General features: G+C 47.7%; 1 protein-coding gene across 1 annotated transcript; it reads left to right on the top strand.

The window, feature by feature from the left end:
• Positions 1-12,006: 12,006 nt before the first annotated feature.
• On the top strand, positions 12,007-35,432 carry LOC146201571 (acyl-CoA Delta-9 desaturase-like). Its single transcript, XM_084587659.1, has 6 exons — positions 12,007-12,102; positions 19,759-19,993; positions 22,672-22,802; positions 27,476-27,681; positions 32,532-32,802; positions 35,045-35,432. Exons 1-6 carry the CDS (start codon positions 12,094-12,096, stop codon positions 35,222-35,224), a joined length of 1,032 nt encoding a protein of 343 aa, XP_084443785.1. The 5' UTR covers positions 12,007-12,093; the 3' UTR covers positions 35,225-35,432.
• The last annotated feature ends 35,344 nt before the right edge of the window (positions 35,433-70,776 follow it).

Genomic DNA, 70,776 nt, shown 5'->3' on the forward strand with positions numbered 1-70,776 from the left:
ACCAGCACCATCATTCTGGTGGGATGCATAAAAAAACCTAACGAGAAAGTGAAATAAAGCTGCATGAAACTCGTCAGGCCAGGAGACACCACGTTGCCACAGACACGCGAGAAGACCATGCTGTCAGAGGGAGGACAAGGGGCGACAGTTTCTTCTTAAGAGCGCGGCAGCGGTGGCCCTGGAGGCTGACATTTTGGTGCTAAAGCGCTACTACACGAGGTCTAACCGGATCACCATTCCCTGCATCGCCAACTAGCTGCCAACTCGGGCTTCGTCATTGATGTTTTGAGGAGGGATCGGAATCCAGCCTTCTAGAACGTCCTTTTTACGAGCGTGCCTCGGGTATTTGTTAAATTATATGGTCGGGCACTGATCGGTAGGCAATTTTTCTGTGACGCCACCTGTCTTAAAGTTGCTTGCCTTTCTGTCTGCTTACATTAAACGTGTGTGACATCAACAGTATGCGCCACGTGGTTTAATCGTATAAATTCTTTGAAATAAATAGTGAGCCTCAACGGTCCTTCATGGCAGTTATCGGAGGTGGAGTTACACCACGCTAAGCGGCATGAACAACAGCGGGCAGGGAGACTACGACGTTATCTACGCCTACCACCTACCAAAAAGCCAAAGTAGTTTTTTTTTGCACGTTACACTATAGGTTTATTCACGTTAAGTCTCTGTAATTCCTTTAATTTCTAATAAAGGGGTTTAGGACAGCATACGTATACCGCTAGCCACCAATACCGTGTGAGGAAATGACCTTTGTACTTACCTCCACAACTGGCTCGCGAGGCATCTGCGTATACGCGGTAGGCGACTGGCGGCAGCGGTACACGACAGTAGCGAACTGTAACGCTATTTTGGAACTCCCTAATGACGCCCTCATGGAGGAACAAAGAGGCGGTTGCTTTTGCCTGTTCCTCATGTGTGTTTCCTGTTACACGTATACGGGATCCGTGTGGCGCCTGGCGGCTGGGTTATAACAAAACCGTTGGCCTGCCTGCTTTCCTGGGCGGAAATTGCCCGACGTAAGCAAATAAGCAATTAAAGAGTGTAATTCATGCTGTTTGCGTTATCACATCCGCAGGCAAGGGAGAAAAGAAAAAGGGAAGACGAAGTTGTCGTCGCGACCTCCTCTGCACGAGCCGGACTCCCATGGAAGGACTTCGAAGGAACGTGTGTTCGTTTCACGAAAGGTTCCCTTCCTCGTTCTGACGGGCTGATTCTCATGGCCGTTTCAAAACGCCAGAAACAATGAAACTAGAAGCAATTTCAAGGGGGGGGGGGGGGGGGGGGGGGGGGTTACGGGAACTCGGTCATTTTGTTTTCTTTTGAACGGGATGAATATTGTCAAGCTAGCGGAGATATGTGTTAGCCACGAAAAAGAGAGAGCGGGCGTGACAGAGGTAATTACACACAGAGGCTCATATTTCAAGGGCAAAGAAATTACCACGAGACGGATTTTGTGACTATCTTTAGTTAAAGTTGCTTCTAGTGGAGTGTGCCAAGTCTCGTGTAAAATTTGCCTAAAGAGCAAGTTTGAAACTTGCGAAGCGCTTTAAAACGACTCCATACGGTCGCAGTAAATACAGCAGCGGTGGAGTTTCTTGAGTACTAGCTCGGAGACGGTATATCTTCGTTTATCAAAATTGTCAATAATAAAAAACAAAACAAAACAAAGTCACTGCAATTCATAATAACGAAGGTTTCGTCTTCGCAAAAGTAGCCACGCAACAGGTTTCTCTTTAGATGTGACACATTTAGACACCTCTTAAGGTATGTACCGCTGTGAAGTAAAAAAAAACTATTCTACTCACCTTTCGAAAACTCTTGATATTCAGGAATGCCTTGACGGCTCTTCTACGTAGCCGAGGAGTAAACTCCGGTGCCTTTGGAAAAGGTCAATGATCAATGTATTTGTGAGCTGAAGAAGTGTTAAGACCATTGCTAGATGCTCGGGAGCACCAAGTGCTCCTTTGAGGCGTAAAGAGCGACATTGATAGGCGATTCACTAAGATATGTCCGCTGGAGTTAGGTGTTACGGCTTGTGTGATATCTGCGAATAATAAAATGTTGGCACAATAGCACCGTCGTGAGATCCAAGAAAAAGTTATGGGCCTAGGGAATTTCAAACCAGAAAGGTCGATGATTAAGTTACCGTTGCTCACACCCAGATACGAAGACAGCGTTTAACATTTTTATCAGTTCGGATCCTACACGATGAACTTCAGTAAGGGTTAGATTGGATTTTGCGACCTCGTGGGTTAGACTTCCGCGGGGCAACGTAAGCCATTCAGCTATTCACCGCCAATCATTTTGGTCTCACCAATGTTCTCGACAAGATAGTTCATCATTCCTTTCCCCGGAGGAATTGCCCATTGCGTAGGGGAGGAAGAGTTCGATGTGTAGCTTTCCTCGTCGGTTCAATGGGAGCGAATATAGATCAACACCGTGTTTACAAACAAAGGGGGCGCTCACGGCGCCGCAGCCGACTGGGGGTGAAAAGTAGGGTTATCACCCATTAGAATACATCGAACAGAAAGATTCCAAAGCAGTTTTCTCACTTCACAGTGCACCTGTGATGTCGTTATTTGGTGCAGAGTAGCCATGAACATCCCAGAACAAATTGTGAAAGTATGAAATCTCATTACCGAGGCGAAATATTTTTGAAACACCGCGAAACGTATGAAGGTGCAAGTTGGGAGGACGACCCATAGGAACACACGTAAACAGAACTTACCGCAACGTTTTTCTCGTTTCGCAGAACACCAGAAGTGGTGGCCGGTCGTTGACCTTGTCCAGCACTTTGAAGAAGTGTGTGACAAAGTATGCTGCGTCATTTCGGAGGCAGTCTACTTTTAAATCTCCCCAAATATCCTGTGTTGTGAATCCGGACACCCGCAAAAGGCTCACTGCAAGCTGGGCGAATCGGGCAGTTTTTGTTTACAGTCTGATATTCTGCCGCATGGGGTAAATGAGCTTAATACTGTCCCTCAAGTGATCAGTTCGGCCGCACACGAAGCATGCCCTACGTGAATAACGCCGCCCATATAGAGCACTCGACGACTGCGGTGCAGGGAGCAGCCTCTCAATGTTCTCCAATCGTTGTTTCATTTCCTCTATCTCTTTGCGAGACGAACTTTCTTCCCTGTCGACGACTCGTATGTAAGACATGCCGCCGCTGAGGAGTTCGTTCGCTTCCTCGTTGACAGCGCAGGCGAAAGCATCGTCAAACGTCGACAGATCACGTGACATGACAAAACGCCGCACACTGTTTCTCAGCCCATTCACAAACTGGGATCTGATTTCATCCTGCAGCAATTCTTACTTGATTTTGCTTTTCTCGTCATTTACTTCAAGTTCATCGGCCATTGTTGCCTGCGCTAGCTTCTGTACTCGAGTTGCGAAGGATCGGACGTCTTCGCTAGGCACCTCTCGGGCACCCATAAACCGCTGCATGCGCAATCTCAACTGCTTCGTTTCCAACCTCGTGATCATAACCTCTTTGAACTTGCAAAATGTTGTCGCCTCCCTGGCCGCTGCATCATGCCACACAAACTCTTTGGCAGCGCCTGCCATTTTACACCTACAGACACACAGCACATGACTATTGGCGCAAGAAGCGATGCTGACAACTTGCTCTACGGTATTCAGAAATTCGCGAACAGGTCCGGTACCATCAAACATAGGGATAAAATGGCTAAATGCTAGTACACTCGACCCATGTGCCATGACCGTATCTTCAGCTTTCGGCATTCATTTCAATGCCAGTCTAGCCAGTCGATTCTCAACAGATGTTAGGGAGCTGGATGACCTCGCTGTCGTGTGTGAAATGCGGACTTCTTGTATGGACGGTGATGCGGTGTGATGTGCTTTCTGGATAACCTTGCTATTTTGTGTGAAATGAGGACTTCTTCCATATTGTATAGACGGTGACGCGGTTGAACTCATCTGTGATGTGCCTTCGTGGCAGTGCGCATGCAACTCAGAGTCAACAACGTATAGGACACAAGAATTGATGTGACGGTGCACAGACTTCGTAACAGATTTAATCAGAGCTGGATGCTCCCGCTCACCCGACGGTCTCGAGGTTGCGTCTGGACGTCACTGCGATGATCCGGTGCTTGAGGTTGGAGATGATGGCCGTAGCTGCAGGCAGCGCTGATGGTGACGATGTACACGGCGAGCTCAATAGGCGCGCCGCCAGGACTAGCGAGCTGTCTTCGTATCTTCAGGCAGTCGTCCCTCGGGAGACGAGGCTGGGTTGACCGGCTCTAGAGCGTCTCTTGTTCCTCTCTGCCCAACCATCCTTCTGTTGCTTTCATTGTCAACTCGGGTCCTTTTTTCCCATTCCCGGAACACTCGCCATCCCCGCAACAGCGCACGTGTAGCCGTCATTAGCGCGTCTTTCCCGTATCCCACCGTGTCGTTCAGCGACCCTTTTCGTATCAGGTTTTCGGACAGAAGGCGACCGAGCAGGCAAAATTGTGGAGAGGTCAGTGGTTCCCGGACTGCACGCGAAACCCGATTCCAAGTTCCGGCACAGGCAATTTAGTCACAGGCGATTTGCTTGCACAAGCTGTGCCTCGTACAAAGTTCAAGTGTTTGCGCAGCTAGGCATCAGTTCTCGGGTTCACCCGCACCCTGGTAAACCCGATTATCCTCGCGAACACCCACACATAGACGCACGGTTGCAAGGCTTCAGCACTCATTAGTGCCAGTGTCTCGTCCACGGACGCAACCCTGACACTCCCCGGTCGCACTCCCTGCCGCTGTGTGCGCTCGAGCCGGCATGCGACTGTCTTGGGCCGCCGTCGCAATTGAGTAAAAACTCAACCGCTTGTACCCCTTGGGGTCGAAGACCTCCTGGCTATCGTTAGGGCCTAAACGCTCACCACGTGATGCTCCCGAGGGCACGCTCTGCCCGTTACCCCGCTCGCTGAGAACATTTTGCCCCATTCCCTTCACCACAAACAATCTGAACGCCGTGCCCCGCCTGACAGGCGTTTGTCGGCTCCGTGGCTACATCGAACATTGAGACTGCAGGAGCTGCTCCTGGCTCAATATTGTTTAGCGACAATGATTTATACTCGGACGACGAGGTCAGGCTTTCGTAGGGTGCATTTAAAACTTGCATGACCCTCTCTACATTCTGTCCTACTGACGCGTCTCCATTCGTATACCCTCGAATGGGGAGCTCCACCTGAGGACAGTAGTACAGGACACTTCATGCAATATGCTAGGCGCAGTGCGCCGTTGCACCTGCGAGGTATTTCCACCTCTCGCTAGCTCCACGAGGTCGCATCGGTTATCCGTACTAGGTTCTCGCTGTTCGAACCGCTCCTTCTCGGAACTTGCCAGGGGTTGTTTTTGCAGCAGCGCAGAACCTACTTCACGGGAACCTGACTCGCTTTTTGCCGATGCCTGGCCGCTTTCCTTTTGATCCTTGGGCCATCTGCCTGAGTAATTGTTTTCCACGTCCGGTGGCGTAACGGTTGGCTCTATGTCGGGCATTTCTGCGCCCACTGTCCTCATCGATCGTGTTGCCATAGCGATCTTCCGATCAGCTTCATGGCGCTCCGCTATTGCAATTTCAATCAAGCGGTCCAAATCGAGCATACTGCCTCCGAAAATGGGCGCATTTCCTCCATTTAGCCTCTGCAGTTCTGCCTGCTCTTCCTTTAACCGCGCCTGTTCTGCTTCCAAAATTAGCCTTCGATCTTTTTCTAGTTCTTTACCTATACCGAGGTTTCAACTCAGAAATTATCCATGCTGACCGCACCCTTAAAACCGCCCAACCGGTTCGAACGCAGACAGAGGCATGAAGAATGGTACCGGGAAAACTTACGTTTTCGATTTCTTGATCCCCTTTGACGGTGTCCAGTGTCGATGTCAGCCACCACCTTCAGCGGAGCCAGCGATGCGCTGCCGCTCGCCTCCGGCTTTGGGTGCGTTGCTGCCTACTGCGCAGACCCGCCGCTTTACGATGCGCTGCGCTTCCTAACCGGCTGCAGTACCACGTCCTTGGTGCCTTCATATGGGCCTTGCTGCTACCTCTCCTGGTTTACTTTGCTGCTGCTTCTTGCTGCCTGCACCTGGTCCATCCGGGTAGTCGATGCCTTGACTTGCTGTAGTCTTCACTCCTACTTCCGCTGCATTCCTTGTCTCCTACTTGGCCAGTAGAGACAACCTGTATGACTGCGCCAGTAATGTTCCTTTGCACCAGGGATGCGCCGATGCGCCGTCAGGGATGGTATAAGTGTTCCAGCGGAAGTTACTTGTGGTAGAGGCGCCCCGTCGGAGACTGTATGTAGTGATGACTTCAAGATAGGAGTTCACGAAAAGAATAACCCAATATTTATATGCGCAGAAAACATTTACAATATTTACAACAGAGATACAGGTTGGAACTGGCTAAAAGAGAAATATTCCCACCTCGGCATAGCCGAAGGTGCAGAGCATCTAAACCACGACCTACTTACAGTATATTGGGCGACTTGCGCATCGCGCCTCTCTGTACGGGAGCGCGTGGCCGAAGAAATACCACATGACCGCTGACTAGGGACCGAAACAGCCGGTAGATGCCGCCAAAGCTCACTCCTAGAGCAGCGTTTCACGCGCTTCGGCTGTGCCTGCAAGCGAGCGGCGCGGAGTTCCGCGGGAGAATTTGTGGAACCATTACTTCTCATGAGCAAAAGCTGCGGCAAGATAAAGGCGTGGGCCAGTGAAATGAGAGTGGCAGTATTGGGGGTAAGAGCTCGGGGAACATCTTCGAAGCAGCCGTCGTCCTCCTTTCGACGGACGCGGTTGCGTTTCTTTAATTAGTTGGTGTGCAATAGTAGTCCAGTTGGAGCAGACTGCCAGTCTCCCTCCCGTGCACGTTCGTTCCTCCGTATTTGATATCTGCGCAGGCAGGCTGTGTCCAGTGCAATTAAATATTTGCCGAATATGCGTGCTCGGCGTTTCCCCCTTCCGTTTCTCGTCATGCGCGTAATAAGCTTGTGAATACAAACTGTAGTGAAAATGAACGGCCGCGCAACACGGACACAGACAAGAAAGGGACACCACATGCGCGCAGTACCAACAATTTATTGAACGGTAAAGTGGCATATTTATACGTACAGCTCAAGCATGAGACTCATCGCCAAAAAATCGCTGCGAACCCAACACATGGAAGCCAGGCGGCAACATCAGGATGCCAGACAAGATACCTCTAACTCCAGCAGATAAACTAATAGAAACGGAAAAAGATTCGAAACGGAAGGAAGGACAACTCTTAGCAAAAGCAGTGTGGACCATTCGTAGCAACAGCAGAGGACATGAGAAGCAAACCAGTCTGGACCCTAAAAAACGAAAAAAGAAAAACAACAACGAGAAAACAATCGTAGCAACAGCAGTGTCAAAAAGGTGAAGCACAAGCAGTCAGAAACCTAAAAAAGCAGGCAGAAACTCCTAGGGTCACGTCCTTCCTACATTCCGCAGTACACCTGTCCGTTCATCTAGCGGCTGCAACGTTGGAGTCAATGAGTAATGTTGCCTCCCAGCCGACAGCCGCTATCTCTCACCCTTCGCCTGCAGTGGCTTGCCACATTCGCGACTCCGGCTTAGTGGTGCAAAAAAATAAAAATAAAAGAGTGACCAGTGGCCCTGCACCGCTCACCTGTCGCCACGGCCATACCGGCGTGAAAACGCCTTACGATAGCGGCTGAAAAGTATTTGCTCTTCTCGCTAGGATATGTGTTACGGCGCTGCGATCGACACAGCAAACTTCACTGCAGGTTGCCTATAGGCCTACTCTTCGTGGAAGGGGGTCCACCAGTAGCTAAAATTCGATTGGTGTCTATCGTTTCGTGTTGTAGTGTGAGCATATGAAATTTAGTCTCGTTTGGCTCATTTTCTATTCGAATAATGTACATAGGTCGTAGTATCACTTGCCGGCAAAGGTTTATGCAGGTGCACCAGCAACGGCGACTTCCGATCAGCCCACCGACCGCCTATGCAGCGCCGGCCTATGTCGCTCGTCGCGGCGCCCTTTATAGTATACGTCACACTACTGTGCTGTGCCGTCAATAGGGTTCGCTGATGTCGATCTCAGCTTCATACGCCATTATGCGTCTACCGATGTGTACCGATCGTGAGAAAGAACATTTAACAGCTCTTTATTCCTGAAATATAATACATCATTATATTTTAAGCGTTTGTTGTGCCAAATACTTGGTCATTAGTGACATAACATATAGTGGAAGCCCATAACATGCTCTTTGGGCCTCAACAAGTTTTTCTCTTCATTTCTTTTTCCTTGTACAAAAAGGTACGGCTGAGACAAAAGGCTGAAAAAACCTGACGAGACCTCGGCAGCCAAGCACACTTTCACAGTACACCGAAATAATACATTACCAATCTAAGCATAGACAACCTAACAAGCATATTAAACACACATACAACAAAATGATTGTTACGCACGCGAAAACCACATGTCTCAACCCATTTAAGGTGACTTAGGCTTCCTCACCATTTCTTTTGTTTAGCTATACACCGATGTAAGGAAGTGGAATAAAATAAAAGATATATATACGCGCAGTTATAGACCACTCTTTATTTTATAGACAGACCAGCCGCTCGACCAGCCCATGCCCTGCAATTGTTTGAAAGTTATGAAGTATGCCTTGTGTCCGAGCTTTTGCTCAAAGGCTGGGATTCTGAACGAAGAAGTCTATGCATGTGTTTCGGGAGGTCGTCACTGTGCTGTATACAGCAGTGGAATGAGTTACGAGGGAGAGGAACGGAGCAACTAGATACCGGCCTATTCAGCAGCTGCGGCGGCAAAGGAAGCACTTGTCCTTCATTGTGCAGAGAAATGGCCTGAGGCTAATTTTTGCGCTGTCCGCGATCTAGAGAGAAGACAGCGTGCAATGGAACAGTGCGTGAGGTGCACCAATGCTGGATCCAAGGAACGAACGCTAAACAGCTACACTGTAAAAAAAGTAGGGCTTTTCAGTCCGCGTAATGTAGGCATCCATTGTGTTATTCAAGGCTTGTATGCCATGTCTCAGGGCTATGACACCCAATATTGGCAGCGCATCCCGCAGAGAATTTTTAATGGGATTAGTGGCGAGTATTCGACTGAGGATAATATTGTCGAGGTCAGAAACGATTATAGTTCATAACGGCGAACTGCCCTCTACATTTTGAGATAGACTTCAGACACAATTCGCTAAAATGCCTGTCGCAACTGCGACATTTCAGTGGTCGATGCTGGTGATTACCAAAGGGGCGCATTGTCTAAACTGCGCAGATATCGATTACGGCACCATGTTCATGTATTTACAGTGCGGGAAGGATCATATATACTGTAAGGCTCGCAGCATGCGTAACTTTTATTTTCGGCAGCACACGCATTTGAAAACCATTTTAAAGCCGCGGGAATAGTTAAGGAACAGGAGTTCATCAGCAACGGTAGTTATGTTTACCTGCTAAAATCCCAAGAATAGCGAAGTAAGCTCTTTTGATGGCTGCGTGGGTTGAAATGACGTGCACAGCAGCGTTCACGTCCAATATTTTGAAAGTGCGAGCTATCATGCCGCCAAACATAGTGACAACGCGCACTGTCGTCGATGTGACGAGGAAAAATGGCTCTGCAACGACCCAAAACAAGCACGAGATTACGTAGTGCTTGTTGGGGAAGTCACAAATTTATCATTTGACAGTAGACATACCCTCGCAACCATCGTTTGCTATCAGTCATAAGGCATGCGGTGCAGCAGTTTTCCCGCTTTGGCTTTAGTTTAAATTAGCTATGCGGGCTGCATGCATTACATTTAACCCTTTCAGGCGCTTTCACTATTTTGAATGAAAAGAAAGATTTCTTGGTCTAAATATCATATCTAGACCTCAAGAAAGCCAAAATAATTTTGCACCGCAAAACACTATTGTCTTTTTTTTTTTTTTTTTTTTTTTTTTTTTGCAGGCAGGTATGAATGAGATTTCTTGCAAAGGGCCACAATGACTGAAAATTCGAAATGCCACAGAATATGAGGCAAATAATCATACAATCAACTTCCGGTCGAAGATGTGGATGATGCTGAAAAATAACCAAACGGATTGATTTTTTTACTGGTGGCAACAAATACCTCATGCAAATGGCGGAGGACGAGATGCGGTGCTCAATCTTTTTGTCAAATACTATTTACTCCATTTGATTGTTCGCATAAAAAACGACAACTTGGTCGATGATCTAAACGAGGCTAAATAAATATTATACAACACGCTGCTGGTTGCAACACACTTTCAGAAAATGTCGATATAGTTTTGTACACAGTTGTGCACACAGCGCTTTAAAGGGTCGACATTACTGTCTATAATGGCATAGGCAGAAACATTCATAAGATCGAGAGGAGCAACTGACAATTTATTCTTTTTTAACTTATTCTTTTGCGATAAAGTGAACCGTGATTTTTCTAGCAAATGACAGTGTCTCAGGGGCATTAAGTATGGCTAATTTCAGGCTCTCAAGCCAGGTAGTGGAAACTTTTTCTGCCAATGTCGCTGGCTGCGGCTCATTTCGGGCATGTGGTAAGCTCAATTTTTAATGAACAGATTCTAAGGAAAGAACCCTGGCCCTCCTAGGACCTATAGGCATTACCTTGTAGTTTGGAGCCAAGGCTGAGCCCTAGCAATATTTGTGCCATCTACGCCAACAAAACTTCTCCGACGTAGCGCAACAATAGCTCTTACCGTTGCTCCCGCATTCGTAGCTAATGGAATGTTGCTTTGCCCGCATAAAAAAATGAAGGCGTTCCAAGATGCCGAGATGACAGTGCGCGAACGCATAATAAGCGGAATTTCATTCGGCTCAGTTTATGATGCGAAGGTACTTTATGCCGCCATCTGAGCCCATGATAAGTGCCTCTGAAGATAGACTCAAGTCCGCAGGAGGAAAGAAGTTTCCAGCTTTCTGTTTTCGTCTTCCTCTCTTTGTCAACCGCTTCATACATTTGCACTTTGACGTGCGACTTCGTGATGACACCCCAAGTGCCATTTATCAGGATGGCCAGGCCGTTCATTTGTGGCTCGCTTGCAGCGGTAAGACACAGGTCCCCCCCCCCCCCCCCCCCCTTCTTTTTTTTCTATAGCCCAAAGGTGGAAACGATGGAGCTAGAGAGGATCACAGTCACTCAAAAGCGCTTAGGCAAGCTCATAAACCCTCTCTTTAGGGGAATAGGATCGCGCGAAGTGTAAGGAGGCGGGAAAGGGAAGGCAGTACGTAGAGCACAGGGGTGTTCAACCTCGGTTTCTACGTGTGACTTCAGTGGAGAAGGTGCTTCTTTGTCTAAAGCGGGTACAAGACAAAAGCTCCCAGAGGGAAACGGAGATGCGACGGACACCAATAACAAACAAAAATATAAAAGAGAAGCTGAAAGAAAAAAAAAAACAGGGAAATAAACGCTAGGAAGGTCAGGGTGTACCGAGCTTTCATCAAGGTTGATAGCAGCGCTGGCTACTGTATTATGCACAGGCTGCACGCGCTCGCTCGGCCGCAAATTTGAACCGGGAAAAAAACCTCTGGAAGTGAGCTCATTTACCCGTGGCGGCGGATGGTGTTGTCGCGTTCTTGCTTATGCTTGATACGCTACACGCAACTCGCCAGCTTCGTGCCCGCTTCACTTTGCGGGTTGGGTAAAAAGGAAAAGGAGAGAAAGCCTTTTTGGTCGACTTCAATCGAGTCGAAAGAGAAAGAGAGAAATCCAAAACAATAATAATAAAACAATGATGGCGGCGGTGGTAGCAGTAGCCGAGCTGTAGGCCACACTGTAAAACAATGGCCGATTTCACGCGCCTGCGTCACCCGGCGGACAAACAATGAAGTGTCAGTCCTCGGCGTGTTAGACTCAAAAACGGAGGAGGGGGCACTGAAAAGTGGCGGAAAGGGTGCGAGAGGTGACTAACGAGAGGAACGTTATAACGTACCTGCCCGCGCCTCCGGTTGCCACAATTCGTGATCGGCGCACGAGAAGCCACCAAAGGACTTCACTCCGCACGCGAACAACAAGCGACACCCTGCTCTTGGACTTTAACATCGGACGACAGTTCGCCATGACAACGGTGAGAGTTCGGGCAAAGTCATTCTGGCCCGACAACTTGACAAACTCCGGGCATAAGAAAGCCTATAATCATTGATATCCCATGGAAGAATTCGCTTAGCAGGCTCAGACAAGGCGCTACATGTATTCGGCAAGTGCGCAGGGAGGCAGTGATTTTCTTACACGTTGGCTCGAAGCGGCTTCGGTTTCCCTCACAGCCGTTATGACTGAGTGTTAGAGAAATGTGAAGTAACTGCAAAATAATCGTACGCGCTGCTAAAAGAGAGTCTTAAAATTAGCATATAAAGCCCACATCTTGATTTCCAGACTTTAGAGATGCATATTTAGAGCGCCGTTTCAAGAGTCGATTTCGGAGTCGTGTTCGGGATGCCATGGAAAAGTTTTAGAGGGCAGTTTGAAGAACAAATTTCTTTCAATTTGGATAACAGCCAACGGAAACTTTGCGTCTTTTAGCTTGTAGTTTATTTTGTTTCGCTTTCATCAGCTTCTCATGAGCTAAAAGTAGTTAGTTCATGGTAAGCTGAATTTGGGAGGGAAGAGACATGTCGCCGCGTACGTACGCTTCACATTAAAAAGAAGGCGAAAACCTACGAGTGCCAGGTTTTTCCCACGCACTATTAACATGAATTCAGCGCATATACAGGGTGAGAGTATACCAAGCGCATAAAATTGCGGTGCGCCTAAACAACCTCTTCCCTTTCAGTGAAGGTGTTAAAAAAACTGAATTGCTTTTATGCTAGCTGCAACAGCAAGTATTAACGTGTACAATCTTTTGGCTTCGTTTTCCCAGTTTTAATAAGCTGTGCTTGACGTGGCGTTGAACTTCTATCCTGCCGCTCATGTTTACCTGAAGCCTGCAGCGCGTTATTATTGCAGGTAACGGAGAGCCCTGTATAGATTGCCTTTGAGCAGAATAATACATTTTGTTAAAAATGGCAGTATTTACGCAGGCGGTGGCTTCTAAGTGTTGTCATTTGTTGTGCGATCCTACTGAGAAAGTCGCACGAAAAAAAGAAAATAAACAGGTGCGCCCTGAGATGGCGGACCGTCTCAGTCGGAACCACGGGGAGCACAGTTCTCGACCGACCTCAAAAGGCTCTTCAGCGGAGAACAGTGATGATGTAGCGATTTCGCATAAATATAGACGTAAGCTGGGTGCTGTCAAAATTGGCGAGATCGGTTTAAGCAACTATTAATGCTCCAGCCACCGGCAGATTTCTCTTCTCAGCATACGCGTGTTGAGACCCTTGTCACGATGGAATGCTGTTATAAAGACTGGAGAAGATATAACTATACGCTTCTAAGCACTAGTGGCGAGCATGAGTTAGACGTTTACTTGGCATTCTATGTTCTGATCAAACACAGAAAGGTTTGGTTTGGTTTGGTTTATGGTTTAACGTCCCAAAGCGACTCAGACTATGGGAGACGCCGTAGTGGAGGGCTCCGGAAATTTCGACCACGTGAGATTCTTTAACATGCGCTAACATCGCACAGCACACAGGCTCCAAGATTTTCGCCTCTTTTTAAAAGCGGCCGCCACGGTCGGGATTCGATCCTGCATCACTGGGGACAGTAGTCGAGCGCCCTAACCACTGTACAACCGCGGCGGGATCAGGCACAGAAAGATGTCTCTGATTCTAGTTTTTATTCATTTTAAAGTACCTGGAAATTTATTGCATCTGAGAAAAGGTGAAATAGCGAAATAGAGAAAATAGCTGGCTTGTCATACATTATGTATTTTAAATGCTCCCTGCATATGGTGAGGACAGATGTTGAAAGCGGCGTTCTGACACGCAGCTGTCACAGAAAAGACAGGTCTATATGGTCGGTTATCTCTCGATACGTAATTTAGGCTACAGAAAATCAGATAAGCTGCGATCCGCTATTTGTAAGGTGGGAATTTCACAGAGCCGCATACGGGAAACAGTTGCATACCCGAAAATTTTGAACATTTTTTTTTTTCCGCACAGGGTTTTTGAACATAGTTTTTTTTTTCACATTTTTGCAACGTCGGCGTTCTAGCTTTTTTCTTCGCTACTAATTTAAAAAAAACGCACCCAATAATTGAGTTTCTATGGTAATCTTAATTGGTCATTGTGAGCGCAGGACAAATTTCAGAAACAATTAGTTTGGTTGGGCATTGGAAGCTTAGACAATTCATTTTAAAATATTCATGATAATATCTCACAGTATTTGTCAGTTGCCCCACAAATGTATTTAAAAAATTCCAGGTCATTGTTTTTAATGACGATGTAAACTTGTCGGCACGAAAGCGCGAAAAAATTTAAAAGAAAATTTTGGCCACATATCGGAAGCTTAGACCACTCCTGTCAACACGCGCTGCAGTGTACTGATGCCACACAGATGGCTGGTAATAAAAAATGTCCCAGAATCCTATAGACTTTCTTCATGAAATGGTATGAAAGTTCGCGGGATGTGAGTGAAATTAACTTGCAAATCACACTAAACTAAGCGACTGCGCTGAATAGGAGAAAAGCATAAATCTCCGTTTCCCGCGGTGCCTCCGTAAAAAGGCTTTGACGAACCATCGGCCAGGTCAGGAATGCCTCAGGATCTCGGCTCCTCTGCACGCATAGAGAGGCGAAATGCGCTCAGCTATGGAAAAGGGAACCGCTAGGATAATGACTGACTCTGGCAGGGGCAGCCTTACGGGGCCGCCGTCCGTTGCGTCCTCTCACGTATTATTCTCGGTTTCCTGTTACGTCCGTCTCGGAAACGTGGACAGCTCACGCTGGGAGAGACAATGCTTGCCCGAACACTGAAGAATTCTGCCTTCCCGAGAAGAATGCCGCGCCCAGACGCACAGTTGTGCCGGCCAGACGGTGTTTTATGTCAACATTCTTGGGACGTGACCCAAGCGACAAGTGACGCTCCCGCTAGAGGGGCCGCACTTTTCCTTCGGGAGTATTTTGTAGCAGTGGCCGTCGGTTGCAACGGATAAACGATGGGGAGGTCCCTTTCATGAAAGCGCCGTACCTTCTCCCTAGAGACGACCAGTATTCCGACTATATATAGAGGAATAATATGCACCTCAGAAAAAAAAAAAAAAAAGAAAATAATACATTTTCCTAAGCTGGCAATAATCCGGAGTTCATGTTTTTCGTTTCTGCTCGGATGCGATTTATCGTATCTGGCTTGTTATATTTCCGCAAGCAAGGAAAGGGACGAGCGAAGAAGGTTGAGGAAAAGGAAGGAAAAGGCGGCACTGCTGAAGTCACCTGGAAGCTTAACTGCCGGTGAGAGGATGTCTTGCGAAAATTTGTGATAATAATGGAATCACCGTGAGCCTCTCAGAGCGCCCTTCATTATAACACGCCTTCAAACTGTTCGCAGGGTCTGTGAACTGTCTACCGATATTTCGTCTGGCACTGCGGCTGAGATGAAATTTTTGGTTAAGCTTTTGTGGTCCATTGACTGCTGTGTCTGAACGAAACCTTTGGAAATGTTGGGTGGGAATAGTAAAATGGCTGTGCCGAGTTAGTGCATAACTGAGTGCTGAGATACGTGCTGAGCCATGAAATTTTGATCGCAGCCAGGGCTTAACGCCTCACAGTTTCAGGCCACTAGCGTAACTCTACTCATGCATTTCTGTTTCTTGAGCTTTGAGGAATTCGCACATTGAGCCTAATTACTTGCAAATGCGTCAAATTAAGGAACTGGAATAAACTTCCACGCGAACATCAAGGGGGGTGACTGGAAGCTACGAATGAGCAGGCGTTTGAATTGGTTGTCCTTCGAAACTTCCAGCTCACTATATCGCTTCTTATTGGACTACCCTAAGCGAAGATATCATCTGCATTTATGTTCTATCAGGACCTTGGAGGAACTGAGCCATTAGAAGCTCATGAAGAGACTTGGGTATGTTAGCCACGGACAGCAGCTGCTCATCTCTGCTTCTTTGTTTCGGCAGCGTACGAGAGAGGATTTTGGATACCTTATTGTTCCCTTATCTCGATAAAAACTGTTGCAAGACACAATTACTTGAGCTGATACCCTAAAGACTGAAGTGGTTTAGATTTTTAGCTATTGTTTTCGTGAATAGAGCCAGGTTTGTCTTAAAAAGGTAATAAAAATTAATTAACAAAGCCGCACCATGCCTTGGTCCAAGAGTAAAAGAAATGAATTGCGATTGCTTATCACTCCTATGCCTAAGCCAGCGCGCATCTTTCATCTCACCTCATCATAACAACGTCACAAAGCAATATTCATCGCCGAATGCACATCACGTCTGGCGCAGAGCGTTATAGCACAACCGCTACGTGTCACACGTAGTCTGACCTTCAAGATTCTCGTTGAGCCTGCCAAAACGCAGCACGTGTAGACAATGGACTTCAGGGCGGCTACAGGCGTGTCCCACTGCTCACTAAACTGGAATTTAGAGCAAGGTCGGATACTTTTGCGCAGTAAAACTCCCACCATTTCGCCTCACAACCAGGAGACGCCGCCTCCATATCCGTCTGACAAATAACCGCTAGTAAGGCAATCTATGGAGGCTGTGGGCTCCAACGGTTGTACTAACACAGGTGTAACAGGGCTGTTAGCAACTATAAAAAAAAAAGTTCATAAATCCATGGCGAAACTTACGTGCAGTTTTGTCCCCAGATGCGTATTTTTCTTATTTGGTATGCTCAACTTTTGGCTGAACTTGGGGTGGTCGGTGCCGGACGTTCGTTACTTGGCGCGATGACGAAATAGCGTAGTAAAAAGCAACATTTCCGCACAAAACCATCTTCAACCGGGCACACGATTTTGCAAACACTTGAATTTTTATTGCGTCCGGGTGAATCCAGCAGACCGAGGCTCGGCTGTTCTGTTCTGCTGCGTTTTCATCTATTTGTATCTGAAGAGCCGCACGAGTGCGGATAAAGTGTGACTAGATTACTGACTATAGTTCAGAAGGAAAGTATGGAATAGCGTTTAATATTGCTGCCTCGTAACCGGCGAAGTGGTCACAATGTGTTATTTAACAGCGTCGTTTCTCAAATACGGTAAGTAAAATTGGTTATACTTTTGTAGACACACATGTGACCTTAGCCATACCAGAAGTGAAGTTTTCACCCATAATATTATGACCGGTTACTTCTTCCAAAATACCAATCGCTAAGGCGTGCAGATCTCTGAGCGCGCAATAGTAAAGCAGCCACCTTAGCATATAGGAAACATGAACTCAGCAATCTGCTTCCACATTCTGACGTATGCCGTTTTCGTGAAAACAAACAATAAGGTGAAAACAATTGTCGTGAAATGTTCCCAACAGTGCAGATTTCTCACCAGAGTCAAATCCCTGGCGCCTTGTCCGTTCAAAGCTCAATATCACCCAGTCGAGAAAGCTACAGCACCAAATGAAAAATACGACAAAATATTGTGTAATTCTGTCAAAACGTCAGACTTTTCTGCAGTTTTGTAGTACTTTCTTTTAGTTCTGTAGTTTTTCTCTAGTACTTTCTGTAGCTTGTAGTTCAGTAGTCCTTTTCCGCTGTAACTAAACAAAGTTGGGATGTAGCATAGACATTTCTGTTGTCACGACGATACACACTGATAGAGTGGTAAAAGCCTAACCTCGTGCACGAAGTGTACAGAAAACCTTAAGTATACGGCGACATCCCTTTCGTGTGATCTTCATACGTCGAGCAGTACTGAGGGGGCGTTTCACGAGCATAAGCGTGAGCTCAGCCTCTTATCACTTGCTTATTATCAATAATCGCTAAAGACCTGACAGTATTGGTTTGGCTTGGTTTGTGGGGTTTAATGTCCCAAATCGACTCAGGCTATGAGAGACGCCACCTGACAGTACTGCTTTGGTAGCTTTTTCATTATACGTTTTGAACGATTCCGTTTCAATACAAAAAATTTCAAAAACATTTATAATATCAAGCGGCGTTTTAGTTTGCTATGCGTGGGTATACAGGCAGAAGCAATGTTTAAAATTCGCTTAACAAAGTTTTGTTTCATTTAGCTTTGACCTGCTGCATCTTTCCATGTTTAGCGAGTATTTGACGAGTATATTAGGCTATAATAAGGACCGAAGAGGCCTAATCAAGGTATTTAGTGGAGCTTGAACTGAGCAGTTAAGGCAAATTGACCTCAGCCAAACTGCACCATAATTGACATCCAAGTATAATGGACAACATCCAACTTGATGGTCACACACAAATTCGGCCCGGGCCACCTCAAACATTCGCTCGGGTCACCCGAAAGTTGTTCAACAGAAATACATCAAGTGCACTGTGCTTTCGCGTGAGCTAACGTGCGATCACGTTAAACCGTTGAGATTTATTTTGCAGCGAAAGCTTCATTAGCCGCGATGCAGCGATTTCGCCGTGGCACCAATTTCCACCGTGGTTGCACCGCTCTTTCCACTTTCACTCACACCTTCCTCCCTTCCCTTACGACACGATTCAGGTGTCCATAGAACAAGTGTGACAGATAGTGCGCATTTCATTTCCTATGAACCAGTTAAAAATAAACGGATGTCACCTTGAACAACATTGAAGATCAAAGACATAGTCTTTGCTTTCTTATAAAGCAATGTACAATATACAAGAAAAAATGTGAAAACATGATTAGGTGTAGGTGTCCACAGTTATGAGTAGAATAGTTATTTAGTTTTTTACTTGAATAGAAACTTTGCGTTCCGCGTTCTTGACAGTGTTTCTCCAAGAAAACCCCCACTGTAGTTTCTTTCTGTTTCTCAGAAACAGAGTGAAAACGAATATTCACAGTTGGTAACCATGTAATTGAACACGAACAATGACTGCAACCCATTTAAGCACGTGGATAAGAATAAACCCATTGTGTAAGTTAAACTGAAGTTAGCGTGGACAATTAAAACGATAACGTTTCCCATCCCACACATAGAAAATCAAAAGCTAGGGCAAGCACTCATTATAGAAACCAAAAGAGACTGAAGCGGGAACATAGGAAAATTAAGCAAAACCTCGATGCCTTATAGCAAGGAACGCAGAGTAGAGGAAAAACCCCAGAGTTTACTGGAGAGGAAATGGCGAGAACGAAAATTCTGTGTTTTTGTATGTTATCTCAAGAAACGCAGAAGGGTGTGAAAAAGAAAGAAAGAATTGACTCAATTAATTACCCGTCTGAAACGCGTTGACATGTTCGCATTTTTTAGGCTTTCGTTAGCGGGAGAGCTACTCACTGTTCGGTGGTGCTTTTGGTTTGTTGGTGATGTTACACTTTACCCGCGTATTACATTCGGAAAAACAAATTCTGCCACTTCCTAGAGACGTTGTGGTATACGTCGCAAGTCTTCACCAGTAAGCACCGTCGCTGCATTGGTCTTATCTTAGCAACGCACTGGGCTCTTCGCATGAGTCTAATTGCAACTCGTGTGCCACGTACTATCTCATTTCTTTCGGGCATTAGCGCAATTACCGTCGGAGGTCGCGCACGTCAAGACTTGGCCTGCTTGTCTCCCTTTTGTTTTACATATGAGTTTTCGCTGTCACTCTCGGCACTTGTTGCTCCTAACTCGCTGCTAACGTTATATACACAGAGTATTCGCCGCTTAGCTCACCTTGTAAATATGCGTCCCCAATTTGGTCACCTTGGAGGGACGTCGCGCGCTGTCTGGCGCCTTTCTACGAGTATAATATGTTTGAGCAATTGTGTCTCGCAGAGCTCTGTAACTACCTCCTCAGTGACGGAGAGGAAAAGAAACGACGGCGATGTCCAAGAGCGAAAGCCTCAACAGGACAACAACAGCGACCCCGAGAGCGAGGCGGTCTCCCAGGAACCCTTCAAGACGGAAATCGTTTGGCGCAACGTCTTCCTCTTCGTATTCCTGCACATCGGAGCTGCTTGCGGCCTCTACTGCGCTCTCTTCACGGCCAAGTGGCAAACTAATCTCTTGGGTGAGGAAATGGTTCACTTGGGAGCAAGCTCTCATTACGCTTGCCCCAAACTGGGGTGCAGTTTTTCTGTAAGCGGAAGTTCCGTCAGGCAGGTGCCTCTTCTATAGGGCATCAAATATAGCAGGCACCTAGAACCACTGTGCGTTAGCAGCCCTGTCCTTTTCGCTGATAAGTTTGCGGCGGATCCCCAATGAAGAACTTTATTCCAGCAGCTAAGACCGAGTATTTACATCCGAACGTAAGCAACGATGCTCTCAAATAAGCTAACCGACAGTTTAAAGCGTAGTTAGTTGGCTCTCAGTGTTTAGTTGTTTTTCTTTCTGTGTGCTTGCGTAACAGGATTGCACCAAGGAGCTTTAGAATAGAGCCAGCCAGGGTCCCGTATCGCAAGGTTACTCATGTAACTATCACGCAACTGTAGTTTTCATAACCCTTCTTTCTCGAGAAGACAAAGAGATCGGACAATGGAAAGTCAGGGAGATTATCCAGAGAGGACTCAGCTGGCATGCCTACGTGCGAGGAGGGGGATGACGGGAGCGAATGAGAGGGGCATCATTCTCCGCCAAAAGGTTCAACCGCTCGTCGCAAACGCTCTGAAAAAAAAAAAAAAAAAAAGAAAGACTCCCAGAGACAGTTTGGAATACCTGCCACACATAAAGATGGAGTCGATTTAATGCCTAGTAGAGAAACGCAGTAGTTTGTGCCCCTTACATTTCTGTGTGTCCTACTCATTTAACACGGAAAGCGAAGCGAAGAACACCAAATTGTATGAGTGAATATGCCAACACAGAAGATACGGAAATAAATTAGATGTCTGAGCCGGAAAATTGAAGTGAACGGAGACATGCTGCTAGTGAAAGCAGGCGTAACGAAGACAGCTCTCTAGAAAATAGTTTTGAAAATCACTTTCTGCGTCTTCGGAATCGCTACAAGTAAAAAAAAGCCAAAAATCATCCCTGTTGTTTCCGACTGCCCACCACAGGCCTCGTGGTATCGGCGGTCGGGAGCTGAGCAGGGTATCTGAGACGCGCCGGTGCGATGAACAGATTTTGCAACTCTTTTGTTCCAGTACTTCAAGAGTCCTAGCTAAATGCAAGCAAGCTTTTAAAAAGTACGAGCGACTAAACTCGTGACGGCTAACCTTGTAAGGGGGTATGAGAGACACGCGGCGTAGTTTGCAGTATTGTATTCGTTTTGCAGAGTTCACTAATTTGTAATGCTAATTATCTAAATATTTACTAGTCAATTCAGAGTATAAGCGTGAAATTAAAAGTTATAGATCATATTGAGAAACAGCTGACTGAAATGCTTGCACGAATCTACCGTTTATATAAAGCATGTCTTTTACCGGCCTTAAATGATAAGTCGCACAATAAAAAAAGCTTCTGTGTGGCGATAGTGCTAGTTCAGCCTCGAAGACACGTTTCAGGGGAAAATCCGTTTGCGCTTTCCCCAAAGGGGCTTTGCGTGAGCACTGGGCCACAGATATGCGCCAGCGGCTGATCACTTGATGGCTCCTTTTTAGGGTCAGTAGGTAAAGCTGCGTATATGGTACCTTGGTGCAAACACTGCGACAATCTGTTTTTCAATATGATCTACTACTTGTGAATTGACACTTTGTTCCGCAAGCCAATTGTTTTTAAGTTGGCTGTTTAGTGTTTACGAAGTAAACTGAATTTAGAGTGGGCAAATACGCGACACTGATCCTAAGGTTGGTTTCACTAAATGTACTCCCTCCGTCTATTAAAAAATGTGGGCTACGTTTGTCTAGGGCACCTAGTACCGAAATGTCAGCTGCGCATACCTTTCTGGCTAACATGGATTGAAACTGCACAGATCTCTCGAAAAGCGGGTCACCCATTTCGGTCACCCATTTCGAAGGAGCAAATTAACGACACGCAGACTCTGATCTAGAGTCTTGGATCCAACACAGCCGCGTCTCCGACTTTGACTCAAAGGAACGTGTCGTTGCTACCGAAGCATCGCGAAAGTTGTGAGGAAGTTTACAGAACTTCCCATTGCAGCGGAAGCTGGGGGCTTTCCACAACACAAGATAGCTTGGTCCTACCCTGCTGTGGGCGAAGTTGTCACAATTCGTTTCGGGAGGCCGAGCAAAATGGTTACGGCAGTCGTCGACGATTATATTAGCACACGCCTATGGCGCCGTGAAGAGTGTGAAGCCACAAGCTCGCACTAATGTCTCGAACAAAGGGCACTTAAAGGGAATGTGTAAAAAAAATTCAATCAGCTCTCGAACAGCGGAGGAAAGTGATGAGTACCTCGAAATAGTGACCCGGTCAATATGCGAGTACTTTAATGAACAGAAACTTGATATCTGTTCACTGGTTGCTTATTAGTTGCAATACTCATTGCAGCACGCTTCTTGGACTGTCAGAGAGCCGATTTACAGATGCGAAATACGACTGTCACTAATATGGCTGTCACAACTCGCGTGTATAGCCAAGTCGCCATAAGAATTGCGACGCTGCTTGCTAGAGCACATGTCTAATTGGCCGTTCTCCTCGAACCTGTACCATTGGGCAGAAAGCACAAGGAAGGACGCGGTGTCCTGGAACGCAGGTAACAACGTAACGTGCGTGCTTCGCGTCGCTCCAAGTTCCAGACAGTGTAGCATTCCCTGAACATCTGCTCGATACACATTGTCTCGCATCTCGCAGCCTTCATCGGCCTGGGCATTTCCGGCGTTGGCTCATCCGTGGCGGCTCATCGTCTCTGGTGTCACCGCACGTTCAAGGCAAAGCTGCCGCTCAGGATCGTGCTGATGATGGCCAACTGCTTTGCATTGCAGGTGAGTCGCACTAAGGGGTACACACCGCAAGAAGGGGGTGCGTACTTCTCAGCAGCCTCAAACGTCCTCTGCATGCAGACAACTCGCTTTATAAAGGCTGTAACATTATATAATCCGAGAGAGACGCTGAACGGGCCCAATTGTTCAACCCTTGTCTCTTCCGCGACTATAAAATAGGCACATTCATTCCACTTACCTTGCGCGCTCTAGAGCAAGCCAGCCAGATAGGGTACCGACATTAAGCTATTGTACAGACACGTAAGGAAAAAAAAGCAAGCCAAGGAAGGCGCATTCAAAGCTCACGTAAAAAAAAGAAAAAAAGAAAGGCACGGAGCTTGTTTGGCTTTTTTTTTTTCCACTCACGATTCTCTGCGCCTTAATTTTTTTCCCGTTACGGCAAGCTGCTGTACATTTTGGTGATGGCGATGCGGTGTTGGAGATACTGAAAATGTTGGGCCCTGCCTAATCAATATGAGAGAGGAAGGATGCGTATTGCGCCGGGGAACGCCTTGTACGTAGCGCAAGATTGAAAAGAGCACTTTAATTCAGGAGCAAGATCAACAACGCACTGAAGAAGAGGAAGGACCTAAAAGGACAATGAAAACTAGAAAATTTGAAAAGGCAAATGAAAGCGATACTCACCAGTCCGTAGCGATTCAAATGTCACCCATAAAGTCTCCCTAAACTTATCTTACTTTGACTTTAAATTGGCGTTTTCAAAATTGAAAGAGAAAAAGAAGCGGGCACTAATAGAAGGAGGTACTGAAGGCTTCGACATGAGCTAACTTTTCTTCATTAATTTAACCGTATACCCTTCATCCATCACACCATATTGTAACACTCTTGTCTCTATATGTAACACAACCTTTCTGAGCCCAAGATATGGTGCACACGAAACAGGCGGCACTTCCACTATCACTCCCTTCTTCTTCGTCCTACTACCCCCGAGTTCCTTATCTTCATTTATTATATGGACTGTAACATTTGCACCCCTTTCGCAAACGAAGCCTCTGGGCGAGTCAGGTGTTGTCACGTGAGTGGCATTTCTTCAAACGGGTGACATGTGTAACCTCAGTTTTTGCCGAACGTCGTCCACTGGCCGTAAGGCGTGCAATCCAGTGGTTAAGTTCGCCGAGTCGTTTTGAGATCACGTATGGTCCAGTGTAGCGTGCCAGCATTTTCTGGTGTAAGCCGCGCTTTCTCATTGGTTTCCAAAGCCAGACTCGGTCGCTGGGGAAGTAGATGATCTGGCAATGGTGGTCGTCATGGCGAGCTTCCGATCGCTCTTGTGTTGCCATAGTCTTCAGTTGGACTATTCGCCGCGCTTATTCGGCCAAGCAAAGGGTTTCGGCTAAGCACGGGTCGTTTTCAGTGGAAAATGGGAGGATGGTGTCGAGGGTATGCCGAGGGGAGCGGGCGTACAGGAGGAAGAATGGACTGTACCCTGTGGTCTTATGCCTGGCAGCGATGAAGGCGTATGTGATGAACGGAAGAACACAGTCCCAGTTTTTATGGTCCGATGGGACGTACATTGAAAGCATATTCGTGAGAGTTCTGTTGGTGCTTTCAGTTAAACCATTTGTCTGAGGGTGGTAAGGGGTCGAACGTCTGAAATCAGATGCACGTAAACGGAGAAGTTCTTCAATTATATTGACAGTAAACTGGCGACCTCTGTCACTAATTACAACTCTCGGGGACCATGTCGCAAGATGACTGAATGCAGCATAAACAGGGAAATTTGGTATGCTGTAGCGGCGGGAAGAGCGGCTGTCGACGAAAAGAGCGGGAAGAGCGGGAAGAGCGGGAAGAGCGACGATTGCCCCCTTATGACTCTGGAAAGAGACCCTGAAGGCCGACTTTGACTTACTCAAAATGAGCCTTGGGCGGCGCTACAGGGTGAAGCATTCCGGGAGCAACACCAGTAGGACCTTTGTGACTCTGGCACTGAGGACAGCTGGAAACATACTGGTCAATCGTTTGGCGCATCCGCGGCCAGTAGAATCGCTCCTGAGTGCGGTGCAAAGTTCTCGAAGATCCCAGTTGTCCCGAAGCTGGATCATCATGCATGAAGCGTAAAATAGAAAGACGGAGGCTTTCGGGTACTACCAAAAGGAACCGATGGCCAGTGTCTGAGTAAACTTTCTTGCATAGTAGCCCATCATGGAGACAAAACTGGCTGTTCGAGGCTGGGTACTGAGCAGCATTCAAGAACGGCTCCAGGTGCTGATCGTTGTGTTGCTCTGTTCGAAAGGTGTGCGTATCGGGAAATTTCGGACATAAAGCAGCCACGTAGTGGTGGAAGTTATCCGCGTTGAATTCCGTCGTGGTAAGTGGCAACCGGGAGAGGCAGTCCGCATCTGCGTGCCGTTGGCCACTTTTGTATGAAATGCTGTAGTCGTATTCTTGCAAGCGAAGTGCCCAGCGGACCAGGCGACCAGACGGGTCACGGAGATTGAGTAGCCAGCATAGGGAATGGTGATCGGTTACTACTACGAAAGGCCGTCCGTACAGGTAGCAGCGAAACCGCTGCACGGCGAAAACAACCGCGAGACATTCCTGCTCGGTGATGGTGTAGATCCGCTCCGTCTTGCTGAGAGTCCGACTGGCGTAAGTAATCACATGTTCATGGTCGTCATAGCGCTGAACGAGGACAGCACCGAGGCCTATGCCACTTGTGTCCGTATTTACTTCAGTTGGAGCAGAAGGGTTGAAGTGCCGTAAGATAGGATATGATGTTAGGAGGCACTTCAGTTGTCGTAAAGATGAGTCGCATTCAGATCTCCACTGGAATGGAGCGTCTTTACGTAGTAGGCACGTGAGCGGGTAGGCGACATTTGCAAAACGAGGGATGAAGCCTCGGAAATATGAGCAAAGGCCAAGAAAACTGCGGAGCTCCTTCACATTCCGAGGTTGCTGAAACGCGGCAACGGCTACGGTCTTCTGAGGATCAGGCCGGACGCAGTCACCATTGATGAAGTTATCAAGCACTAACGCCTGTCGCTCACCAAAACGGCACTTCTTTGAGTTCAGAACAAGTCCAGCTTGGCGCAAGCAGTCCAGCACGAGGACTAGGTGGTCGTTGTGCTCTTTGAATGTCCGGCCAAAGGTGACTACGTCCTCCAGATAGCCCATACAGACCTCCCATTTCAGACCACTGTTACGTTTCTCCAGCGACAAGTGTGACAGCTGACGCGGCCACCGCATAGCAACAGGCAGAACCGCGAGCGGATCGGCCATTTCGGCGCCGTCCTTCGGCCGCCCAACGCTTCCTCCCGCGGGCAAGTCTCGACGTGATCTTGCCACGCGCCAAATGTGTGTGTGTGCGTGTGCGTGCAAACGCCGACCAAGCCCGGAGCTCGAGGGAGAGTGCGTCGCCCTCGCCCGTCTGCAGGAGGTGGCGGAGATGTGGTCGCGCCACCTGCGATTGAGTCATCCCGTCTTGTCCAAACGTGTTGGGCTCTCTCTTCCCTGTGAGGGTTCCCCCTTTCCCTGTGAACTGGCAAATCTATAAAAAGCAGCGGCCGACTCCGCTGAGACAGAGACTACTTTGGAAGGCGTCGCTGTGACGACGCTAGACACCAGCTGTGTGAGCGTGTCTGTATTCTCTCCGGGTCAGCTTCTCTGCCCGTCCCTTCATGATGTTTTAGTAAAGCTTGTTTCGTTAGACGACGCCTCGTCTTTGCTGGGACCGTTGATGCCGTCCGCCGAGCCACGGAGCCGCCAGGCTAACGCTACCGAGGGGCCGCGAGCCGCATGTAATAACTGGCGTCAGCGGTGAGCTGAGCACGCGAGCCACAAATGTAATAACTGTAGGCAGCGGTACGATACCCGGCGCGCGACCCAAACCTAATACCACGTAGTATAGAATCCATGAATCTTTCAAATGTTGTGGGCGCATTGCACAAGCCGAAAGGCATAACATTATATTCAAGCCCAACTACCCCCGTCTAACTACACCCGAGTTCCTCATCTTCATTTATCATATAGACTGTAACAATATCCTTTTATTCCCCCGAGGTAATAAACATCACAAAAAAAAAAGGCTTCCACATCATCTATGTCAGCTTTTTCTGTTGCAACGCACCTGTGTAAGAATGCGTTCCAGAAGAAACTTTTTCTTTCCTGTTGCTTCTTTATTTACCAGTTAAAGCACTCTGATGTATGCATACCTTTCAACCGGGCCTCATACCTTCCTCACTTCCTCGTCATCTATATATACACGGCACTTGCCGCGCCTTTTGTACAATCAGTGGAAGCCCAGAATAGCCAAGGCTTGACTACTGTACGAAGGACAGGAAAACGGTTTCACGATTGCACTGTAAAAACAAAAACAAAAAATAAAAAAACAGTATGATGAAGCGCATATTTCCAAGAACCTGATTTCATTGCGTGTCCTAATAGGACCTGCAAGAGCCCAGTCTTTTTTCCAAGAATGTGCGCCACACAAGCGCGCGCACACGTAAATATTCAAGAGCGAAAATAAAGAAGCTTAATTGAATAGCAGTCTCACCAAGCAGCCTGAAACCTATGGCCATGCTATGCTTTTATAGTGCTGCAAAGTAAGCCCTGATCTACACCCCCGTGTTTATTTCTCCTTAGTTATTTCAGAAAATCAGCACAACTCCCATGACCATGTTAAAACTATGCTGTTGTTTCGTTTGGCTCTAATGCAGAACGACATCTATGAGTGGACACGCGACCATCGAGTTCACCACAAGTACTCGGACACGGATGCTGATCCGCACAACATCAACCGCGGCTTCTTTTTCGCGCACATGGGCTGGCTCATGTGCAAGAAGCATCCGGAGGTGTTCCGCAAAGGAGCTACCGTCGACTGTTCTGACGTCCTGGCTGACCCTGTGGTCGCTTTCCAGAGAAAGTGAGTTTCACGCCGGGCAAAACGCTCGGGCTGCTCTGCTATTAGCTTCCGACCGGACAAATCGCGCCTCGGAGATGTTTGCCATGTGAAGCTTATGACGAAGTGAGAAAACAAACCAACAAAGCAAAAGAGATTAGACAGGTGCACGAAACAAACTTCCGAATAGCCCCACCGGGGTGGCGCAGTGGTTACGGCGCTCGGCTACTGTTCCCAAGGACGCTGGATCGAATCCCGGCCTCGGCGGCCGCTTTTCGATGGAGGCGAAAAGCAAGGCGCCCGTGTGCTGTGCGATGTCAGTGCACGTTAGAGAACCCCAGGTGGTCTAAATTTCCGGAGTCTTCCACTACGGCGTCTCTCATAGCCTGAGTCGCTTTTGGGCGTTAAACCCCACAAACCAAACCAAACCAAACCAAACTTCCGAATGTAAATTGAGCCTCAGAACTTCGTCTCTCTAATTTAAGTGCTCATAATATGCAGCTGCTTTAACTTTCCGGTTTAGGCAAAAAAGAAAACCGAAAAGAGTGCGACGGACGCAATTACAGAAGTTGAATTTTAAACGAAAAAGGCCAACTACCTTCATATTGTCACGAAGACTGGGATTTGTGGGTATCGGCAACAGGGGAAGATACACAGTCAAGACAGAGGTTCCCGGGAAATGGTAACACGAAGACACAAGCTCAAGAGTCCACAGTCCTAGCTAGCCGAAGCGTGCGAGAGTCTCTAACTTCTTCGTCGTTCAAGCGCTACCTCGGACAGTCAGGTGGCATTATCCCCCCCCCCCCCCTCGAAAAAAAAACCCCGCAAGCTCAAAGAAAAAAATCTGCTCCGGATGGCAAATACGACTTTCAGCGGGTAAAATACGGCTTCATGCGAAGCACATGCACCAGGTCAGACGAGCACTGACGACTAGAACTCGGTATAGTTCCGTCTGGAATAACCTCGTACGTAACTTTTGAGAGGCGACGCAACACTCTGTAGGGTCCGAAGTAACGATTGAGAAGTTTTTCTGACAGGCCTGGGCGCCGGACAGGTGTCCACACCCAGACTTTGTCACCAGGCTGGAACGCGAATAGGTCGGGCATCGTCAGACGTTAAGATGCGATGCTTGGTGATAGAAGTTTGCCGGACTTTCGATGATGAGGCAAAGCACGAGACGTACTCCAGCAGTAAGGCGCGCAGGGCGCGTTGTTGACAGAAAGAAAGGTCACTGCTAACATCGACGTGGTCTAGAACACTGGGAGTATCAATAATGTCAGACGCAAAACGTTCAGAAACTTCCTTTAACAGTCCGGCGAAAGCGATGGCAGTAGAGCGATAGAGGTGGCGAGATTCATTCGTGAAGTTCGTGACGAGAAGCTCAGAGTGACCATTGCTGAGAATAATTAAGCTTCGAGCTGCACAGATGCCATGAGAAAATAAAAGCGAACGGTTGCTTTCAGCTATTATCGGCCCGTCACGAAGCCCGTCGCACACAACACTCACAAACACGCTGGAGCGGGAAGGCACTGAAACACACTCGGCTGAAACCCGTAGGGCGCACGTACGTTTGCCATCGGTGGGGCTGGCAGCCGCTTTCTCCGTTGAAGACGAGACCGTTCGCTGTCGGAGATCGATGATGGCGCCATATTCCCGCAGGAAATCCACACCGAGAATCAAAACACGAGAGCATTCCCGGAGAACGACGCAGCTGACAACGAACGTTGACGTACGAATCTGGATTCTAGCCGTGCACTGTCCAATAGGAGTAATTACATGCCCCCCAGCCGTGCGTATTTGCGTGCTACACCATGGTGTCATAACCTTCCTAAGGTTCGCTGCCAGTTTCCCACTCAAAATCTAAAAGTCTGCTCCGGTATCCACTAAAGCGCTGACATTATGACCATCGATGCACACAGGGATGTCCAGCGATAGCCGGTCTCGTGAACCAAATGCTGTCGTTTCTGCTCCTGCTCCAAAATCCATATCTGTTCTCATTGAGGGGACTTCTTTGTGCTGACATTTAGCGGCCCCGCCCCCGGAGGTCGCTCTACTCATTTTTCCCGGTGGGGGCTTGGCGAGCGACCAGGCGGTGCTCGCGGGAAGTCACCAGTTGTTGAAGGGGTTTGCCGACGTGGGGATGGAGACCTGGATTGTCGGCGCGCCATCCGGAGGTTCTTTTGTGCGAGGAATTGTCTCCAATGTCACGAGGTAGTTGTCCGAACGTGCGTCTAGGTGCGTTGGTGTAAAAACCCTCCGGTCCGAGTTCCCGATAAGGGCACCACCGGAAAATGTGACCAGGTTCCCCACAGTGGTAGCAAAGGCGGCGGCTCCGAGGGGCCTGCCAGACGTCCGTTCGTCGAATGTTTGATCGCGGTGGTCGCACGTACCGCGTTGGCTGCTGTACAGGAATTTATTGCGTTGACTGCTGGACGGGCAAGCACTGGGTTGGTGGTAACGCAGACAACGGAGCTTGGACGGGAACTGGGCGTCGGAGAATGTCAGCGTAAGTCGGACGAGAATAATTAGGAACAGGGGTACTTTGAGCTTCAGCAACATGCAGAGATGGCTGCGTGACTTGCTGAATCTCTTCGCGGATCATATGTGCGAGAGAACCACCCCTGGGTTGGAACGTGCCACAAACCTTCTGCAGTTCCTCGCGTACAATTGCACGAATAAGATCTCGGGGCTGTTCAGTATTGCTTACAGCAGCTGTAAGAGGCTCGGCAGCAGTCGTAGCGAGGATTGGGCTGTCGTAGACCGCCGAGCGGCGCTGGTGTAGGATCTTTTCCATGGTGACCGCCTCTGTTAAAAATGAGGTAACTGTAGTTGGTGGGCTACGTACAAGACCAGCAAAAAGCTGTTATTTAACCCCATGCATCAGGTGGCGCAGCTTTCTCTCTTCAGACATGTTGGGATCCGCACGTCGAAATAGTTTCGTCATGTCCTCAACATACATCATGACGGACTCGTTTGGCATCTGTTTCCGAGATTGTAGAGCACGTTCTGCTCGTTCGCGCCTATCCAGGCTGACATACGCCTCTACGATAAGACGGCGGAACTGAGGCCATAATGTTATTGTGCCTTCTCGGTTCTCATACCATGTCAAAGCATGGTCTTCCAGGCAGAAAATGGCTTTCCGTAGCTTTAAGTTGTCGTCCCACTGATTAAAGGATGCGACTCGTTCGAACTGAGTCAGCCAATCCTCAACGTCTTCATGCGCAGTGCCATGGAACGATTTCGGCACTCGGGGGTTTTGAAAGTAAACAGGAGTACCTTGCATGACTGACGTAGTGCTTTGCGTGGCTGGCCGGAGGCTCGTTGTTGAAGTGGACTCCAAGGGCCCGTGTTCGGGAGGAAGGCCCAGGTTCCTCCGGCTGACGCGATGAACTGGCGTGTCCACAGGCAAAAGCTCGGTGTCGTTGGTTCGCGGAGGGGTGCGCGACATTTAGAGGACAGTTACCCCGCACCTCCACCAAAACTGCCACGAAGACAGGGATTTATGGGTATCGGCAACAGGGGCAGATACACACAGTCAAGACAGAGGTTCCCGGGAAATGGTAACACGAAGACACAAGCTCAAGAGTCCACAGTCCTAGCTAGCCGAAGCGCGCGAGAGTCTCTAACTTCTTCGTCGTTCAAGCGCTACCTCGAACCGTCAGGTGGCAATATGCACACCAAAGCTGATTGTTGACTAGGCTTTACACTTAGTCAGAGGAAAACTAAAAACAAAATATACGAAAGCATTGGGCGGAGGGAGACGTTGGCACCATTGGATTACTGCTGTGCGTTTATACGCTTTGATGCTCTCCTAGCACTTGCTCACCTCGAGGCTGCGCCTTCAAGCCATATACTGGCGAAGTGCAGTTCCTTCACTGTGCTCAAACTCCTGGTCTAGTTACAAGATTAAGTAGGTTTGTCTAAGTGCCCATATGAACAATTGAATCGATACCATACATACGCTTCAAAAAAATATTCCAAGTTCTGGATATTGCCACTTTAGTCAGAAAGCCGTGCCGCTTCCTCCAGCACCCTGACCACGTGATGCACCACCCTCTCTCTAAACGCAGTGGAACAGTTCTGCGCATCTATCGAACAATAACACGAAAACCGATTTCGTGCTGTGCAAGCTTACAATTGCAGCAGATATTCAGGAATGGGGTCAAGGAGGGGGGAGGGGGGCAGCGAGTTTAAGCTTGAAACTTTTCATGCTGTACCTCCAAAGAACGGCTCAGCAATCCGTCCCTGGTAAGTAATCTTATTTGCTCATATTAATCCTTGATATATCAATTTCTCGTGCTCGCAAAAAGCCAGATAGACTCTTAGTGACCTTTGACAGGAGCGCTACATTATATCGGCAAAAACCACTCAAGCGAAAACTTTGTTCCGAAATAAATACCCCAAAGAGTACAACAAATCTGCAAAACATAAAAAACTAAAGCTCCGATCTTTACTTAATTAGATTATTAATGAATGCCATAACAATGTAATAACTTATTAGCCTCACCCAGAAATGAATTCACTAGATCCTAAGCTATTATTATAATGTGTGCACGTATTCGTCATGCAGAGCAATAGCTACACTTTCCCCCCCTCGTGCTAATGTCTTCGCACCAATTAAAGAGCGCATCCATTATAGTCGATGGATATGGACTCTCACAGTGGCGAAATTCGGTAATCACTAGTGAATAGTCTATAGTTTCCTTGTGTATATGTCGCCTTCCTCACAACATTCAGAGTCATTAAAATGGCGAGGCTGGGTCGTGTAAACGGGAGATTTCTGTGGCCCATATAGCATAACGCCTCTCAAAAACCCTGAGCAAAATATGGAGCACTGATTACTTATGACCATCCTGCAAACACTTTCGGCGCAGGTACTACGTTCCCCTGGTGACGCTCTTCTGTTTCATACTGCCGACGTGGGTGCCGATGTGGCTGGTGGGTGAAACTTTCTGGAACGCGCACCTAGTCAATGCCATGCTGCGCTACACCGTCAGCCTGCACATGACGTGGCTGGTGAACAGCGCGGCGCACACCTGGGGATACCGCCCCTACGACAAAGACATCCATCCCACGGAGAACCCGGCCATCTCATTCGGTCTCTTCGGCGAGGGCTTCCACAACTTCCACCACACCTTCCCACAGGTTTGCTTCTTTCCACTCGCCTTGTGGTTAATCCGTACTTACCCACATACTGCCAGAAAGCCTGAAGTTCCCTATATTGAGCCCTGCCTTTAACGACCCGTGTCAGAAAGGTCTGGAATTTTTAAATGTCGCTGGCTATTTTCTTTTCTTCAGTCTCCAACACCGCACGTAGCACGAGCTTTCTCGACTGAGCTGTTGTCGGGGAAGGTAAGGTACATGCATGTTTATTGCTCGTCGCTGGGCTTTGGCGACCACGAAATTAGGCTCTCGGCATCTTTATTAGAGTAATGGCCGTATGAGGTGTGTGAATGTAAAGGAGAGGGAAGGGGGTTACACCACTTAGCGGGAAACCGGCATCACGTCCATATGTTTATTTTTTCTTTTTCCTTTTCCTTGTACATGTTTTGAGTCATATTTCCCTGATATTCTATCTTTGTGTTTCTGCCATCAGCTTTCATGGAATCATGAATGCCTCACAAATGCTTCAATTTCCTCCCATGCGCAGAGAAAGGCGTGCGCGATATTGCTTGCTCAGTTTAACGACGTGGTGTCAACCGAAGCGATGGCCTTCATGGAAATTATATCCTGTAGGGCCGTGCTCTTTGTGCAGTGCGTGTGTGGAAGTTGCAATAAAGCTATGACGTCGACACACCTAGTGAAAAGCCAAATTTGTCAACAGGCTCCAGACTCACACCTGACAAAAATGAGGCGGAATAGTTTCCTCTTGAATGCGCGATGAATGCAAGACGGCGGCGTGACAAAATTGTGTTGTCTGCGGTACTCCCACGTCGACTACGATAACATCGAGGTGTCCACGAACTTTTGCAGTGAGCACGAAACTTCGCGTACAATCATCTAACATGTGCAGATGCTCTTCGAAGCAGCTGTACAAGGGCTTGGTTATGTAATATCCGATTTCTAGCCTTCGGCACAGGTCACATGAAGTGATCATTTATGCTTGCCTTTGTAAAGCACATGCGAAGCGCAACGCAAAAGGAGCCGGCATCTGCAAAAGCCACGGGTAGAAGCCAGCGCGCAGACAGGTTACAGTGGCTACACAGGTCAGTGGGGCAGGCAAGGAGAAACGCACTCTGTCGAATATTGTTCCGCCGTCGCAGTCCAGGTGGCGCCACTGGCGTCGCACGAACCGACTGGAGAGTCATCTGAAGCGTGATGTACTCTTTAACGCAAGAGGAGTGCGTTCTATGGTGTCGAAGAGACTTTCTCCTGGGTTTGTGGGCATTACTGGTCACTTAACGCAATGCCAGTCTGTTGGAGACAATTTGCGAAACATTTTGTTCTTAATGAGTGAATTCGGCTCTATGCAAAGAAATTCAAAATTCTAGAAAATGTAGTTACAGTCATAGACGTTTATATTTCTAGTCCAAATTCTGTTAAACATATGTGCCTCCATGCAGTGCTAATTTCAATTCTGTTTGTTTTTCCATTTCTAAGACAAAGGTACACATATGTAGAAATAAAAATGACAATATTAAATAAATAGTAAAAAAAATGTTTTCGGCAAATTATAACCTTTTTTGTAACAACGTCTTCTGTGCATTATTTCAGAACTTTCATTAAAATAGCTCTGACTGTAGCATTGCTCCGGAATATTTCACGGTTACTTCTTCTAGTGTCGGATCCCCCTCAAAATATTAGGTATTTTTGAGGACGAAAAATACCTGTCAAGTATTTGTGGAGATTGAAAGCCTCCCGTCTTCGGGGCTGACATAAATCTAGTTGATTCATTGATTAGCTAGGAATTTATGTTCAACATTTAGGAGGGAGTGTAGGGGTATCGTGGGTTTAACACAGAATCCAATCACCCGGCAATAACTATAGGGCCGCAGAAAATCAGTGCCATGCGCTCAATACACTTCATTAATTTACTCATTCTTCAAAGTCAACGGGATGCTAAACCTAAGTGCGCAGTAATGGGTAGAATAAAAAAAAGCATTTTGACTTCAGAATAGTTTATATTACAAGAAAAAAAAATACCACGCACCACTGCAGCAGCAAACCTTTTTCATGAATGTCACGAGCAGCCTGATGGACATCATCTTGGTCAAACTCTTTTCTTTTTTTCCTTATACGTTATTTTTTCTTTATTACGAACAATCCGAGACAGATTTATGGCCCACAGTACGTCATCAGTTTTTTTTTTTTATTTTGTTGCTGTTCGGATTGATTTGGTGTTCAACAGTTCGACATCTGACCTACTTCATTCACGTTGTACGTGCAGGACTACAAGAGCAGCGAATTCGGCCCACTGCTCAACCCTGCTACCATCTTCATCGACCTGATGGCACTGATCGGCCAGGCTTACGATCTCAAGACCACTCCAAAACACCTCATCGAGAAGCGCATTGAGAGGACTGGGGACAAGAAGCAGCACATCATGAGGGCTTTTATTTCTACCTGAAAACTGACTCGCCGCATATGTTCACGGCGAAGCACTCCGGCAAGGACTTTGAGAGGAGAAGTCATTACGTGAATCGTGGTTTCGATTGATGACTACGACAGTCTGCGCACAGGCCTGCCTGGCTCTGTTCGCACTCTACTAATATTCTGTATATATTGAAACCTTGATTTCTTTTTTTTTCCACCTCGCAAAGAAAAATGAAATATATTTGGAGAGAAAATAGCTCTGTGATGACAAGATGCTAATACTATTTCTTCTAGCTACGTAGTTGTGTGCTCTTTGACGATAGCACGCAGCAACGTGCCTGTGTTGGAACTAAAAAGTACTGAGCAGGGAATGTATACTGAAGAGAATACGACCGAACTGCAGCCGTAGGAGTTCTCTTCCGACTGCCGTGCGGTATGAATGTAATAGTTATAGTGGTGCCACCTTGTCTCGATTAGTAGATAGTGTTCCAGAAAGGGCTTTTCATTCCCGTCTGTATATAATTGCCGCCATCATTTTGGCATAAGCGGGGTAATTAAATCGTGGTAGATTTAGTTCTTGCACAGGTTCACTCAATCTATGGCGATAAACACCTCGTTAAAATTAGAACTTGCTCTCACTGGCTCCCCGCCTGCGGACAAGGGATAGTTCGCCGTCCAGCATTTAATGCCGTGAAGCTTTGATCTAAGACTGCATAGCTGAACTGAAGGTAGAATGTTTCCTTCAAAATTTTTCTAGTCCTACCTTACGATTTTGGTTTTTATATTTCTGGTGCATGTACAACTTTTCTTTTGCAACTCCAGACTGATCTGCGCAACTTATGCACACACCCTGAGTAGTCACCCCAACATTCACAGTTCTAGTAACTGTAAGAATTAAATTCATCGTGGAAGCTTATTGTAAAATCAAGGCGCTTGTCTACATAGGCGCGTCTTCAGGACCCTATTACTGTATGTTAATAATCATGTCTTGTTTCAGTTTGGCTTCCAATGCAAGTAAATCTTGATAACAGAGCCAAGTAACGAAATTTTCAGCGACCGGATGACGTTTCAAAAGCAAGAAGTACGAGAACGTTGTCTTTTGTTTTGTGCAAATTTCACGGGTCTTATGCAATGTCTGGTATTTAGTTTGTATGTTTATAATCTTTGAAAATGTACCGACAGTGCCGATGAATAAAAGGAACTTATACCCGTGCTACACAGGAATTTTCAGTCTTCAAAACGAATGCAATTGTACCTGATTGAACTACTTGTGCAACCTGTTTAGATCACATATCATTTGAGGGAGCATCTGGGATAGATTACACATTTTCGCATCTCTTCTGAACACGAACATAGCCTGCACCGTGGCGGGACAACAGTTTTTCAAATGCACTTCGCAAATGTTGTAAGGCTATGCCTTCTCATATCATCCCGCCCGAACACCATTGGTGATGATTCAGCCTCTGGCAAGCCTACGTATTCCCGGTCTAGTGAAGAAATACATGGTACCAACTACTGGACTAAAGCGGCTTACACTGGTGAACATCTGGTGATAAAAGTTCGAGGACACTTTGGCGACTAAAGTGATGAAAGGCGAAAGCCTGAGTGCTGCATTCTGCTACGCGACTGTTGCGCATATAGAGATGAACGCTGCGACAAGTAAAGCGAGCGACTACTCGTTCACATTCTGCGACCGCATTTATTCAGTGAATTCTGCTTGGCAGCAACGAGAACACGCTCCTTGTATCTTCGCAGTTGTTCTACGTTTACCTTTGTGTGGTTGATTTTACCGGGTGCGCGGCACTGATTATTAATCAATTAAGCAATGAACACTAACTAGTAGCTATTATGTATTAGGCGTTAATTAGCAATTAGAAAGTAATTATAATGGGTAATTAATCAGTGATCGGTAATTAGTTTATCAATTTGCCACCAATTAGTAATTATAACATTAGTTTTTAATTAGTAATTGATCATTGATTGCCATACGGCCATATAAGGCACGCTTTCGCGCATACTGTGGCGGTGCTCTGTGATTGGTCGAGACCTCCATGACGTCATCCCGTCTCGACCAATCAGAGCCGCCGCAAAAGCGTGACACTTTTGCTGACGACAACAATAAGGCAATAAAGGCTTTCGCCTTAATATCAGCATTGAATTCACGCATACGCTGAGGAATCGTTGTCTCCACAAGCGTCTGCAGCAGCTGTGAAGACGACTCGCTAGTTTATTTCAGGGTACAATTATACACCTACCCCTGCTAATCATGTGGCCCTTCGAGAAGCGATTCGCCAAATATACGGTGAATCACCTCGAATATATGGTGTACGCATATTCACATATCCAAAGCCTGCGTTACAAATTTTGGGAACTTTTCTACGCCACACCACTTACCAGTTTCTGAAACAAAACAATATTAAGCTCCTTCCATTTGGTCGTCTCCGAGGACACTGGAGAGTGTTTCACTGGATCCCTGCACACAGAGGGCTCAATGAAGAAAGACAGGCCTATGCTAAAGCAAAGATCACCTTTAGCAATGCCCTCCGAATAGCTGCGCCTTTTTCTGGACCGGACACAGCTGGTCGTGTTTCGAACTGTATGAGGAGTGCTACGAAGACTTATACTGCGTCTATCCAGATGCCCGACACGTCATTTTTCAAAAGACTAGACCTGACAATGATATTTACTACTTCGCGTAGAATTCCAGGCCATCATGCATGCTTTATGCATACACTACGTTTAGGCGTTGCTTTCGCGCGCTAGTTCTTGCATTTAATCGGTCAGTCGGACTTCCCGAAATGTCCTACTTACGTGTGCCGAATATATGCGCGCGCAAAGCTAACGCTCGCCGCTTCCTTGACGCATTTTGACAGCATGCGTCTTTCGAGCAAAAAATAGCAGTTGCTGACTATGGGTCATGGTACGTGCAGTGTGTATTAATCCACAGGCAGCCAAAAAAAAAAAAAGAAGAAAATTCTTTAAGTTTTACCACACCAAAGAAACCACAGGCTTCTAAATGCTCGAGATTGTAATTTGGTCTGATGCCTATAGCGTTGTATTTAGGTAATCAGAGAAGCTGCAGCAGCGGACTTCTTTCTGTCACGGAAGAATTGTGTAGGGCGGAGAGAAGGACACGTACTGAAAGGCCCAGGGGGGAGGGGTACTGAGCAACAACAGCTGAGGCATGCAGTGAAGTGTGCTTGTCGCGTCAAGTGCCGCAGGTTTGAACACGAGAGATATCGCATCGCGGCCAAAAATTATCCGGGGTTTAACCTGCTTCGATTGATTATACCGTGCGGAAACACTGTTTGCATTACTCGCTCGAGGACACGTGTGCTGCGGCGTCATGATTTGGCTGGCCAATCACGAGTCAGGGACAGCGACGGTTGACAAGATATTTGCTCGTCTCTGGTGTCCGTATCAGTGCTGTCGCACTAATAAGCGAAAAGCCAGAACTGCTGAAAAGCACTATCAGCTGGATAGAACGAGATGTTGCATAAAATACAGGTAGTTCATAAAAACGGGAAGAGGTTTTCTGAACCTGAAAATTCAGGACGCATTTCTTATATAGTCAAAAGTTACCTTGCATGGGATAAGGTGGTCTTCAAGCACCCGTTATTTAAATGTCTTGTGAGTCTAACCGCAGCTAGTGTAGCTCCGGTTGAAAAACGCCTCCTAAGTTTTCGCCGACAGTGCGGCAACAGGAAAATTGTATATCACTCGAATGATGTGTTGTGCTATCACCGGGCGCAACGGGCTCGTCGCCCAATAAAAGGCATGAATAAAACGTCTTGTACTCAGTACTGGAAATCTCAGTAAACTCCTTCTCAGAGCATTTTGTATTATTTGGGCAAAAGAGAAGCAAGAGGGGTACTATGAGTATATACCTGCCAATTCATCGTGGCAGTCGGTTGTTGAAATTAGGTTATTGCGGTGCATATTGCAGAGTGTAATAAGCTGCTTGCGTGTATATCGTTCGATGACGGCGCATGGCCTGCTAAATCTGTCTATGCTTTATTTTGTCCTCGTTAAAGATGTTTTTCGCTTCCAATTTTTTTCTTTTGCCAGTAAGGAAGCGAGATTTATTGAAACGTTCCTTCCGGTTTTGCAGAAGCAATGACAAAATGTCTTCCCAATCCGCAACAGCTGTTTCCATCACGGGATCGACCTGTTAGCCATTCGGTGGCGCTAAAAGAGGTGGCATCCAGCGGAAATTCGGTACAGGACCCTTTGCGGCATGTCAGGAAACTTACCCAAAGTTCACAAGGGGACGAACAAACAAAATTGGGAGGCTAAAGTGGCCGGCTTAACACTTTAATTAGCCAAAGCTACTATAGCTTCAGCAAGTTCAAGATTCTTGGACAACTTTACTTGTTAGTCAGCTGTGAGATAGTATAAGATACTCTTTGCACACTTTCATGGGAGTGGTGTAAGCTTCCGATGCGTGGCGAAAGATTGCTTTTAATTTGTTCCTGCGCTCGCAGTGAGCAGTAAGAACTGTCGTAGAAAATCAATGGCCTGCGGTTTTGAAAACATTTATGAGGCAGCTATGAAATGTTGTTAGAAACTCTTTCTGAACATATCTATAGAAATTGTCTGAGTCTTCGATGCGTAGCAAGCGTTTGCGCCTGCCGTTTGCCCTGCGCGCGCAATGAGTAATTAAGAATTTACATAAAAAAATTGGGCAGGTTTCTGAGAATTAATAGCAAAAACAAATAAAATCAGAAGACTGCCGGTTAAGATATGCGGATACATTGAATCCTCTCTTGAACGAACATCAAGGGACCTTAGGGAAAAGCTTGTTACAGTAAAACTGAAATAAGTGTGTGGAAGCTTGTTCCCATTAGCTACAAGAAACATCCTGTGTTAACATCCTATCTCATTTATTTCTCATTGCGCTCATTTCCAGGCGAAAAATGCAGTAACCTTTTGCAGCCCTTTAAAAGTTGCGGCTGAAGTGGACTTGAACTCAGTCACTGTGTCCGAGCTCTTGCAAGCCTTGTCCTTCACAACGGTGTGCTGGTCATGAAAAGCCTGCAGTTTCTCCAAGAAGGTGATTGCTTCAACAGATCATGGTTAACCAGCATGCATGCACGTACGCCTTTCTTGGAGCGAAAATACTTAATAGGGCTGAAGCTCTGGCTTTAGCTGGCTATGACAGTGGGGTCAAGCGTACAAAGCCAGCTATGAATTCGGCTGGCTACGAGATTATTTCGATAGCAAATTCAGTTTAAAGCTAAATGACGGCCACCTTTCTTCACACCCTAATGAAGCGTGGTTCTCGATATAAAGATATGCAACAAAATGCGTGTTGGGCTTGTTGAAGTACTTAGTATGACTGACGCGACAGAAAATGCTCATAAAACTGAAATGAGCAATACACTGAGCCCCGCCGCGGTGGTGCAATAGTGAGACGCCCGACTATATACTGGGCTGGAGTTGCCAGGTTCGATCCCGACCGCCGGCGGCTGCGTTCCGATGGAGGTGAAGCCCTCCACTACGATTCCCTTTTCTAACTTTTCACATTCACTCCCACCTCCCTCCCATCCTCCCATCTCTTACGGCGCGGTTCAAGTGTCCACAGGAGCAGTGTGACGGATACTGCGTCTTTTCTGTCCTGTGAACCAAATTATTTATAATACGCTGAATTTCATCAAAATGAAGGGCGTTCATAACCTTCAATGGAGCTTCAGTGGGGGTTATTCCACCGTATATTCATTGTAATCATGAAGTTAAATAATATGCGAACAAAATTAAGTCCAATGCCCCTTTCACAGGAAACATCGAGGGTTTTGGGGCATGGCGAAGCCATTTAGCAACGCACATATCTCACGAATACTTTTTTTTTTACGCTACGCAAAAGAAGAGCTTTATGACCACCACAGTGAGTCGAAATCACATGTCCCGCTTCATCACCCATTGCTGTCCTACCTTTTTACGCCGTAATCGTGGTGAAGCACGACGACCTTCTATGATAGCCTCCGGCAGAATTGTTCCCATGGCAACCACCCGTAAATTGCGCATGCCTCCACCGGCACCAGAACTCCCTGCATTCGCAATATCAACTCAATGGGCCCGGCTGTCACTGGCGGCCACTTTTCCAGCCTCGACACTACATACGGAAAGGGGCATTCTCTCTGTCTCTATACTCTGTCACCTGCCAACCGTTGCAGGTGGAAGTTGGGCTGTATTTAAAACATTGAGTACTTAAATTCAGGTCAGTTGATACGTTGGCTGAAATCAATCGATATATTTTGTCCGACACGCAATTAATATCCTACGGCTGACGCTGCAGATTCCAGGGTATACGCAGAGGTATACGGCTGCACTAATCCTCAGTCAGCTTTCGTTGTAGAACATCTTTAGAAGAACCACGCTTCATTTTTCCCTTACATTAATTTAAGGCTGAACATTTCTGCGCAAAGCACCAGCCTCCAAATACCGCATTTGATCATCGCACTTACTTTACATAACTTCCTGCCACACTCTTCGTGCGTTCGGAACACGCTTTTGAGCATTGTATCATATAAGAACTACGGCTGCCATTAGTAGCATGCACACGGACTCCACATCTGGTAAATTCTCACTGCTGTTATATTTTACCAGCTCATTGAACTACTCTCGCTTCCTTGCGCGATGCGGTCGCCGCGATTTTCAATCCGCACCTCTAGTTTTTCCTCGACAGTCCAGAGAGGGCTTCCATTTAGCCGTGCGCGAAGGTGCGTAAATAAAACAATAGGCACAAAAAAAAAAAGAGTTCACTACGTGTGAGGATCTCAGCACGGTTGCTCTCTACTCGAACTCGACCGAAGGGTCTTGAGTTAAGACTCTGTTCCTCCAGGAAAATCGCCGTCAGCAGAATCCTTTGGTTATGCAATGCGTTTCGCACCTTTCTGCACGTGGGACGCTGTTCTGAAGAGCCTTTCGCCTCGAAGTTTCGAAACACGAGGCACCTTGCGCTCTTGACATTGGCAAACACGGCAACGCAAGACAAATGACAGAGTTGCAAACACGCGTGCAGAGTGCTTGCGCCAGCGATAACCGGACGCCGAAAGCCTCGCGACAGGTAACCGGTGGGTCTCGTTTCGTGAGGTGTGAAAAGCAGCTAGGAGAAAAAGTGAAAAATCACACAGGAAGAATCCTAATATTTTATGAAAACCTCAAAAATTGTCGCCTTTTTGTACAGTGCAGAAGTAGCGGCAAAAAGTTTGAGCATGGTGCTATGGTCCACCACAATTAAACGCACTTCGCCCCACACGGCCATCAGCGCGCATGCGCAGATAATCACGAGGGACCCGGTGCACACGCATGGGGCCCGGCCCGCACTTGGTCCGTGCGGCCATCATACCTCGGGGCCATATCTGCATGCGTTGTTGTCGGCTGATAGTGAGTGGGATCACTAACATGTCCTGACCACATGGTAGCAAGCGCAATTGAAACAGCAATTAAAACAGTATGCGCAGAGAGGCCTGGACGCGCAGACGTGCTCAGGAATGTATACACAAAACATGTGTTGAAACCAATGATCTTTCAAGAGGCCTCGGCACACCTCGCAGCTCACACTTTCACTTTGCTTTGAGAAGTGTGCTGGAAAACCCAAGTTGCATAGTGCTACGAATATTTCAGCACTTTTTTTTGGGCCGCTTTCGCATATTGAGTGCATTTCACGAAGCAGCAAACTTGACACTAATAATGGCCAGATGGACCTGATCGCCAATGCTTTGGCTGTTGTTTTCCAAAGCGGCAGTGCTGCTTGAGCGCGCTTACGCTCAAGGTGTGGCGAAGGAAGCCAGAGTGTTGTTGAGAGGCCGCTAGGACAGGGGATTTGTTTTGGTTCAACGGCTCCACTTTTCCCAAGCAGGACGGTAATTTGTGCCGCCAAAACGCCGAAAGCAATGAGCTATATGACAACCACAGGCGCTGCTTTACTGTCTTAGTGTACACCCTACTTTTCACTGAGGCCAACACCAGCCTCAATTGCAAGTAAAAGCGCTGCGGAAACCAAAGGCTGTGCATCGCTGCCAACCATGACCCAGTCTTACTTCTTAATGTTTTGCGAATCGGAGCCACAATTTTTCACGTATTTTCGATATACAGTGAAACCGGTGGACCATGCAATTCACCGCACGAATTATTATTTTTCTATTTTTATCTACTGAATCCACATGCCAGCCTTTATTACCAGCCAACTACGCACGGGCTCATTACAGTTCACTACACATATTACATGCAAAAAAAAAAAAAAAGGCACAGATGAGGGAGAATATATGAAATGGGGTCAAACGAACTCGTGTCAAAACACGTCATATATGTGTTCTCCGACTAACTCCGAACTTCCAATACATAAGGCAAGTACACATAAGGCAAGTATTCTCAACGCGTGTAGGCATATAGATAAGGTGAAGGACTTAATTTTCGCGAGGAGCTGATTTATGCCTCGTGCGCGAACCACATAGGCTTCGCGAAAAAGTGGTCCCTCGAGAAAGTTCGGCAAAAGGATCACAAACGGGTCTTCCACCGCTTCTTCGCAAAATGTTTCGATATTTCGACTATACCTGAATTCACGAAATACGTAGTTCGCGAAAACTAAATCGTTGCAGTATTTATGCCAGCACTGCCTTCAGCCGGCATTGCCCGCTTCGTTTTCTGTTTCGTAATATTACTCCCTCCGGGGCAATGGGAGATTGTCCCGATCCATTCTCTTCCTTCTATCTATTCTTCTTTCGGGCCAGCTCTTTTCCTTCAACAGGCCTCTTTGATGGTGCCATGTTGGTAGCAGTCCTAATCACGCACGCGCGCAAGAGCGTTTTATACTGTTCTGTTGCATTCGTTACGGCGATAACAGGACGTTTTTGCCGGCGGATGTGGCGAGCACTCCGTCCCGCTCTACTGCCCGGGCCATTCTGTCTTGATATGTTACACCGAGGGACTTCTTAACAACCCTCCCAATATATTTTCTTCTTCTACTTCTTCACTTTCGCTGATACCTGGATAAATCTTTATCCGACTGAGTTCATCCCGGATGCCTGACCATCCAGAGCGCTTTTCGCACAAATGTCTCGGCATTTTAAAATATTTTAATTGTACTAATAAAACACTGAAGACGTTTAACGTCTAGAAAATTATAGATCATGTCAAGAGAAAACAGCAAAATTGCCAATAAATGCGGCAGCCTGAATAATTCAAACAAGTTATTTATTACAGCCCATTGTGTTCGCATATTGGAGGCATCTCTGCGGGCTTCTATAGGTTCTGCCCCTTGACAGATTGAGCCAGCCGTAAATTAAACGAAAAAAAAAAAAGAAACATTTCGACACCTTTGTTCAACGTGCAGTCACTATGACATGAAAGCAGTCCTTCAAAGTTTTCTGCTGGGTAGAAGGTAGTATAGACTCGGTATAAAGAATATTTCGCAGCCAATTTACACATAACACAATGCATCTCCTGCCTCCCCCTCTCCCTTTCCCCGCTTGCTACCCCGACACAGAATATAGACAGGCTTCTAACTTGCCGAAACTTTTCCTTATTTGTCTACTTTGTTGTGTGTTGTTTATAAGAAAACACGGAATGAAACTGCAGGCTCAGAAAGCATAATTTCATATGAACCGACCAGACAAGCAAACATATGTTGTTCGTGCCTTTCAAACGATTCATTTTAGTCGAACGAGGCAAGAGTTTATCCCTGAGGAACACTTCGGTGGCTCGCAACGTACGGAACGTGTCCGCCTGCCCTGTACTCACGGTAGGCCGACATCTGCTCTTCTATACTGTTTTGCATCCTTGGCCTTCGGAAAGGTCAAACTTTCCTCGTAACGCCCGTGACCGATCGCAGAATCTCTTAAACACACTTGATTTGATATTTCGAGCCAAAAACAAGGAAACAGATGGAGAAGGAAGGAAGGAAGAGGAATTCGAATCCACCCTGTCAGAAACATGGGAAGGCCAACAACCACCCCTGTCCCCGAAGCACGTACGACGATGTTTGGTGCCGGAAAATAAGGCCAATGGCCTCAGCATACGACCGGTGATCAGCGATCGAAGACGAACGGCACTTTCGTAACCCGTCTCTGCCGGCGGCGCAGAAACCCGCGACACGTAAGCACGGCGACCACGTCGTCGCATACGCGCGGGAATACGTGCGCCCGCCTATCACGAATGCCCGATCTCGGGCCGCACCTTATCCGCTTTTCCATCGACCCGAACGCTGTCCATTTTATCGCTGTATACGTACGGTGCAAGATTAAATAGTGTCTCTGCACGGTTGCAGAATCAGATGGAGGCAAAAAGAAAATGACCGAACAAAATTTTGAAGAAAAAAAAAAGAAGAGAAAAAAGCTGACGGGTTTGGGTGGAGAAGCAAACGAGCACATCTTGAAGTCAATTCTTCTGCGTCTGGCGGGAAAGCTTGCTCAATGAGGGAGACGTAATCAAATGGGCCGCTCGGCCGACGCCGCCGCGCTCGAGGAGCACTCAGCCGGGGAAAGCGGTTAGTTAACCGGAACGCTGCCCTTCTCACCAGCATTCTCATTCGCCTCTCCTTGCCTGAGCAGCATCGCCTTCTCGCCCACAGCTAATGCGCGCACTCGTTGCCGAATAGCGGCGTAAATGATATCCGCACCGAGTACTTTGGTCACGTGATATGACTCTCATGTCGAGGCAAAGTGTAATGTAGTGTGTTGTCTCTTCTGGATGACAGACAGTTAGCAATGAATACGGCCTGCTTTATCGAAAGAAGTCGTTACCCGGACGACGCAGCGGAGAGGCGCACTCAAAATCAGGAGAGAAAAAAAAAAGCTCCTTTTCCGCCAGGGTGCGCTAGATTCCTTAACAAAAAACTCGTAAAATGCCGATCACGAGGGAACTCACACGATGTCTGATGCATAACGCAGAATGTAGGCCTTAAGGCCATTTCACACTTGCTTGTCGCGAAGGGCCTGCGTACGGCTGTCGAATGCGACCTGGAAGCTGGATGTGTATGACTGATTTCCGCTCGCTTCAATTGCGGCGCTGATTGGCTATTAGCTTGCGACCGGCAGGCGCAAAGCTAGTAAATTTGAGAGCATGTGACCGGCCTGGGAATGTCGGTTTTTACTCGGAGTGCACCCACTTGCGACAGTGGCTTTTCGACCAAAACGATTCGACGACCTCTTCTAGTCGCAAGTAGGAATTGGGTTTTACACTTTCGGCTAACGTCTTATTAATCGCGACCAAGATCAGAACAACCGAGAAACTTCATTTGGTCTTCGGGAATTGTGGTAACTTTAATATTACGTCTTTTTTTTTTCTCATTTTCGCAAGGCTTGCTAGTATTTATAAATTAATAATGCCGTACCCACCATCCAGCTCTGTTGAGTTGAGGAAAATGGATATTTGGGAACACAGCGCGGAACAGAACGCAACAGAAGAGAACGAAGGTAGACAGGACGGAGCGCTGAACTGACAACTTTTATTTCAAAAGAAAGAAGGTGACCCGTATTTAAGCGGTGCCAATCAGAACACGTGATAAATTCACGTGTTCTGATAGGCCCCGCTTAAATACGGGTCACCTTCTTTCTTTTGAAATAAAAGTTGCCAGTTCAGCGCTCCGTCCTGTCTACCTTCGTTCTCTTGTGTTGCGTCCTGTTCCGCGCTGTGTTCCCAAATATGGATTTGAACCAACTAGCCCAACAGCAAGTTTTGGAGGAAAATGGAGCGATGTCGTTACTGATAATTTCCAGTTGCTTAGCTCAGCTAGGCAATGATATGCATAGCGAAAGGTTAGGGCTTGGCTTGGATGAGCTTGCTTATCCGATATATTAGGCTGCACCGGTTAAGCATTTGAGACACTGCCGCAGTTTTCCATTTGTACAAAGCCCGTGTTTATTCAATGTTATGCTTTAGATATAAAGACTCATAGATGGTCTGTAAAGTAGTTTGCCGCGTACCGTCTCAATTTTGAATACACAGTATCTAGACGTGATGGTCTCTCTTGGGTACACAAGATAAATGGCGGTTCCACATTGGGTAGTCTGAACGTGAGGATCCAATGCCAAATTAAAGGCGAACTTCACCTTCATACACTCGCTGAGCTTCGACTTCTTTTTGCTGTACAGTTCGGCAGCGACTCGGCGCCTTTGCCAATCCGAATCTTGGCGACACCGCTTAGCGAGACGTTCTTCCCGCTCCTCAGGCGTCTCCGACGCTCACTTAGCCTTCCTTGCTTCATTCGGTCGTTCTCGGGAGGCCTGGAGTCATGCGATGACTTCTGGATTCGTCGTCGCTCCCTCGCGTAGTCTCCGCTGATGTTGTCCGCCTCTTCATCCATTGCGCGTCTATCTAGTGAGCGCCCGTACCGCAGCTTATATTCTCAACCAAGGTATATGTACAATGGTAGCGAAGGCTGGGCCCAAAAACGGTCCAGCGCGACAGCAGCACAGCCACTTTGGGGGGGCCAAAACACTTAGATAATGAAATTCAAAAGCACAAATAAAAACGCTATAAAACAACATAAAGAAATACACATTTTAATGCCACGTTTTATAAAATAGGTAAACTATTTTAGCAAAATATTACTCCCCATTTTTAATTTTTGCAACGTTCTTGTTACGCCCCCTGTTGATGAGTGTGCGGTGCATTTGCAGCTTGACTTTGCAGGCCTCGTTTCGGCACCCAGCCACAGTGGCCGCGGGAGGTCACGAAGCGGTTTCTTATCGCCAGTCTCGAAATGCCCCTTTTGCGAAGTTTTCGTCGTCCTTGCGCGTCGCGTCTCTGTCACCGTTTTGTAAAATTTGCACCCCGCCGCACCGCTGCGGCAGTTTTCTCGGTTTTTGTCGTTTCCTTCGACGTGCGGCCAGTGCGAAGTCTTTTTCCGTCTTTGCACGCTTCGCGCTGTTCTTTTGAAGCGCTTAGCGCTTTATTTCAAGATGAGCTTGCGGCGTGTGAAGAAACGATGCGCCGTGGCACATTGCGACAGCATGGACAGTGGCGTCGGTGTCAAGCTACACCGCTTCCCGCTGGACTTTCACAGGTGAGCTGTTGTCAGTGTCGTCTGCTACAAGGCGTCTGCTCTAGGTATGCTCCGAATGCTTTCGTTGGGCTGTTTCTTCTGTTTCTGTTTGTTTGGGCTTCTGTTTCTGTAACCAGTTCGTGCGCACGTGGCTTCATTTTTTCGGTGATATTTATGTAATACACTACAGGGCACACACTTTAAGTGCTGAGCTGTGCGAAGGAGGCCCCCCAGGCCCACCATTTGTCTGATTTATGGTGAGTTTCATGCAGCCGGCTATCACCAGCGTTAACTTGATACCGGGCTCTCAGGAGCAACCACGCGCATGCCACTGACCGGAAGGCCAATTTAAAACCAATTGTGCTGCCTGACAAGTCTGAGCACAACACTGTATAGTTTTCCAACACCGCGAAGCCAATTTGACCCTCGCAACTGGTAGTATCAAAATTCAGCCACGTGTATATGCGCGGCCTTGAGGGTGCTTTAACTGAATTCACTCAGGAGTTACTGCCTGTCTTCTTATTGCTATCCTGCATATGCATGACCGTTAGGGTAACTTTAAACGCACTTCATTCTCGTCCATCTTAACCATAGAAAAGTATAGCTACCCGCATGCCATGAGGACGAGCGTACGTAACCGCACTCTTAGGCGCTGAGAGCTTGGGGCGAGCATTTACTACCATAGTTCAGATATAATGGAAATATAATGTACTGCAGTTAGCATTGACAGGAATAATGACGCATTGGCGTTTGGAGTATGCAGTATTCCTTACGGCGCAATTGTGAATAACGTGCACGTTGCATCACGTCCAGGTGCCGAGCGTGAGCGTGGGTGCTACCACAACGTCAGCCTGGAGAAGAAGACACCATGGCAGCTGCGAGACTTGCGGGGTTTTTTTTTAAGCACTTCGAACCGTCTGCGTATCTGTCGTCAAAAAAGCTGCGACCCGTGTTGATGCGCCTACTTATGTCAAGTCATGTTTGCCTCAATTGAAGCAGCACTGTCTTCTATGCTTTTCAATTTCCTACCTGGCAACGTTCGTGGAACTGCAGGGCTTTTTTCTATCCGCACTGTGACCATTAAGATGAATAGCCAGCTTAAAGAAACTACTGCTTGAGCTGCCTGTGACGTGTATTTTTTGTTGGTGTGCTTTATCACTGTATTTGTTTGGTTGCTGTAATAAAGCATGAATATGAAAACCATACTTGCCGTACACTGTATTGCAAACTGTGCACTTGAGCCTGTGCTTTGTGCATCATACCTTGTACTCAAAAGTACTAGCACCAGTATTTCCACAAAGGTTTCCCCTACGAATCATGCATGATTGCATTCTTAGCCAGCCAAGATAAGCCAGCGTCTGAAAGTGTTGCTGCCTTTCTATGCTGCCTTCTTTGCCAGTAACTTTCATTGGGTTCCGAATTGCACATTACCAAGGCCATAACTAGCAGGAACTCGAGCACATTTGACTGGAAAAGGTTGGTGCGCACTGAAAGGCAACCTTCATGAGATACCGGCTTGAAAAGGCGGGTCCTTTAAAAAGACCCCTTTAAAATTCGCGCTAAAAACATACGTATGCGTGACGTCATTCAACGTCACTCATACGTAGTTGCCCCCCAATATGGCGGTGCCCATGAGCCGCCATTTTTTGGACCAATGGGAGCCTATGGAACCTTCGCTACCATTGTACATATACCTTGTTCTCAACTACGCGGTAGACAGATTACCAAGCGAAGCGTGATCATGATGGAGACAGTCAGGTCATGCACGGGCGCCGCGAATAGACCGGTGCGGCTCGGCGCAACCGGTTGTGGCTCCGGCTGGGCACCGCGATATTCGCTTCTGCTAGCCTAGTGTAGCTTTCGCTACAATAATTCAGCAAAGTTAGCGTGCCTATGGTCAGGATGAAAAGCATGCGTCACTGTGATTTCTCGTTCTTTCCTTGGGCTCTAATTGAAACTTCAGCCATACAGAAAGCTGCAATTTCTTGACAGCTAGAATCTTGACTTCAACACGATCTCTTGTGAGAAGTAATTAAACTCACTAGTGCATTGGTTGCGCTGACTGATTGAAAGAAGAAGCTCTTTATTAAAGCCCTTCGTATGCTCTTGGCTCGCTGAAGCATCAGCGCGCGCGCGAAGTTTCACCGTTGTCACGGCGGCCTAGAGGGATGCTGATTTGGTCGCAGCCTACCATGAGCATCTCTCTGTAAATAGAAAAATAAGAAACAAAAAATGCTTTTCACCACCTCCACTTGCCATATTCCACAATACTCAGGATTTCACTAGAAATTACGCTAGCTTTGCGGAGACTGGAGATGCTGTAGTAATCTCGTCGTTGTACCCAATTGGGTGGATCACAATAGCGAGTTACGTGAGTTTCCTTGCGCTTAGCTCAGAGTAAACCTGGAGGTCTGAGATGATGGGTTCAGCGGTCACCCAGCCCCGGCAGCGGAACGGTCCCACATAAACGAGGGCTATGAGGAAGCGGCGACAGTTACAGCGTTTAAGCAGCTGACGATCAGTTGAATTAGCAGTTTGGGCCATAGCTTCGTAAATTTCTTGTCGGCGATACTTTTACCAACGCCTAACTATGCGCTCTGTAGCTTCGTTATTAGTGCGAAATAAATCTGGAGGTTTAAAGCTCTACAAAATTGTCTAACGCTTGTATGTCCATTTGTAGTACTCTTACACTAAAAAAAAAAAAAAAAAAGAGAAATAAACAGTACATTCTACTTTGTGCATTGCACGTAGTCGTCTCCATTAACTTTCATCTGTTCGCAAACGCTTTCGCACGTTAGAAACCTACCATTTTTTTGTTCTTTCACCTCATCTTGTAATTAACTATAGGAATTAACATATCGCGTGATCTTTCCTGCTTCCCACATATTCTAGAACCCAGCCGGGTGGCGCAGTGGTTAGGGCGTTTGGCCACTGTTCCCAAGGGTGCGGAATCGAATCCCGGTCTCGGCATCCGGTTTTCGATGGAGGCGAGAAGCAAGGCGCCCGTGTGCTGTGCGATGTCAGTGGACGTTAAAGAACCCCAGGTAGTCGAAATTTCCGGAGTCCTCCACTACAGCGTCTCTCATAGCCTGAGTAGCTTTGGGACGTTAAACCGCACAGACCACACCAAACCATATTTTAATGATTGCTAATGAAGCCACTCGTGTCTTACCTCGCTTACGACGCAGTTTACGATTAGCTTCTGTCAAGTGTCGCGCCTACATAATGTTAGCTCGTCCCAAGCTGGAATGGGCATGAGCAGTTTGGGATCCTGACAATTATGATTAGACGAGCTCGGATATATCGAACCCAGACATTTGGAATGATTTTTGATAACGAACATAAAGATCACCCTTTGCGAATCCTACGTGAGAGTATAGGAAGACCGTATTGTATATAAAGTGCCGATTTCGTCGGCCACTCGACATGACTAACGACGTACCGTGCCCCTGCAGGTGGCATTTTTCTTTACGGTGCGCTTGCTCACACTCTGCACGCGAACCCTGGTCGGCTGCTTGGCCTTGGGCGTCTCCTGGCAGCCACAGCGAGAGGAAATTAATGTGCGGTGTGCTTAGTGGGGTAGCCCTCGATGTCTTCAGAACTGATTTTCCACACCACACTCTCGTCGTGCGGTGAAGCCAGCCTAACCAAAGGCAATCGACGGCCCTACCTTGTTGTGCTTCTCTGCTACTGTAATTTTATGATTATCCACTCTATAGCGTACTCGTAAAAAAGATTAGGCATCTTTGATATAGGCAGTGGCAAGTTACTAACAACAAGTTCGTATATATATATATATACAACAAGTTCGTATATATATATATATATATATATATATATATATATATATATATATATATATATATATACGAACTTGTTGTATATATATATATATATATATATATATATATATATATATATATATATATATATATATATATATATATATATATATATATATAAGAAAAAGAAAAAATCTTCAAAGCCAAGGCCTTGACCATTGATAGTTGACCACTTTTCCCAAAAACCTCCTTCATGCTTGGCGCTCCCATCTTTTAGTGAGAACCGAAAAAAATTTTTTCACCATCTGCAGCAAACACGTTTCCCCACCTGTTTTTTTTTTTATTCTTTTTTTTTTTTTTCGAGGTTGTTCCGCGGCTGCCTGTATTGTATACAGATGACTCCCGGCGGCCGGTGCCTTGGGTGGATGACCCTTTGAGCCTTGCCTGCTCTCCGCACCTGTGTGTGTATGTGTGTGTTGTGCGTGCCCAGCTGGTTCACCTGTATGTGCCCATATTCTGTTTTTATCAGCTCTTGCCAACACTATAAGAAGACGAACAAGAATCATGTGCCCTCAGTCTTGAGAAAGGCAGGGCTCCTGCCGAAATGTCGACTCCAAACAAGCTTGAAAACAGTATGAAGCAATTTTTCACTTATATATATATATATATATATATATATATATATATATATAAGTGAAAAATTGCTTCATACTGTTTCATATATATATATTGTTACGGTGTAATAAGAAGGGGTGTTTATTTACAATGCTGATGTAGCGGGACAAGATGGAGCCTACTAGCGCCCAGGAACCAACGCTTCTTCCTCCTCTTCGGCCATACCAACCATAACAATCCTTCATCGTCGTCAGTAGCGTGACATTTCCCCCCTACTCAGACGAAGCCCTCTGAACGTGTTCGTGAGTCGTGCGAGGCTGACATGGCTTTAAGCGGGCAACATGACATAGTCGTTTTTGGCAGACCGGCAACCCGATGCTGTCAGGCGGGCTATTGCATACGTTAAATCACTGATGCGTTTGACAATCACATATGGGGCGTCATAGTGGGCCAAGAGTTTTTGATGTAGGCTGCGGCCCCGAATTGGACGCCACAGCCAGACTAAATCACCTATGGAGTACGTTACACGCCGGTGACTGGCATCGTACCGTGCTTTGGAACGTTCTTGTGAAGCACCAGACCGTAAGCGGGCGATTCTCCGAGCTTCTTCAGCGAGACAGAGGGTCCCAGTCAGGCAGAGATCTTCATGGCTTGAGAAGGGCAGGATGTATCCAGGGGGTAGCGTGGCGGTCTGACATACAGCAAGAAGAATTGACTGTACCCAGTCGTCTCATGCGTGGCGGTATTGAATGCATACGTGATGAAGGTTAGTATAGTGTCGCAGTTCTTATGCCCTGCATCCACATACATAGCTAGCATGTTTATAAGCGTTCTGTTTACGCGCTCAGTCAAGCCATTTGTCTGGGGATGGTATGGCGGCGAGTGTCTGGAAGTTACGGCGCATAAACGCATGAGCTCTTCAACAACATCAGCGAATTATCGGCCCCGATCAGTGATGACGATTCGTGGCGGCCCGTGTCGTAGGATGACTGAGTGCAGCAGGAAAAGCGACACTTGATGCGCCGTAGCAGACGGAATAGCGGCGGTTTCACAGTAACGTGTGAGGTAGTCCACGCAGATTACAATCCAACGATTTCCATCCAAGGACTTCGGAAACGGACCTACGAGGTCAATGCCTACTTGATCAAACGGAGCTCTCGGGGTCTCCACAGGATGCAGCAAGCCAGATGGAGTTGCAGTGGGACGTTTGTGGCGTTGACAGTGCTTGCAACTGACGACGTATTGTTCAATAGTCAAGCGCATTCTGGGCCAGTAAAATCTTTCTTGAGCACGGTGGAGTGTTCGAACTGATCCCAAATGCCGAGAAGTTGGATCATCATGCATGACACGCAATACGTCCGTGCAAAGCGTCTTGGGAACTACGAGTAGGTATCGCTGGCCGACAGGCGAATAACTCTTTTTCCATAGGAGGTCATCACGCACACAAAAACGGCTTGTAGCTGCGCTGGCTTGGGAGGCAGCAAAGAGAGGCTGCAGACTGCTATCCCTTTGCTGTTCTATTTTGAAAACATTCGTGTCGGGGAACGCTGCCTCGAGGGTCGATATGTAATTGTCGAAATCGTCGCTGTCAGATCCGTTCGTGCCCATTGGCATCCCAGAAAGACAATCTGCGTCTGCATGACGCCTCCCGCTTTTGTGCACCACGGCAAAGTCCTGTAACCGGAGGGCCCAGCGTGCGAGGCGACCACATGGGTCTCGAAGGTTCCGCAGCCAACAGTGTGAATGATGGTCAGTTACGATAGTAAAGGACCGTCCGTATAAATATGAACGGAAACGCTGCACAGCGAAAACGACAGCCAGGCATTCCTGTTCGGTGACTGTGTAGTTCCGCTTCGGTTTGCTCAGGGTACGACTTGCGTACGCGATAGCATGCTCTCGTCCATCGTGCCGTTGGACAAGGACTGCACCAAGACCGATTCCACTAGCGTCCGTGTGTACTTCTGTCATTGCAGTGGGATCGAAGTGAAGTAGGATGGGTTTTGATATTAAAAGAAAATTCAGTTGACGGAATGACGCGTCGCAGTCTGGTGCCCAGTCAAAAGTAGAGTTTTTGTGGAGAAGGCACGTCAATGGGTAAGCAACGTCAGCAAAGCGATGTATAAAACGTCTAAAATACGAACACAACCCTAGAAAACTGCGCAACTCCTTCACTGTCTGCGGGGGTTTAAAAGACTCAACAGCGGCCGTCTTCTGGGGATCCGGCATTACACCATCATCATTGACAAGGTGTCCTATAGTACCAGCGCTTGGTGCTCTCCAAAGCGGCACTTTTTCGAGTTTAGAATTAGGGCGACGTAGTGCAGACAATTCAAGACACGTACTAGACGGTCATTGTGTTCTTGGAAGGACTTCCCAAATATGACGACATCGTCCAGATAGCAAAAACAAATGACCCATTTTAAGCCACGCAAAACTGTGTCCATAAATCGTTCAAATGTGGCAGGCGCATTGCACAGCCTGAATGACATAACATTAAACTCATAAAGGCCGTCTGGCGTTACGAAGGCTGTTTTTTTCTTATCCGCAGGATCCATTGGAATTTGCCAGTAGCCAGATCTGAGATCAAGACAAGAAAAATAAGACGCACCAGAGAGGCAGTCGAGGGCGTCGCCTATGCGAGGAAGAGGATAGACATCCTTTTTCGTAACAGAATTTAGACACCCGGTAATCGACGCAGAATCGCCACGAACCGTCTTTCTTGCGTACGAGAATAACAGGGGCTGCCAAAGGGATAGATGACTCCTGTATCACCTTCTTCCATAGCATGTCCTCCACTTGCCCATGAATGACTTTGCGCTCAGATGGGGACAAGCGATATGGCTTTTGACGGATGGGACGAGCCGAACCAGTGCCGATGGTATGATGTGTCCGAGGTGCATGGAAAGAGGTTGATCCATCTGTTTGAGAAAAGTCAAACATAGGCGAAAAAGGTAGAAGAATATCCACAAGAGTACGGCGTTGAGGTGAGCTGAGATCGGCGCTGATCATGTGGCAGATCGAAGTTTCATCAGCAGCCGGAGGTACAGTGGCACTCGTAGCATCTGTGACCAAAGCAACAACAACGTGGGGCGCATCGGATTCACAGGAGGCAAGCTTCAATCCGCTGGGTAAAAATGCGGGCTCGGACGATGCATTGATTGTCCATAACGAGGCATTACCGTGATGCATGGAGATCATACAATGAGGAATAATAACATTTTTCTTCGGACATGCTGAGTGAACTGGGTGCACCACGGCCTGGAATGAAACCTGCTCAAGAAGTGGAACGGACACGGGGACGAACATGGCAGACAAGGGTGGAACTACTGTGTCTTCGGTAACGCTAAAAACTGTTTCTTCATTACGGCCGCTTTCAAAAAGTGTCGGCAGATGCGAGCCGCCAAAATGAACCTCTTGACTTCGGCAGTCCACGGTAGCGCCACAAAACTTCAAAAAGTCCATTCCTAAAATGATGTCATGCGTAGAGTTGGGTAAGACGACGAGTTCGGCTTGAAAAATTGCACCACCCACAGACACTTCCGCACTACACACACCCAGAGGCCGCAACACCTCTCCACTGACACCACAAAATGTTGAAGCATGGTCATATTCAAACATCACTTTGCGTCCCAACAAGCGCCTAAACTGATTACTCATCACAGACACAGTCGCACCCGTATCCACCAAAGCTATAATGTACACACACCGTCAATGAACACACGAATTTTGTTTTTGAGCATTGCAGTTGGAGGGATGTTGGCACACAGCACATTTCCAGCGGCCTCACCCCCATTGGTCGCGCTGGTAAGTTTTCCTGATGGGGCGACATGGAGCGCCGCCGCGGTGATGGAGAACGACGCGCACGGAAGGCGGTTAGAGGAGTAACACTTCGGTCAGACGCTGGGGAATGGTCGCGCAGATTCTCGTTCTGGATGTTGCGCTAGTACCCACGGGGAGTATTGGATTGCTGGAAAACTGGGCTGTATTGTCGATTGTTGGGTACTGCTGTAGGCGCCGGGCGGTTATAGCGTGGCGGGAACCTACTGCGGCAGTACCTGGCGATGTGACCTTCGACGCCGCAGCGGTAATATATCGGTGGGGAAGGTAGAAAATGCTGTTGTGGATAAGAGCCAGGCACAGCAGGACGCGTCGTAGGTCTGGCTGAATTTTCATACTGCACAGGATTCCTAGTAGATTGAATAGAAGATTTAGGTGCACTTGAGGTGACGTCATACCTTGGGACTTCAAGCATCGACGCAGTCGGGTTGGCAAAATGCATTGGCGGGTAGTTAATAGAAGCTGCAATTTCAGGAGCTTGGGAGAAAGGCTGCACTTGAATCGATTGTGGTGGTGAAGCCGGCCGTCTAGAGGCCCTCTGGACAGAAACCTCAGCAGATTCATGCAGGGGAAGCGTGTTGATCCGTAGAAGTTCTTCGCGCACGATTTGCCGGATAGTTGACGGAAGATCTAGTTGAGCCTGGTCATCAAGACCGGCCACGGTAGGCACGTCAGCCAGCCGGCCAAATTTTGGCGCAATACGCCGTGTTTTAAAAGCTTTAAACGCGCGGGTGTGTCTAATGACATCGGAGACAGTGTCAAGGTTGTCTTTGGCGATTAAGAAGTTGTACACGTCCGCCACGATACCCTTCAAAATGTGACCGACTCTGTCTTCTTCGGGCATGTTGGAATTGACACATTTGCATAACTTGAGGATCTCTTCTGTGTAAGTTGTACAAGTTTCATCGGGCAATTGAGCTCTTTGAGAAAGGGTCTGCTCAGCCCGCTTTATGCTGGGAACAGAGTCACCAAAACGCAGTTTTAACTCGGTGGCGAACCGTTCCCAAGTCGTCAAGTTGTCCTCGTTATTCTCAAACCAGGTCATAGCCGTGTGAGTGAGAAAGAAAACGACGTTTGTTAGCATGGTAAGAGGGTCCCACCGGTTGTACCGACTAACTCGTTGATAATCAAGTAGCCACTTCTCAACGTCCTCACCTTCTCCGGCAAAAGGTCGTGGTTCCCGGTAAGGCTGGGATGGAATAGGGCTGGAGTGGGCAGGCATGCCGCCAGCCTGGCTTGCAGCGTCGCGGCTTGCACGGTTTGAGTTGGTGTGGTCCATGATGGTCGTGAGCGGTGGCAGTCCAGCGATGAGGCGACTACGTCGAAGCTCCAGTTGGTCTTGCAGAGCTGTAGGTAGGGATCGTACCCAGCACCTCCACCAAGTTGTTACGGTGTAATAAGAAGGGGTATTTATTTACAGTGCTGATGTAGCGGGACAGGATGAAGCCTGCTAGCGCCCAGGAACCAACGCTTCTTCCTCCTCTTCTGCCACACCACCACAATCCTTCATCGTCGTCAGTAGCGTGACAATATATATATATATATATATATATATATATATATATATATATATATATATATATATATATATATATATATATATATATATATATATTGTAGTGTGGTAATTTTCGTCTTCATAGCCACTGCCATGCAACGCGTGCTGGCGCGCTCGAGGACGAAAAAGTTGGTCGCTGCCTTGCTGATTCGCCACGCCTGACGCACGCTCCGCTGCGAGTTCCTCCTGAGCGGCTATATCCATCTGAATAAACACACCCCTACTATATATATATATATATATATATATATATATATATATATATATATATATATATATATATATATATATATATATATATATATATATATTGTGAGCACTGTGTGGCGCTTCTTCTTCCACACGGCTGAACGTGCTGCAGCCACCGTAGTGCTGCTTCATCTTCATCCTGCTCCCTCTTGTAGATACCCATCGTCATCGCGGAGTGTGTTTGGCTGCAGTGTGCGACCAAGGCTTCAGGTCTGCAATAAAGCCTGATTCCCCAAGTCCGACCTTCGCGTTACCTTACACGTGGTGGAGGTGCGCCTTGATTTCCCCGCTGCTTCGTCACCTGCATCCACCTGGAGCTTCGTTCTGGCCGCCGTTTGACCCCGACCACCATCGTCATGACTCAAGAGGGCCACTCCGCTACTTCGGCTTCTACCAACTCGACTCCAGCTCCCCTTGCCACTTGGACTGTCAGCAGCCGTCAGCGCGACCCGCAAATGTTCGCCGGTCTCCGAGGCGACGACGCTGATGACTGGCTCGACAGCTACGACCGGGTCAGTGCTTTCAACCGGTGGGACGATTCGCTTAAACTAATTAATGTGTCCTTTTATTTGACGAATGTGGCCAAAACGTGGTTCCTAAATCATGAATCGACGATTCCTGACTGGGCTACCTTTAAACAAAAGTTACGCCAGATTTTCTGCGCTCCTACTGTTCGCACGGAGTCCGCCAAGAAGAAGCTAGAAGCCCGACTTCAGCGGTCCAATGAGACCTATACCTCTTATATCGAAGATGTTCTAGCACTTTGTCGGCGCATAAATGACACCATGCCAGAGGCCGAGCGGGTTCGGCACGTCCTTAAAGGTATTGGGCCACTCGCCTATAACGCCCTGGCCGTGCAGAACCCTACCACAATTGACGCCATCATATCGACCTGTCAACGCCTTGACGAACTACAGTCAATACGCCTGCAGCCTGATCCAACTTCATTTGGTTTCACTGCCGAAGCTGACCTCCGTGCTCTTATTCGCGGATTAATTCGTGAAGAGCTCTCGGCTCAAGGTAATTTGTGCCGCCCTGCATCTGAGCCACATCCTTCAAGTGCCGGCCTGCGTAGCATTGTCAAAGAAGAGCTGGCCTCAATGACCTATTGCCCGCCAACATCGGTCGCTCCTACCATCTGTCAGGCGCCAACGTACGCCCAGGTCACATCCTTGCCGCCTGCAGTTGGAGCGCCTACGCCACCGGCGCCTACCACTGCTCATGTCGCTGCATTGGCACCACCTGCCGCGGCGCCGACATACTACCCTAACTGGCGCCCAGCCCGCCCTGTTTGTTATTACTGCGGGTACCGAGGCCATATTTCCAGCTTCTGTCGTCGCAGGCTCCAGAATGAACGCCGCGGCTACGAATCATTTGAAGCAGACTACCCTCCTCGCTTTTCCGGCTCTAACCACCGTTCATTCCCTGATTATCCCCGACGTTCATCACCCCCGCCAGAAAGCCCCGCTCCGCCTGCTGGTTACAGGCCTTCAAGACGCCGTTCTACTTCGCCTTTTCGCCGCTCAACCTCAGCTCTCCGTCAAGCTTCTCTGACGACCCCCCGCTTGTCGGAAAACTGACCACTGCAGTTTTAGGAGGGAAAACTGCACTCTTCGACCATCCCAAAAATCCTCCGGAACGTCCCTGGAATATTATTTTAGTGCGGGTTGAAGGTTTGTCTGTTGAGGCTTTGGTTGACACGGGCGCCGCTGTTTCTGTGATACACACTGACTTGTGCTCCCGCTTGCGAAAAGTGAAAACGCCTTATGATGGACCTGAACTCCGTGGAGCTAATGGTGCAATAATTCGGCCTTCTGCTAAGTGTACTGTGCGAGTTTTTGTTGATGGTGTCCGCCACCATGTACAATTTGCCGTGATGTCACCCTGCGCTCACCCAATTATTTTAGGCTGGGATTTTCTGTCTGCCGCATCAGCCAGCATTTCGTGTCGCGACAGGGTCATTTACATGACCGAGAGCGATCCGTCTTCTGAACCTCCCGAGCCCCGTTATCGCCTACTTGCCGCTACTGACTCAGTGTTGCCCCCTGGATGCGAACAACTTGTTGCGCTTACTGCTACTGACATTGATAACGGAGATGTGCTAATCGTGCCTTCTGATCGCCATCTGACCCGTGGAATCGCGCTACCACCATGTCTTGTTCGGTTTGAGCATGGCACAGCGCTTGTCGCTGCTTCGAACACTTCGCCAGAGCCCATTGTGCTGACTAAAGGGACATGTTTTCCTTGTGCCCTGGACATTCACCCGGTGTCCCTCACCACCCTTACCGCCCCCTCTTCCTCACCAGCAGCTTCTTCTGATGCTTCTCTCTGTGTTCTCTTTGGCACCATCATTCCCGACCTTCCTGCGACTCACCGCCAAGCTTTGCAGGAATTACTTCGAAAACACCAAGCCTCCTTTGATGTCACTTCTCCGACCTTGGGCCGAACGTCTTCTGCACAGCACCGCATTATTACAGAAGGTACTTCTATTGTTAGCCGCCGCCCTTATCGTGTTTCCTTATCAGAACGTAAAATCATAGAAGATAATGTGAATGATATGCTCCGACGAGACATTATTCGGCCATCAGCTAGCCCCTGGTCATCTCCGGTCGTCTTGGTCAAAAAAAAGGATGGCTCCGTGCGTTTTTGCGTTGATTACCGCGCACTTAACAAAGTCACTCGAAAAGACGTTTACCCTATGCCACGAATTGACGACTCCCTCGACTGTCTTCAGGGCGCCGAATATTTCTCCACTTTGGATTTGCGTTCCGGTTACTGGCAGATACCGATGCACGAAGCCGACAAAGAAAAAACCGCATTCGCTACTCCCGATGGGCTTTACGAATTCAATGTCATGCCTTTTGGACTTTGTAATGCCCCCGCTACGTTTGAGCGCATGATTGACACTGTTCTTAGAGGACTTAAGTGGAAAACATGCTTGTGCTACCTGGACGACATAGTTATCTTCTCTGCGACTTTTTCTGATCATTTATGCCGCCTTGATCAAGTATTAACGTGCCTAGCATCCGCCGGTCTCCAGCTGAACACAAAAAAGTGTAATTTCGCCAAGAAAGAAATCAAGATCCTGGGCCACCTCGTCAGCCGCGATGGCATTCGACCCGACCCTGACAAGCTTGCTGCAGTTTTGAACTTTGCACGCCCTCAACGGACTAAGGAACTACGCAGTTTCCTTGGCCTGTCTTCGTACTTTCGCCGTTTCATTCGCAATTTCGCTACCATTGCTGCACCGCTCCACCGCCTCCTTACCGACAGTACTACTTTCAATTGGTCCGAAGAATGCGAAAAAGCTTTCCAAACCCTAAAGAATGCCCTCACTTCGGACCCTGTTCTCGCTCACTTCGACGACACTGCTGCTACCATTCTCCACACCGATGCCAGCGGCCTCGGTATCGGCGCCGTACTTCTGCAACGTGACACCGCTTCTCGGGAAAAAGTAATTGCGTTTGCCAGTCGAACTCTAACACCAGCGGAACGCAACTACACTATCACAGAGCAAGAGTGCCTCGCCGTCGTTTGGGCAGTTCAGAAATTCCGCCCCTACCTCTACGGCCGCCATTTCACGATCGTTACCGATCACCACGCTCTGTGCTGGTTATCAACCCTCAAAAATTTGACTGGACGCCTTGGCCGTTGGATTCTGCGTTTGCAGGAATACCACTTCCATGTCATATTCAAATCAGGTCGCAAACATCGAGATGCCGATGCTCTTTCCCGCTGCCCGCTCCCAGAATCACCACCTAGTGCTTCTTCGCGCCTTCCTGCGTGCACCCTCGGCGTCGCAATGTCGTCCAGAGCTCCAAACATCCCCTGTGCTACTCCTGCCGCTGCTCCAGATCGGTACGCCATTATTTCACACCAGCAAGCCGATCCCTACTGTCTTTCCCTAATCAACCTTCTCACCGGTGCTTCTCACCCTCCTACCGCTAGGATGCGCAGACAACTCCAAAATTTCAAACTTGACAACGGCGTGCTGTCCCGTTATATTTATTGCTCTGAAGGCACCCGTTGGGTCCCCGTTATTCCGAAAGCGCTTCGCACCCGTACCCTGGCGGCTTTCCACGATGATGCTACAGCCGGTCACTTAGGCTTTCATAAAACTTACCACCGCGTGAAAACCCGTTTCTTCTGGCCAGGCCTCGCCTCAAGTGTGGCAAAATACGTCGCCTCTTGTCTGCCATGTCAGAGCCGCAAACGGCCAACTTCTCCTCCTGCTGGCCTACTACAGCCGCTACCTTGCCCAGCTACTCCTTTTGCCGTTGTTGGCATAGACTTATACGGGCCACTTCCATTGTCCGCACGAGGTAATCGCTGGATCGTCACCGCCGTCGACCACCTAACACGCTACGCTGAGACCGCTGCCCTGCCTAATGGCTCAGCACATGAGGTCGCGACCTTCTTTTTGGAATCGCTCGTACTGCGTCATGGGGCCCCTCAAGTGCTTCTCAGCGATCGTGGTCGGACATTTCTGTCGACGATTGTAGCCGAAGTTATTGAGGCCTCAACCACACATCACAAATTGACCTCCAGCTATCACCCGCAGACCAATGGGTTGACTGAGCGGTTCCACCGCACGCTTTCTGACATGTTGTCTATGTACGTCGACCAGGACCACCGAAACTGGGACGTAATACTTCCTTTTGTTACGTTCGCCTACAATACGGCTGTACAGCGGACCACAGGTTACACCCCGTTTTTCCTCGTTTACGGCCGTTCTCCTGCTACCTTTCTTGACGCCTCTTTCCTTTCTACACATGCCAGTTCCTCGCCCTCTCTTCCTGACCAGTTCCTTTCCCGAGTGGCCAAATCTCGCCGGCTTGCTCGCGTCAACACGGAAGCCAGCCAGGAAGACCGCAAATGCCGCTATGATGCAACCCATCGCCAAGTTTCGTTCCGTCCCGGCGACGAGGTGTTACTTTGGACCCCATTACGCACTCCTGGTCTTTCTGACAAGTTACAGCACCGTTACATTGGTCCTTACACAGTTCTTGCAAAAACCTCCCCGGTCAACTATCGCGTCTCTCCTCTTCACCCTCCTCCGGACAGTCGTTACCGTGGCACTGAAGTTGTCCACGTTTCACGTATGAAACCTTTTATTCGGCGCAATCCTGCGGACTAACTGCGGCCAGGCTGGCCGCTTCAACTGCGCGGGCGAAATAGTGTGAGCACTGTGTGGCGCTTCTTCTTCCACACGGCTGAACGTGCTGCAGCCACCGTAGTGCTGCTTCATCTTCATCCTGCTCCCTCTTGTAGATACCCATCGTCATCGCGGAGTGTGTTTGGCTGCAGTGTGCGACCAAGGCTTCAGGTCTGCAATAAAGCCTGATTCCCCAAGTCCGACCTTCGCGTTACCTTACAATATATTATATATACTGGCAATGTATTTTATCACTGTTTAATTCGCTGCAGCGTAGTAAACGCTCAGTGCTACTCATTCCGAATTCTATGTTGCCTGGCACATTTTACGTTTAATAGGGCGCTGAAACGTATTTATCGGATCTTAATTTACGGCCAGAGAGTTTCCAGCCCTGAAGGAGCAGCCGTTGTATTGAAAAGAAAATGGTGTCTTTGAAATCCGTTTCCTCGCAAACAAGATTTTGGAGTGTTCAATGTGCGCTTATGGTTTCTAAAAAAAAAAAAAAAAAAAAAAAACAATGAAAAACTAAGCAAAATATTAGTTTTAACGCAGATATGTGAAGAGAGCTCATAATTTTTCCGACTTAGGATGGAATATTGCATGAAACTTTGGCCTGGTTGACCTTTGACGCTGGTGTATTTAAGATCATGAATAATTGCCGACTGCAGGGCTGATAAAGAATAATATTGGCAGTGAACGTATTCCCTTAACCCTGCCATGCTATGACAGGGGCCAAAATAAGATAGAGCAGTGTCGTTCATGTATAAGTACTAAATTAGGATTTTTTAAAACAGTTTGTTCCTTTTTTCGTGTATTCCCAGCTTTACTGCTCACCAGCATTACTAACGTAATACGAAAAAATTCCGTTCTCGACTCGGTATATATTTGGGCTGTATCTTGCTGACCATCAGTTATAAACTAGACCCTCCCAACCCAATTCGATATCAAAGAAAATTTTATGGGAGGGAAAGGGGGGGGGGGGGGGGAGGGGCAGTTAAGTTTTGCTCTCAAAGGTATGCCGCGCTAGCGTAGGCTACCAGCCCATATATAAAGCCTAACTTTGTACATGAACGTGCATGAACGTGCCAGCATATGGCCTAAGGGTAACAGGATCCTGGCAGGCTGATTCCGGTATCACCCTCCCATATGAAAGAAGGCCTAGTTGGCAGCTCCTGCCAAACTTAACATCAGGCAGCTATACGTCCACTCAGCGCGCGCCATGGCAGCTGCCAGCGTCATGCTCGTGATTTTTCGCTTATAACGCCCACAACGTCGACGCCAGATTTTCCGGTTAAAGCGGGAAACGCATGTGAGCGAAAAAGTGAGTGATGCGACAAGGCGGCGCGGCGAAAGCGATCATGGTTCGCTTAGTCGCCTACTGGGGAAGATGCATGCACGCGACAGCGCGAACCGAGCGAAACGGCGATGACGCTCTGTGTAGGTTGTGGGGCTGGAATAGTGGCTTAGTACACCGCAAAAATACTGCCAAATGCAACAACAGTCATAACGATTGCAAGTTATTTTGAGACAACATGGCAAAGCAAAATGTATTTATAAAAAACCGTATCGAATGTGCGTTAACTTGCACTGTTGTCTGTACGAGTAGTCACGTGACCCCTTGTTTCTTTTGTTTCGGTTGCGATTAGACGTTCTTTGAATCCTTGGCTATTCACCATTGTTCGTACAAAGCGAAACATTTACGCGGTAGTGCACAATCACAATGCAACACAGCAAAACAAAGAAAGCATGCGAAATGAGCGGCAGTGACGTACGGTTACTTCCGGGTGAACGAGCGAAATTTTCTATTTCGGCAGATCCGAACGACGAGCCAAGCGACACATGCATTTCTGTTCACGCGAAGGCTTCGCGCGACGCGTGCCGCCGTCGCGTTCGCGTTCGCGTGAGTCTTCGCGTGCATGCGATTCAGCCTTAACGGGGCCTTTGGTGCTATCGCGTTTATAAGCGGAAGGTATTCAAGGGAGAACCGAAGAATTTATTGGAATGTCGTAACAACTCGCCTTAAAAACATTCTACTGGTTAGGCCATTTCATCATTAATTTTTTGTAGCGAGAGCTATACATTGGCCACAGTCTCGCCATTTCGCCTTGCCTGTCCGGTGCCTGTCCGTGCCTGTCCGAAGAGCGAAGAAGAAAGAAGTCGTGAGAGGCGGTGAGGTCGTGAGAGGCCTAGTTTCACTTTTATTTCTAATAAAAAGCTAAAATAATTTCTTTTTTAACTTCCATATGTCCGACGCAATATCCAGGTCCTGACGTTTTCATATGAAAATATGAAAGGGTAACACTTAAGCTTCGTTTCGTTGAATCAGAACTTTTGTCTTGGCTGGCTGGTTCTTGGCAAATTGACAACGTGGACGAAGGAACATGCACCAACACAGGAGAGCTCCCGTCCTGTTGGATGTGTATTCATTTGACCCCGGTTTTCTTGTTTTCTCCATTCTCTTTCATTGTCAACTTATTCTCAACCTTATGGGTATGACGCGAGAGCGTTGATGGCTCCTGTTTGTCGGCTCCGCGCACGCATCCTCATTCTTATTCATTCATTTTAGTTCTTGACTTACAAGTTGCCCTTTTGTGCCTGTATTATACCGCATGTACTCGCTATAGCATGTACTCATTAGATACCACACTGCTGTGTGGAAGTCGATCGGAGTGAGACAGATATAAATCCCCACTTTAATCTAGCCGCAAAAATCGTCTGCGTGGTCTAGAGGCAACGTGTCTAACTTGGAATCGAAAGGTCTTGGGAGGCTGGATTCCCATACCACCGGCAAAGCCGGAGTTGGCAGCGCCCGCCGAATCGGCCTTGTCATGTGGTCTTGTGACGTCACGCCTACCGATGACCGGTCAGTGCATGGTCATGTCAATTGTCAAATGCGATCTGTCAGAGCCATGTGCTTGATTTTTCCCTCGCAACGGCAACACCAACACCAAATTATTTGGAGAACCGGTCCTTTGAAGCTATCGCGTTAATATTGCAGTAGCGTTCTGCAGCAAAACTGAAATATTTGCGCAAAATTTAAGCAGGTAGGTAAGGGTCTGTAAGGCACAGTGCGTGTATAAATGCTATGGGTCTTTGATTCTATCGCGCTCTATCTCCCTTGCCATCGGCAACATTGAATGAAAGCGTGGTACTGTGAGAATCGGGGCCCGTAATAATACGACTGCTTTCTATCGATTTCACTTTTGATTTAAGCGTGTTTAAAAAAATATGAACCTTCACAAATATCGCAGCTAGACGTTTTATGGGGATAGCAGGACGAACAGGCTAACGGCCATTCTTGCAACTCTGGACGTAAAAAGACATGTATACCTGGTTTAGCAGCAGCGTAACGAGCGTAGAGACAGTTTCAGGGCATCCTCAAGGTCCACGTGACATAATCGTGGCTATAGGCACTGCATGGCATCCCGTGCTAAAGCCCACTTAGACTCTCCACGCGAATTGAGGCAATTAATAAAGGTGAGAAGCCAGCAAAACGCTACCTTGAAACGCCTTCTCGAATAAGTGTCCATGGATGCGAAACAGCTCCCGTCATACAAGCCAGTTCCAAATGCTCACACTGCAATGGGTGCACTGGCTCTAGTTTCCTACGGTGTTCAGTTTATTTCAACGTCTCGCTCGTGCCCACTCATTTGAACTGATGTCTCAAATACAAACGCACTCAGGTTTTTTTTTTTTTCTTTTGCTCGTTATAGATAAAAAAAAAAAAAAAAACGAGAGCTGCACACCTCTTCCCACAGAGGGGATACCCTAGGAATTAACTTCTCGACGCGACCAGCAGTATTGCGCGGCTTCACATACGATTACATTCTCCATGGAGAGACTACCGAGCTGACCTCACTGTGTTTTCAGTTTCGCCAATCCGAAAGGCCTTCGCAAAGCTGTCGTTACAACATAACGGTCGTCATGCCTTCATTCCGTGAAATCGCCATACTGTAACGGTGGCACTTGCATGCAAGAAAAACTGAGAAAACTACAGTAGCTCGCTCAGTGGTGAGGGCGCTCGGCTACTGAACAGGAGTAGCAGGCATCGAACCCAGTAGCGGTGGCCGAGTCTAAATGGAGGCAAAAGGAAAAAGCCGCCGCTGTGCCACGGTGTGCACAGCACGTCGAAGATATCCGGGTGGTCGTTCCTCATAACCCAAGTCACACAAAAATAAGAAGATCGAAAAGTATGAAAAGAAATAGAGGCATCGACATTTACTCTTCCTCCGAGCCAAATAGTTTGAAGTTACGGCCTTAGTCCCACCACCCGCCAAACTACAGCAACTCTAGCATTTCCCCTGGCAGGCCTCGGATGTTGCCGGTAAGGACCACATGCGATACTTGGCCAGATAGTTTTTGTAAAGAGCCGCGCATCTGAGTGGCCAACGTGCGAATGCAATTGCCTTCGGGTTACGATATACTACGGCAATGCATACAGCTTCGAAAGCGGACGAAAACGCTCCACACAAAAAGTTCCTCGTACAGCTAACGCACTAGAAAAGGCAAACAGCGCTTCCTCTCTTTTTGTCCTTTGCCCGACGTAGAAGTAGCGGCGAGTTGAAGTGTACGCGTGTGAAAGACGACAGCATGTAATCGGGCTCGAGGCGTGCAGTCAGCCAGAACAGCACGCTTTGAAAGCATTCGAAGCCGCTCCTTTCAGCGCAGGGCATAAAAAAACATGCCGGCTCTTATAACTCCCAGTCACGCTTGCTTCCTTGCTGTCGCTGTGCTTGTGAGAACGCCGGCACGATATCGAAGTCAGACAAATGAACGCGGCTGAGAAGAACGACGGAAGCCAAAGAACAGAGCGTTGTGAATTTTTACTATAAGCACCCACCGCAGTTAGATCCCTGACGCTCTTCCTACGGAAAGACAACACCTGGCCGCTCAGCAGCGGATATAATGCGTCTTTAAGACGCAATTTATTCCAGCGCCTGCAGCTCAGAGCGTCGTTTAGCCGGCGCCCTTCCAGCGAAAGTGCGGTCAGCGGCCTCCGTGAGCACGGTGTGGGTCACTGCCTCCGCCACGCGGGTCTGTCGGTCAGCCGGCGGCCGCCGCGTCAACCCAGTTGTCTCTCTTTTCCCTTGATTATTTCTTCGGCCGGCCGATCGGGAATGCACGGACGCGTGCTTGCGCCTGCCCCAGCAGCGCCGGCACACAAACCGACCTACGCGCGCGCGCGTCTTACGCAAGGTTACGCCGGCGCGATCACACCGACCGCCGCTCTCCCCCACCCTCGGCCAATGCGCCTTCACCGCCTCTACAATGCGCCGGCGCGTAGCCCGTATCGTGGTCGTCGTCCCAGATACATGGCCAGTTCAAGGCCTTCCTCCGCGGTGTCTCGCTTCCTTCCTTCCTTCCTTCCTGCCGCCTCCAGGAGTGAAAGCGCCACCCGCGAGAGCCGAGAAGAAGGTGGTTTCATCTGGGTCAACGGACTCTTGTCGAGCCGGCTGGCGATTGCGACGCCGCTGTTCAAGCTGCGCCGCGGCGCACTCTTGCTTTTCTCCTTGCTGCGTGTCTTGTTCGCCAGCATTTTCTTGTTTTACGAAGGGCCCGCTTATTTTCACGTGCTTCCTTGCCTGTTTGCGTGTCCTACCTGGCGCCTTAGCTATGCCCGGCGGCGTACTGCGCACGTTTGGGCCAAGGCCGAAAATTATTTTAACGGGACGCTCGTAAATAGGGCTTAGGTGGCGGATTTTTTTTTTTTTTTTCGTCTCGTACTGATTGTGTCGCTACAAAGGCAGGAGTAAGGCGAATGAACTCGGAGTATTTACAAACAGGAATTATTCTCTTATTGTATTTTTTCTTTCTGTTTGTCCTGCTGCTCCCCCAATATACGGAGGCAACAGCGCGGTTTCCTTTCGTTTCACTGTTCGCGCCGTTGTTGAGCATGTCGCTACGGCGTAACCCCCTCCTCATCTTATTCAGAAGCACAGGAAGAGGAGGAATCTCATTGAATGAAACCGTCGCATTAAAAAAAAAAAAAAAGCGCTTTAGTTCTGTCCCAGAAATTATAAACACTAACGTTTCGTGACGGCATTCTCATGATATCAGTCAACAATGCCTGATGGCACCACCGCTGAATTTCCTATTCTTTGATAAGAAAATAGCGAACGTTAAATAAAAATTACACTCTGTAGATTTTTTTTTTTTTTTACATTTACAACTGATGCCGCCTTGGTCCATCTGAATTATTTAGTGGGAAATTACAGAGATTACTTTATTATTCAAGAGTTAACGATCCTGAAACTAGCTCATCGGGATATTCATAATGTTAACCCACAATACACCCAAATTCAAGCACTGCAACGAACAGAGACTAATGTAATGTCCAACGCGAAGCATTGGAGAGTTTTCTTTCTTTGAACCAATGAGATTCCATAAAAAAAAAAAAAAGCGGAATACATTGAGAAACACCTAAATAACACAATTTCGTGACTGGAAAAAATCAAGACACCAGATTTCATGTGAACAATGCGATAATTAGAACTGCTCTTTTCCATATTTCCAAAAACATCGTGCAAAAATTTACGCGCCGCAACATAGGTTGCGACATAGAAGACGCCAGCAAATTTTTCAATTTTATTATGCAGTGTGGAAGAACCACTGTGTTAACAAAGCATGACGAAACCTACACACCCCCTTTAATAACAATTGATATCCTATTGCTTCACCTCCTATCTCTACTAGCCAAGGTACCGTGACCTGATTGGACATGCAGATGCGACAGAGGGAAGCCTAGATGCCCTTTACGCAATACAATCAGCGGTTAGAGCAGGGGCCTTGGAAGCTGCTTATTGTCGTTGCTCTCACGTGTCACACCAGGCATCGAGGAGATTAAAGTGATTCAACACGAGCTGCTCTCAGACAGGGTTGCACATGCCGCTACTTGGTGACTCTCCGGGGAACCTTACGCATTCCGCTGCAGATCGGAGATACGAAGCGCCTAAAAGGCGCCCACCGCGGAGAAGGCTTCGAGCAAGGCGTGTGTCACCAAGCGCTAGAAGTTGGTCCATTAGCCTCTTTCCAGTTTGTCTCTCGGTAGGCAGAGCCAAATTTCCTGCGTTCTTCATCTAGGCCCTCTCCAAAATTAACCCGCATAACCCCGGAAGTTGAAAAATTCAGTTATTACGGACACAGGACGAGAAAGAGTAAAAACAATACGTAAAACGGCAACTGTCACTGCCGTCAGACAACGTCCGTACCCCCCCCCCCCCCCCTCCCTCCTCTCAAGAAAAAAAAAACGGGGTCTGTTGCCTGAGAATCATTACGGGCCAAGTGGAGGAACAACGCCCTCATCTGTCTCTCCAAGGCGGTCTTCACGATGCGCGCACGACAGGAGAAAGCGATATCACCGCTACTGAGGCGGCGACGTTGCTGCCTTAATTTCAGTTTTCTCACC

Source organism: Amblyomma maculatum, chromosome 1 (assembly GCF_055883805.1).
Source record: "Amblyomma maculatum isolate TAMU_Amacu chromosome 1, ASM5588380v1, whole genome shotgun sequence".
Classification (NCBI taxonomy): Eukaryota; Metazoa; Arthropoda; class Arachnida; order Ixodida; family Ixodidae; genus Amblyomma; species Amblyomma maculatum.

Excerpts from the sequence above, each read along its gene's own strand:
- LOC146201571 (XM_084587659.1), top strand. Across the intron at positions 27,682-32,531 it reads GTGGTCGCTTTCCAGAGAAA|GTACTACGTTCCCCTGGTGA; the intron begins GTGAGTTTCACG and ends CTTTCGGCGCAG. Across the intron at positions 32,803-35,044 it reads TCCACCACACCTTCCCACAG|GACTACAAGAGCAGCGAATT; the intron begins GTTTGCTTCTTT and ends TTGTACGTGCAG.